We start from the raw sequence: 66,709 nt of genomic DNA on the forward strand, positions 1-66,709 counted from the left end.
CATTATCGCCTTCACTCTCATCACGCTACAACCTGATTTTCATTCTCGCGGTTCTACAACTGTCAGCCATGAAAGGTTAGGTTTCTTCTCATTTCTTTGCATTTTTGTACTTTGTTCTCCTTCCCGCACTGCCATTTGAAGTCCTTCTTGTGGAAGCAAAGCTTTCCAAGTTTATTTTGATGATGCCAAAGACTCAAGTAAAGAATCAAGAGTCAAACAAGTTTCAAGAATCAAAGAGTCGTTCAATCAAGAATCAAGATTCAAGTAAAGATTCAAGAGAAGACTCAAGATATGCAAGAACTTCAAGATAAGTATAAAAATATTTTTTCAAAAGAAAAGATTGAATAGCATAATTTTTCCAAAAGAATTTTTCAGAGAAAAATCTTTTACCAGAGTTTTTACTCTCTGGTAGTTGATTACCCGAAGGCAATAATCGATTACGAGAAGCCCAAACAGTTTTATAACTGTTTTACAAAGTAGTAATCGATTACCATGGGCATGTAATCGATTACCAATGTTTTTAAACATTGGATTTCAAATTTCAAGAGTCACAACTTGTGATAAAATATTTTCAAACTTGTGTAATCGATTACACAACATTTGTAATCGATTACCAGTGTTTCAAAATGTTGGTTTTCAAATCTAAACATGAAGAGTCACATTTGTTGATGTGTAATTGATTACACTATAATGGTAATCGATTACCAGTGACTGATTTTGAAAAATAAATTTCCAAAAGTCACAATTTTTAAAGTGACTAGTTTTCAAGAGAGTCACAACTTTTAAAGTGACTAGTTTTGAAGAAATTGTCAAGAGTCACAACTTTTAACTTGTTTTTTCAAGAGCCATCACATGGCTATAAATATGTGACCATGGCACGAAATTTAAGAGATGATTTCATTCAATTATTCTCAACATCTTTCTAAGAGTTTTTGTTGAATACTTGCTTTGTCAAGAAAAGTTCATTGAGCAAAAACATGTGCTTATTCTATTTTCTTCTTCTTCTTTCCTTCTCCTTCTTGTCAAAAGAATTAAAAAAACTAACTATCTGAGAATTATTTTGGTTCCTAAACAAAGAATTCAAAGAACTAATCGTCCAAGAATTCTTTGCCCAAACACTGAATTCAAAGAACTAAGTGTTTGAGAATTCTGTGTAAGAAGCGGGTAGCTTCTTGGTTGTAACAGTGAACACAAGGGAGGGTACATCCTTTGTGGTTTGCTTCAAGTAGAGGGTACATCTACTTGGTAGTTCAAAGAGAACAAGGGAGGGTACATCCTTTGTGGCTCTTTGCTTGTAAAGGATTTTACAAGGTTATTGGAAATCTCAAGAACCATGGGTTGCTTGGGGACTGGATGTAGGCACGGGTCGTTGCCGAACCAGAAAAACTTGTGTTTGCTTTCTTCTTCCCTACGCTCTTTACTTTTCCGCTTTACTTTTGTCTAAGTTATTGTTTTTGTTTTTTAATTTCTCATAACGTAGTAGTAAATCCTAATTGAATCTAGTAACATTAAGAAGGATAAATTTTTAATTAGTCAAGACATGTTCATAATTAATTCAACCCCCCCCCCCCCCTTCTTAGTTATTTCGAGGCCACTTGTTCCAACAAGTGGTATTAGAGCAGGTTTCTTGAGAAAAGTTTCACAACTTCAAGATGAATGACCTCCTTAAATTTTATGTTCCCTGAAGGAATCTCCATCCATAGGCCACCTATCTTTAATGGGGAGGGTTACCACTACTGGAAAACCCGAATGCAAATCTTCATTGAAGCAATAGATTTAAACATTTGGAAAGCCATAGAAATAGGACCTTATGTACCCACCATAGTAGATGGAAGCACATCAGCAGGCACAGCAATAGAAAAACCTAGAGATAAATGGTCTGAAGAAAATACAAAAAGAGTTCAATATAATCTTAAAGCCAAAAACATCATTACTTCTGCCCTAGGAATAGATGAATATTTTAGAGTCTCAAACTGTACAAGTGCCAAGGAGATGTAGGACACACTTCAACTCACACATGAGGGCACAATTGATGTTAAGAGATCTAGGATTAATACTCTAACCCATGAATATCAATTATTTAGGATGAACACAAATGAGAACATCCAAAGCATGCAGAAAATATTCACACACATAGTTAATCACCTTGCCTCCTTAGGAAAAACCTTTCCCAATGAAGATTTAATTAATAAAGTTTTGAGATGCTTAAGTAGGGAATGGCAACCCAAGGTAACTGCCATTTCTGAAAGTAAAGATCTTTCTTCTATGTCTCTTGCCACACTTTTTGGCAAATTACAGGAACATGAGATGGAACTCCAACGGCTAAATCAAAATGAAGAAACCGACAAGAGGAAACTAAGCATAGCACTAAAAGCCTCCTTAGCAATGCAAGAGGAAAATGAAGATGAAGAATCAGAAGATAAAGAAGACTTCTCACTTTTTGTGAAGAAGTTTCACAAATTTGTCAAGAATAGAAGAAGTGAAAGGCGTCAAAATTTCAACCATGGAAAAAGATCCCATGAAGGCTCTCCAACTCTTAGATGGTACAAGTGCAATCAACTTGGTCACATCAAAGCAAATTGCCCCCCAAATGAGCAATGGCCTGAGAAAAGTGATAAGAAAAGCCATGAAGAAAGAAGGACCAAGAAGGCTTACATCGCTTGGGATGACAGTGATTCATCCGAAGGATCTGAAAAGGAGGAAATCAACCTTCTAACAAAAGACTATGAGAGTGAAGAGGACATCACTCAAAGGGACTAAAATCAAGATGGCAATCTGATTTCCATTTCATTCCAATGATGAAGATCAAACATTTCAATCATGAAAAAGGTATTATCTTATCCAATTACTCAACTTAGGTGGTTCAGTTCATTAATTTTAAATTAAATTGTTAACATGATGACTAAAATTTTTTATTATTGTTTTGGGATTGCTTTTAAAATGATTGATTGTGTTCTTTGAACTTTCCAAGTTTTTAAATTACCTTTAACAAATCTGAATGTTTGATGATGCCTGTGATCTATATCCTTCAATCCTCGTGTGATTCTTGTTTGATATGTTTGACTTACTTGATTGACTGCTTCGACCTTCCACCATCATCTTCATAGATTTACATTATTATTATATTTTATTTTAAGTCGTGTATTTGGCTATATTTTATGACATTATTCTCTGAACATTGGTTATGTTTACATATTTGGTACTTAGTTAATTATGACTGAACTTGGTGATTTTATTTACTTATTTGCACTTAGTTGTTTATGTTATGTGTTTAAACTTGGTTATTTTCATGATATATGACTAATGTTATGTGTTTAAACTTGGTGTTATTCAAAATTATGCTTTATGTATGTTTTTAAAATTGTTTATATATGATTTTACGCACTTTGGCTTTTTGATGTTGCCAAAGGGGGAGAGAAAATGGGCATTTTAGAAATTAAGATATTACATATTCAAAGTTTTAAAATTAAGCATAAATTCAAAAAGAAAGGGGGAGAAAGGGATGAGTGAATGATAGAACAAATCTTGCATGTATTCTCTTGATTTTAGGTTTGTCATCATCAAAAAGGGGGAGATTATGGAAGCAAAGCTTTCCAAGTTTATTTTGATGATGCCAAAGACTCAAGTCAAAAATCAAGAGTCAAACAAGTTTCAAGAATCAAAGAGTCGTTCAATCAAGAATCAAGATTCAAGTGAAGATTCAAGAGAAGACTCAAGATATGCAAGAACTTCAAGAAAAGCATCAAGATAAGTATAAAAAGATTTTTTTCAAAAGAAAAGATTGAATAGCACAATTTGTCCAAAAGAATTTTTCGAAGAAAAATCTTTTACCAGAGTTTTTACTCTCTGGTAATCGATTACCAGAAGGCAGTAATCGATTACCAGAAGCCCAAATAGTTTCATAACTGTTTTACAAAGTAGTAATCGATTACCATAGGCATGTAATCGATTACCAATGTTTTTAAACATTGGATTTCAAATTTCAAGAGTCACAACTTGTGATATAACATTTTCAAACTTGTGTAATCGATTACACAACATTTGTAATCGATTACCAGTGTTTCAAAATGTTAGTTTTCAAATCTAAACATGAAGAGTCACATCTGTTGATGTGTAATTGATTACACTATAATGGTAATCGATTACCAGTGAATGATTTTGAAAAATAAATTTCCAAAAGTCACAATTTTTAAAGTGACTAGTTTTCAAGAGAGTCACAACTTTTAAAGTGACTAGTTTTGAAGAAATTGCCAAGAGTCACAACTTTTAACTTGATTTTTCAAGAGCCATCACATGGCTATAAATATGTGACCATGGCACGAATTTTGAGAGATGATTTCATTCAATTATTTTCAACATCATTCTAAGAGTTTTTGTTCAATACTTGCTTTGTCAAGAAAAGTTCATTGGGCAAAAACTTGTGCTTATTCTATTTTCTTCTTCTTTTTTCCTTCTCCTTCTTGTCAAAAGAATTCAAAGAACTAACCGTCTGAGAATTCTGTGTAAGAAGCGGGGAGCTTCTTGGTTGTAATAGTGAACACAAGGGAGGGTACATCCTTTGTGGTTCACTTCAAGTAAAGGGTACATCTGCTTGGTTGTTCAAAGAGAACAAGGGAGGGTACATCCTTTGTGACTCTTTGCTTGTAAAGGATTTTACAAGGTTATTGGAAATCTCAAGAACTGTGGGTTGCTTGGGGACTGGATGTAGGCTCGGGTCGTTGCTGAACCAGTATAAAACTTGTGTTTGCTTTCTTCTTCCCTACGCTCTTTACTTTTCCGCTATGCACTTTTTATTTCCGCTTTACTTTTGTCTAAGTTATTGTTTCTGTTCTTTACTTTCTCATAACTTAGTAGTAAAGCCTAATTGAATCTAGTAACATTAAGAAGGATAAAATTTTAATTAGTCAAGACATGTTCATAATTAATTCAATCCCCCCCCCCCTTCTTAATTGGATGCAGGTGCCATTCATTAGGGATTACTTGAAAATGGATGCATTTTCAAGTTATGGTGTATCTATACGTATATATGTTTATGGGAATGATGATTAATGCAGTGGTGATTGAGATATTTCTTGGATTGCTGCTCTGATTTTGGACTATGCTAACTGCGCCAAGGAAGTTTATATCCATACACCTTCACTATGATTAGAAGAGGTAACTAACTTTATGCTAGGATGTTGTAACTTGTAACTATAATCAGATGACTATGAACTGAGGAAAAATTGTCTGTGAATTATCATGTCTTCATTCTATGTGGTGTACTTGTTTGGTGTAGAGGTGGTCAATGGTATTCTATTTATTTTGATTGGTTGGACATTGTTTTAGGGAAATGAAACCATTGGATCTTAGACCCTGCGTCAAATAAATTATGCTCATTTTCTCACAGATTTAAATGGAATTAACACTTAAATTTATTATAATTTTCACTTATAATATTGTATTCCACGCCTAATTCTTGAATTTCCAATATTTTATATTTCAACCATGAGTTCATAGACTGACTCAATCTTCCCAAAATTGAATTTGACTCAAGGCATCTAGTAGTATAAAGTTCAACATTTTCAATAACATTATTAGAAACGAAAAATAGTTTTAGAATCACTATAAATTAGCTATAGTATATATAGACAGACAAGGGTCTAAAAAATGGGTGTATTTTTTTGTTAATCTTGTAGCTGACATTATTTAGTGGGATAGAATTTGATTGGTTGCTGGTCAATGGTCATGAAGTTGTTGCTTAAGAGTTGTTAATTAAAGATGTGTAATCTTCAATGTTCAATGTAATTTGTAGGCACTTTTGGTTTTCTTGCTTGCATTGTGATCACAACATTCGTTGTTGGAAATTATAGTGATCATCATCATATGTACAAATTTTTTTCATAAAGTTTTGATGCTCTTTTTTGTTACCAATAGTTTTATTACTTGTTGACTGTGGTTAATGAGTATTGATTTATATACAAGTTATGTTCATGATGAGTAAACCTTAGATTCTCGTTTGAGATTGAATACAATGACTCTTGTGGATAGTTTGCATTAATCGTTGTATTGAATCTTGAATTGCTCATTTGGACAGTTTGGGGAGAGTCATATTTTTATAGTAAATTCATATGCAAAGGTTAACTTTATTTTCTTAAATTTGATGAAATTTTGGTTAGTGCATTTTGTTTTGTTCTCCGGGTGTGAACTTGATTGTGGTGGATTTTTTTCACCACTTTCATGTCATGTACTTGGAAATCAATGCGAAATGTTGCAGAAATTTCATCAAATCTAAGAAAAGAAAGTTAACATTTACATATGAATGTACTATAAAAATATGGCATCCTGAATGGGATAGGGTCATACCTTTAAGGAAAAAAGTGAGGTTTTTACACATAGAATAACTTTGTAACTATCACAGAGTTATTAATCATGTGGATCGAAGTTGGATGAATGCAAGTTGCATGAGCCCCGCATATGAGGAAGGTGTTGAGTAGTTCTTGGAATTCACCTCCAAAAAAGTCGACCAAATGAGGATGAAAAATATTTTTGTCCTTGTATAAACTATTTGGACGGGAGACAAGTACTTGATGACACACGGGAACATCTACTATGTGATGGGATTAAGAAAAATTATACGACATGGATATGACATTGTGAATTGGCAGGCATGCAGAAGGAGTCCCAATCTGAAGTGGTTGATGTACAAATGGGAGATCGCTTAGAGGAAATGATTTGTGATCTTGGACAAAAGTCTTTTCAGCAAGTACATGCCCCTATGTATGATACATTGCAAAGTGATTCGAAGAAGCCTTTGTATCCGGGGTGCAAGAAGTCTTTGACACTATTGTCATTGGTGTTAAGTCTAGTTAATATGAAGGCCAGATATGGGTGGAGTGACAAAAGGGTCACTTCTCTACTTCAGGTAGTGCAGTATATGCTTCCAGATGAAAACATGTTTCCCCAAAAGCCCAGTTTATATGATGGCCAGCTATGGGTGGAGTGACAAAAAGGTCACTTCTCTACTTCAAGTAGTGCAGGATATGCTTCTAGACAAGAAGATGTTGTGTCTGATGAGTATGGAGTACCAGAATATTCATGCATGCCATAATGATTGCATAGTGTACATAAATGAATTTGAAGAAATACATAAGTGCCCCAAGTATGGGGTATCATGGTACAAAGTGAAGGATGATGATGAGTGTACCAATTATGAAAGCACCAAGAAAGGCCCCCCAGTGAAGGTGTTATGGTATCTTCCGATCATTCCAAGGTTCAAGCATCTATTTGCTAATACAGATGATGCAAAAGAGCTTACATGGCATGCAAATGGAAGAAATTGCAATGGAATGCTCTGACATTCGGCTAATTCCTCTCAGTGGAAGAAGATTAATAGTCTGTATCTAGATTTTGGCAAAGAGGCAAGAAATCTTAGGCTTGGACTTGCCAGTGATGGAATGAATCCCTATGGCAGTTTAAGTACTCAACACAGTTCGTGGCCTATTTTTCTAGTAATTTACAACTTGCCTCCTTGGTTGTGCGTGAACTGAAAATACATGATGTTGTCTATAATGATATCGAGCCTAAGACAGCTAGGAAATGACATAGGATATACAAAGAATCTACATCGTCTTGAAGCATCTATTGTTGAAAGGTATATTGCGGAAGAAGCTATTGAGTTTTGTTCAGAGTACATCGAAAAGGAAAAACTTGTTGGGATTCTGGAGTCTTGGCAAGACAAAAGAATGGAAAGAAAGAGTTCAAGAGGACTATATGTTATAACTCTAAGTCTAGAAGAATTGAAACAAGCTCATTTGTATATACTAAATAATAGTAATGAAATTCTACCATACATAGTTCATCATGAAGCTTTAGTCAAGGAAAGTAACCCAAAAATGACCAAGAATAGGGTGTTGAAAGAGCATAACAAGACTTTCCTAAATTGGTTTAAAGACATAATCTTCGGTGACCATAATGCATCTAAAACATTAAGGAAGTTAGTAGATGGGTCTTAAAGAAATGTTATAACTTGGTAAGGATACAATATCAACAAGTATTCATTCTACACGAAATCACAAGAGATAAGAGTACAATACAAAACAGTGGTATTAGCCTAAGGGCTAAATCTCAAAACTTTGCTAATGTACATGATAACAATCCCCGTGTAGCTTTTATGCCTTACTTTGGAGTCATTGAAGAAATCTGGGAGGTTAATTATGTAAAATTCAATGTCTGTGTTTTCAAGTGTAAGTGGATAGATAGCAATATCAGTGTGTGAATCAATGATTTCAGATTTACTTTGGTAGATCCGAAGAAGCTCGCTTATCAGAATGAGTCTTTCATCACGACAGAACAAACTAAACATGTACTTTATGTTCAAGATCCTTGTGATGAAAGATGGTCAATGGTTCTACACAGAAAAACAATTGGTGTTAATATTGAAGATAATGATTCAACCCTTGACACTTTTCTCACTCCTTTCTCCACACAAATGACGACTAACATCAATGGAGAAGAAGAAGTTGACGACATCCTCGCAAATTTTAATGATCATGATGAAGGAGAATTAATTAACATCGTATAATGTAATTTATTTTATATTTACTTGCTTTATTAATTTCAATTACATAACCTAATATAGTTTTCATAAATTATTTAATTAATGTTATTTTGTAACAGGACTATGGCTACACCACCCAATTAGCCTCCTCCTCCTCCAAAGTTGGCAACACCTTCATCGTCTACGTCGAAGAAGACAAGAAAAACAACATAACTCAGATCGTTGGCTACTAGACCAGTTGGGGCGGAGAGACCAATGGTTCATGTCGACCCTATCACTGGGAAAGAAATTAAGTGTATTTGGGGATTGTCACTCGTGATAAGGTGGATGTTACATATGATAATTGGAAACAAGTCCCTGTAGCTCATAAGGATTTGATCTGGGAGGATATTCAGGCATTTCAATTAAATATAGAATGTTGTTGTAATATGTTGTACTAAAAATCTTAATTTGTATTTGACTAACTACAAAATGTATTTATTGTATCGCACACTCAATTTGATATTCCTGAATCACCTTATTTGAGGGGAAAAAATACTAACATCGTAGGAGAGCGGTGGAGGCAGTTTAAGTCAGATTTGACCTCTAAATGGACTCTGGCACACGACAAGGAGGGCAAGGATAACAAAGTATGTGAGAAGTAAGACATAAGCAAAGATAAGTGGACCCAATTTTGTCAGAGCCAAAGAGACCCTTCATGGGAGGTTAGTTGATTTTCATTGTTTTATTAAACTTTATATTTATGTATTATTGTCAATTGTATTAAGTTACTGTTATGTGTTACTGTCATAAGATGTTCAAAAGAAAGCGTAGGCCATTCAGAAACAAAACACTGCCCCTCATGTGTAGTCTTGTGGGGGTTATGATTTTCTAGAACAAAAGTTGATGGAGGAGAAGCAAAATAAATTATTATAGGAAGCAACCAAATCCCGAAGGACTGACATAATCGTTGATCCTTCATCTCCCATTAGACGACACGTGTAGTGGAAGATGGCCCGCATGAAAAAAATCGGTCAAATGACGTCTGAGGTGACAAAGGAAGTTGCAGACATGATTGTAAGTGACTATCATTTGTTAGTGGTCAATTTTTATAATAATTATTGGATGTAAACCAAATTTGTTTAATTTGTTGACTATAGGATTCCATGGAAGAGCAGGCCACACTGGGAAGCTTTGTCACCCATGGACGTCAAGATGTACTGACTACAGCCATTGGGTGACCAGAGCACCCTAGTCGTGTTCGTACTACTGGAGCCGATGTCAAGATCAAAAACTACTTTGGACGAGCTTCAAGGGGCTCTCGCACCTCTTCGTCCATGGCTCCTGAAGGCCTAAAGCAGTTGACACAAAATATCAGAGATCGGCTAGAGGAGTCGATCACGCAAAAAGTGATGATGCAATCCTATCCCGCAAGGGCATTGGGTAAAAGACTCCAAGTAGATTGGGCTGGAGATCCAAGGGTAGGCCCTAGGGTTCTCATGAGCCTTAGGGTAGATTTCGAGCCCATGGGCTAAGTATGATCCCACTTATCTTTGTAAATATTAGACTAGGTTTTTCCTTCGTTTGGGCCTTGTATTTTGGCCATTCTAGTAGTATAGGGTTTTAGCCTTGTATTTCGGGGCATTTTGAGTAGTCTTTGTAGTAAGGACTTTTTTTTGTATTTTCATGTTTTTTGTCATGGGGGTGAGCTTAGCTATTATAGGGGGTGTGTAGCTAAGTTCTAGCTTCTCATCTCAAGGAGGTGAGCTTAGCTATTAGAGAGGTATATGTAGCTAAGCTCTAGCTTCTTTAGGAATCTTCTTAAGGAAGCTTCTCAAGGAGGTGAGCTTAGTTATGAGAGGGGTGTGTGTAGCTAAGCTCTAGCTTCTCAAGGAAGTTTTCTCAAAGAAGCTTCTCAAGGAAGTTTTCTCAAGAAAGCTTCTCAAGGAAGCTACCTAGTCTATAAATAGAAGCATGTGTAACACTTGTTGTAACTTTGATGAATGAGAGTCTTGTGAGACACAACTCAAAGTTCAACTTCTCTCCCTTTTTCTTCCTTCAATTTCGTGCTCCCCCCTCCCTCTTTCTCTCCCTCTTTCTTTTCCTCCATTGAAGCATCCTCTCCAAGCTTCTTATCCAAGGCTCATCTTGGTGGTGAAGCTCCTTCTTCCATGGCTTATTCCTTAATGGATGGCGCCTCCTCTCACCTCTTTTACTTTGTCTTCCGCTGCATCTCCATGGTGAAAAATCACCATTAAAGGACCCCATTGAAGTTCAAAGATCCAGCCTCCATAGAAGCCCCACAAGCAAGCTTCCATCAAGTGGTAATCAGAGCACAAGAGCTTCAAGTAGGTGCTCCTTAAACCTCCATTAATTTTTTTTCTTTACCTTCTCTTCCATTGTTGTTTCTTCATTTTTCTCCATTTATCTCCTCACATGTCTTGTTCTAAATGTTGTTAACATGATTCTTTAGAGTTTCCACCGATTAAACTTGCTATAGAAACTAGATTTGATTTTCTATGGTTCAAATTTCTTGTTCTTGTTCTTGAACCATGAATTGTGTTGAGTTTAAGTTCCTTTGAGTTTTGTCTTGTTATTTTTTGTGGCTGAAACCTAAACCATAAAATTCTTACAAAAATATTAAAGTAGAAGAAAACCTCAAAAATCTAGAGTGACTTGTTCACCTATTGTAGTTTTGTCATAGAAGTCATGTCTAGTCATGAAATTTGTCACATAAGATTTCTTATGTTGTGCTGAATTTTATTTTCTTGTTTCTTTGTCTAACTCATTTGTTCATGAGTGTATAAAATTCTTTTAGCCTATTATTTGATTTGAGTCAAATCTTTCATGTTAATTAGTCCTTAACATGTTCATGCAAAATTCTTAGAGAGTCTTTGATTGTGAACCTTTTCTTGAACTTTTAGGTTTCTTTATGATTGTGTCTATTGTGAATTTGAGTTTTGGTGATTGAATTGCTGGCTGAAATGTTGATCCTAAGTGAATATTGAACTCCTAAAACTGTGGTAAAAAATCCTAGTGAGTTCAACATACATAGGAAGGTTGAAAGTAAGCCCAAGGCAATCAATATACCATGCTTAAAGAAACAAATCGCTGGTGCTGGCAGCTTGGACATACAAACTTGTAAAAATTACTGAGAATTGGTTACTTCGAATTTTGAGCTGAAATTTTTACTGAATTTTCTAGACATCTGGAAAAAAGTTATAAAAAAAAGAAACAAGTGATTTGGATAAAAGGAAAAAATACGAAAAATCACACAAGTTGGCAGGAAAATCAGTATCCAGAAAAAAAAAGGTGAAAGGGAAGGGTGCTTGTTGTTTTGGCTCAAAATTTATTCTATAATTGGAAATTTAAATTCAAAATTAGTGTGAAGACAAGTGCCAAAGCTAGAGTTTTGTTGAGTCTTTTTTTCAGTTTTTTTTACTCTACTCTAGAGCCATTCTAAGTTTCTCTTTGAGTACTAACTTGCTTCTATGTCCTTTTCATTGCTTTAATTGTTGAATAATGCTTGAAAAACTGTCTTGTTAAAACTCCATTGGTTTAGCTTTCATTTCATTTTTTTTGGTCTTTGGTTATTGCTTGTCTCTTTGTTTCCTTGTTTGTGGGTTGCCATATAGGAAATTGGAAGGAGGATTGGTGCCATCCCTTGAAGAATTTGAGTCCAGAAGCAAGGGGCCAACCACCTTAAGAGCTATTGGACTAAGAAGCACTCCAAATTGAGTGAATCACCAAAGAGAGAACAACCACCAAAATTGAGGACCGTTTTGTAATTTTGTAATTCGTAATTTACTTACCTTCATTGCTTTCAAGTTTTGTAACAAAAAGGCCTTTCATTGGAAGTGTGTTGGGAGCCTCCAATAGGTTACCAAACTTCCATTTGTGTGTAATAATTTTAGGCAATTTTTCCTTAGGATAGTGAGTGTTTTGTTGGGAACCTCGAATGTGGTCATCCAAACACTCTTAGGATTCGCCTAGTTTACATTTCTTGCTTACTTTCATAGCTTATTTCCTTTACCTTCCATTGTCAAACCGCCTAGATAGCTTTCCTTTTACCTTATCTTTCACACCTCTTTTAGTGTTTATTTGGCTAGTTTCAACCATAGTTTCTTTTACCTTTTGTTTTCAAACCTCCAACAAGAAAGAACCACAACTTAGGAACCAACATGAGTCATCATTCATCTAGTGTTAATGGCAAGGGTACTAGTCATAAAGACCCTTTATCTAGAATCTTAGATGAGTTGAGTTCCCTCAAGTTATGGAAAGAAAAACAAGAGAGAAAAGAAAAAGGAAAAAAAAAAGAGTGGAAGAAATAAGTCAAGATGAAAGAAAGAAAATAAGAGAGGAAGAAAGAAGAAAAATAATGAAAGAAATGAAAAGAGAAAAACATGCCTCCTATAGTAGTCATAACTCTTGCAAAAGCCTAAGTGAAGAACTTCGTGACTATTACGAAGGAAGGCATAGGTCACATCTTAGACCTCACTCCCATAGAAGAGAAAAGGAAAGAAAGCCTCAAGAGGCTAACATTAAACTCTCATACTTCCATGGGAAGGACAATGTAGAGGCTAACTTAGATTGGGAAATAAGGGTAGAGCAACAACTTAAAAAGAAGTCTACTTCAAAATCTTATGGCTCTCACTCTTATCCAAAGAAAGACCAAGGTCAAGGCATCTTAGGGGTGACACCTTCTAAGCCCAAAGATTATAAGGGGAAGACAATAGAAAAGCAAGCCCCTAAGGCTAGTATGCAAGAGAAAACTAGCTCTATAAAGTGCTTTAAATGTCTTGGAAGATGACACATTACTTCTCAATGCCCCACCACAAAAACCATGATTATGAGGGGCCAAGACATTTATAGTAGCCAAGATGAGGCTACTACTTCACCTTCCTCTAGTGAAAGTGAAAAAGCAAAAGGGGAAGAATCTAGTGAAGAAATCTACCCCCAAGAAGAAGGACAACCATTAGTGGTTAAAGAGAAGTGTAAGGAGGTAAGTGTCTCCTCCAAGAGTTTAGCTAAGAAGGAAACTCATTTTACAATAAAGACAAACATTAAAGAAACTTTCCCTCTTAGACAACCTCCACATTTTCTCTTTTGTAAAAAGGCACTTGCTAGCATTGCCACACCTCTTGGGCTTGAGTTTATTCCTCAAGTAAAGAAGTTGTTGGATGAGGGTTTGGTTCGCAAGAGCTTAAATCCTTGTGCTTTGTTGGTGCCCAAAATAGGTATTATTAGGCACCGAGTCCCTAAAATAGGTGGTATGATGAATATTTTGAGTGGTGCAACCCTCTTTTGTAAAATCACTCGTACACCTAACATCTTCATGGTGTGTGTACATAGGGACCCATTAGGTAGGTTTGTTCTTATTTTTAGTTTCAATACAAACTTAGGTACTCATATGGGACACCTTAGGTTTGTCATACTTTTTGGTAGGAATAATCAATATGAAAATACAGAAAAAGGTATGTTTTATTGCGTTACTTTTCTTAATTTTTCAAATAGTGATCAAGGGGTTCCCATGAACCCTAAGAGAATAAAGGTCATTCCTGAGTGGCCCACTCCACCAAGTATGAGAAAATTTTGGGGCTTCCATGACTTAACAAACTTTTACAAAAGGTTTGTCCCATATTTTTCTATACTTGTAGCACCACTCATTGAGTTGGTGAGAAACCATGTTCCTTCATCGGAAGATGCCCAGGAAATGGGTTTTCAGACCTTACCTTACTTCAATATACCAAACACCACTAATACATATGTTTTTGTTCTTTTTACAGGTGTTGAGGGAAGGAGCCCAGAGTATGAAGAACCTCGGGATTTGAGGTCAAATCCTTTCCAAGGTGGAGGGAATGATGCAATCTTATCCCGCAAGGGCATTGGGTAGAAGACTCTAAGTAGATTGGGCTGGAGATCCAAGGGTAGGCCCTAGGGTTCTCATGAGCCTTAGGGTAGATTTCGAGCCCATGGGCTAAGTATGATCTCGCTTATCTTTGTAAATATTAGACTAGGTTTTTCCTTCGTTTGGGCATTGTATTTTGGCCATTCTAATAGTATAGGGTTTTAGCCTTGTATTTCGGGGCATTTTGAGTAGTCTTTGTAGTAAGGACTTTTTTTTGTATTTTCATGTTTTTTGTCATGGGGGTGAGCTTAGCTATTATAGGGGGTGTGTAGCTAAGTTCTAGCTTCTCATCTCAAGGAGGTGAGCTTAGCTATTAGAGAGGTATATGTAGCTAAGCTCTAGCTTCTTTAGGAATCTTCTTAAGGAAGCTTCTCAAGGAGGTGAGCTTAGTTATGAGAGGGGTGTGTGTAGCTAAGCTCTAGCTTCTCAAGGAAGTTTTCTCAAAGAAGCTTCTCAAGGAAGTTTTCTCAAGAAAGCTTCTCAAGGAAGCTACCTAGTCTATAAATAGAAGCATGTGTAACACTTGTTGTAACTTTGATGAATGAGAGTCTTGTGAGACACAACTCAAAGTTCAACTTCTCTCCCTTTTTCTTCCTTCAATTTCGTGCTCCCCCCTCCCTCTTTCTCTCCCTCTTTCTTTTCCTCCATTGAAGCATCCTCTCCAAGCTTCTTATCCAAGGCTCATCTTGGTGGTGAAGCTCCTTCTTCCATGGCTTATTCCTTAATGGATGGTGCCTCCTCTCACCTCTTTTCCTTTGTCTTTCGCTGCATCTCCATGGTGGAAAATCACCATTAAAGGACCCCATTGAAGCTCAAAGATCCAGCCTCCATAGAAGCCCCACAAGCAAGCTTCCATCAAGTGACTTAACAATTAATGATGTCTTTCAGCCAGATGCAGTCGCAGATGCAATCATAGGGACTCGCACTACCACCTGAGGCTGAGGTTGGTCTTTCTACTGCTCATGTCAGCACAAAGGAAAGTTGTGTCGATGCCTCGGGGTAGGACCCAGAAACGGGTGACTCTAACAAATATGGATTGTATGTCAATGGTAGTCCTCCCTGACTGGTTGCTGTTGGAAGAGTTTCTTATTATTCATTTGAAAAATTTTATATTTTTTAAAAATTATTTGGCTCTGTTTAAAATATACCAATCTGTTAATGAAAATTGCCCATTTTTTTAAAAATCATACCAATCTATTAATTAAATCTGCTCTTTTTATTTTAAAAGTCTACGAATATATTAATCAAAACGACTCATTTTTTTTTAAAATACCAAATTGTTAATCAAAACTGTTCTTTTTTTATTTTTAAAAATATGCCAATTTGGTCTTTAAGACAGCTCATTTTTAAAAGTTTAAAAACCTACCAATGTGTTTATTAAGTTTCCAAGGCATTTTTTTCCTTCCTTTTTACAATCTTTTTTTTTTTTTTTAAACTTTGATGACAATGTACTTAAACTAAATTATATACTATCTCTTAAACTATGGCGCCAACTTATACCAATGACTGTTGATATAAGTTCCTCTTTACATTTGTAACGAAAGTAGGTTACCTCTACTAATATTATCTCATCTTTATCAACCACATAAATTTATGTTTACCTTACCATTGTTATTTTTTTTAAGGAAAGAGGTATTGACAAATAGTTTGTTGACTTCAAGTTGCTTCAAGAATTGAGAAGATGAGATGAGAAAGTTGGCATAGACTTTGCCTAAGTGATCCACCTACAAAGTTACATTCCTATTTGGTAAAGACGGTTGTCATGTCGCATTTGTAAATACAAACAATTTGTATGTCCATTGCAATTAGGGGTGTGAATAGGTCAGATCAGACCAAACTTTGAAAGGTCTGAACCTAGCATACGATGAATCTTTGATACTTCTAAGTGTTGATTTTTTCAATATTAATTTTTTGATACTTCTATTTTCTTTTTTATTTTTAAGATCTCCTTTATTTTATAGCTAAATAAATAATTTTGAAATGAGAGACAATTTTAACAAAATGATCCTATTCTAGAGTTGGGAAGAGACTTCATCAAGATTTTTTTTCTTTCTAAATTTTACCATTTATTGTCTCTGAAGATATTTGTCGATTATCCGAAACTTTGATTGAATCATTCTATTAACTTAAGCAATTTTACAAACATAAAAAATATAAGCTAATATCAAATGCTGGAACCTTTTGTTACAAACAACACCGACCGATACTGCAGGGATAAAAAAAAAAAAAATACATCGATACTGAAATTCAGATGACAGAATAATAGGAGTCATTTGATATTTTTCTTAAAAATCATTCTCATTTCTTTTAAATATTAAAATATCAACTTTCTATTTTAATAATTTTATTATATATTTTTTTATGCTTAGTTTTGCTTATACCTCGGATCAATATCCACAGACAAAAAAAATATAAGGATGAACGTGGAACCAAGCGTTTTATTACTTAATATATTAATTTTAAAATAAAATAAATATCAGCAGAAAAAGAAATTAAAAAAAGGTTAAATTTTATAATTGTACTATTAACAATTATATCACTATTGACGTGTGTATCTACAATTATATAGTGATAATAAATAGGAATATAAAATAAAGGCCATGGGTGTTTTTTCTAATACTATTTTTAATCGGTAGGTTTTTTTTATTTTACTCTAAAATAACTAAATAGTACAATTAATATTAATGAATTTATCATTAAAAGAATATAGTCATATAATCAGAAAAATAACAAACTAAAACTAATATACATGTTAATACATAATAATAAAAAAATGTTATAATCTATCAAATTTAAGATAATAAATACAACTACAATAAAAAAAAATGTTTTCGTTAGTTTCTCAAATTAATAACAAAATATTACAACCTACACCAACGGTTCATTTTGCTTTATTCCGGTGACCTTGAAACGTTTTCTCTCTCTCGGAGAAATTCTCAGAAGCCACCGTTACCATCACCGTCGCCGCCATGGAAGGAGGTGGAGGAACGCTCTCGGAGATTCACCAATCCGCGAAGAAGCTCCTGCTTAGGTCTCGCGACGGCCTCGAGCGTCTCGAACGCCTCGAGTATTCTGCCCCCGCCGCTGCCGCCGTCTCCGGCGCCGACTCCGAGCTGTCGTTCGCCGTGAAAAAGGACATCACACAGATCCAATCCCTCTGCGTCGAGATGGACCGACTCTGGCGATCTATCGCCGCAAAACCTCAGCGCGATCTATGGAAAAGGTATTCGATTCGGATCTGGATCTCGTTGAATCGGTTGTTTCAATTAGGATAATCGTGTGTTTCTGATGAAATTGCTTCGGTGGTTTTGTGCGTGTTGATTTGCGTTGTGAGTGTTGGGAGTTCGGAATTGCGCTTATTGAATTTTGGAAGAATGTTAACGATTTCATTTGTGAAATGAATCATAAGAATAATTCAAATTCAATGCGGAATTACTATTGGAGTTCGGAGTTGCGCTTTTAAATTGTGTGTTGATTTGCGTTGTGTGACGGACTGTCAATTTTGATGATTCGAAATGTAGGAACAAAGTTGAAAGCGTTCAGTGTGTCTTGAGAGAAATTCGGTGCATGATGTGGTTGATTAATTTTTTTGGCTTAGGGTGAATGTGTGTTTTTTCAAGTGAGGGGGAGTATAGGGAATTTTATGCTGATCCATGTAACCGATTTCAACTAGTCAGACAAGGCTTTGTTGTTGCTGCTGCTGATTCATTTATGTTTCCGAAGTGCTTTTTTAGCATTTTTTTATGTTGATTTTTAATGGATTGTTGTAGTGGATTTAAGTAAAGTGTTTGGCATGTTTGATTTTATGTGATTGCTATTTGTGATATGTGTGTGTGTGTGTGTGTGTGTGTTATTGTAAATTCTTGAATTCTTAAATCTGCTCTCAAAGCTAGACCTTGCATATGTTGTTAATTGATGTATGCATGTTTCTAGAGCTTTATTGGGAGTATTAATATCAAGTAGAAAAATTTTCATCTATTTAGTGGTTTACAAGGGTGAGTACTTTTTAGGGAAGGGGAACCATTAGTTTATAAATTTTACTCAGATATATGCTATCAATTAGGATTTTTCAATTTATCATAGTTAGAAATAATGAGAACATGAGTGAAATGTGTGTGCAGCTTCATAGCTTTTGCCCCAACCTCTACATAATTTTGATTTTTTTTTTTTTTTTATCTTTGTTACATTTCTAAACAACTTCCTGCTAAATGAATCTTAGAGGAGAAGAGAGAGAGTCTGTCATCGAAAGAAAAACCCAAAGGTTCAATACAGTGTTCAGGTATATATAGTTAGACTAACTGCCTTACTAACTTAACCAACAACAGTTGTCATGACATGACAGCTGTTGTGTAGTTAAGTAACTGACTGATAACTAACCTAAAGGGTTAGTTAGCTAAGGAGAGCAGAAATGGAAAAAACAGTTAAATACAATACAATGGAGTAGAATACTCCTATACCTCCTTTCTTCTAAATAAATCTGACAGCTAAGGTACACATTATAATATTGACTATGTTTCATCCTCCCCTTCCAGTTGAACACTAAACCATATTCACTTGTTTCACCCCATCCCTTGAGTTGAAAACTAAACCATATTCTACTTTAAATCATCTCAATCTTTTGGACTATAAGTTATATCCTGATTCTTCTCCTTGAATTTTGCCAAAGTGATGTTCTTTGATCCTAGTTAGGATCCATTGTAGCTTCAGAATTTTGGAGTTCTCAACAAAACCTTGTGGGCAGGTTCTCTTAATTGTCTCCTTTATTTGGGTTAGTCATATTATGTAAAATGGTTTCACACATAACTATATGCTATGCTATTTTTCATTTCTATAAAACAAAAAATCACTTTTTTCATTTGTTTCTTCTGTTTATATTTATATATGTTATATGCTATATATATCATGGGTTCTGTTAATAGGTTTGCAGTATTCTAGTTAAACATTTTTATAAAGGGTGTTATGTTCTCTTGTACAGAAAAGTGGAACAAATAGCTGAAGAGGCTGAATCTCTGAGAGCAAGTTTGGATAAATATAACTTACGGAATCAGAAACGAATGAGAGAAGCTAATGAGAGAGCAGAACTCTTGGGACGAGCTGTATGCTGTTGCTACCATGCTCTAGTTTAATGGCTTTTTTATTTTTTATTTTTGCTAACAACAATTTTCATTTCAAATTGCTAGAATGGGGATTCTGCTCATGTTTTGAGAATTTATGACGAGGAGGCACAAGCATTACAGTCAGTTCGCTCTTCTTCCCAGGAACTGGAAAATGCAAATGCACTTGGGGAGGCCATCCTTTCTTCAATACATGGCCAAAGAGAACGCTTGAAGGTAATTGCTTAAATTGCTGCAGACCAGCAGGCAGCAGGTCATTAGTTATATTAGATTTAATTATGTAAAATTTCTGCTTTCTGTCTCTATTTCGAGTTCTTTTCACACCGTTTTCTGTTTCAGAAGTTGACCTCTTAAACATGTCCACTAGGTCATTAGTTACATTAGATATAATTATGAAAAATCTCTGCTTTCTGTCTCTATTTCTTGTTCATTATATGCTATTTTCTGTTTCAGAAGCTAACATTTTCCTGTCCCATTTTTCCATTAAATTTTGAAAAATTCTTGCTACTTCCATTTAGATCAGGTTCATTGCACTTGAAAAATTCATTTTGGGCAATACCATGAGAGCGTGTTCTTGAAATTAAACCTTTTGTCTTTTTCTTACTTTTATGTTTCATGCATTGAGCATTGGCATGAAGCTTAGTTTGTTATGATGCTTTTCATTATCCTTTTTATTCTTTCATAGAAGAAAAGGAAATGTAATTTTTTATCATTTTGGTGTTGTTTTCTATTTTAACGTATATTATACCCAGATTGGTTTTTTCTTCTAGTGGTTTTAATTCCTAAGAATCTTTACAGTAGTGATAATTAGTGCAGCATTATTAATCCCCGTCATATTGTTGTTGATATACATTTTCATTTGAACGTATATTTTGGTGCAGAGTGCACATCGAAAAGCATTGGACATCCTCAATACAGTGGGGATATCAAACTCTGTTTTGAGGCTAATTGAGAGACGAAACCGAGTCGACCAATGGATCAAATATGCAGGGATGCTATTGACTGTCATTTTCCTGTTAGCGTTTATTATGTGGAGACATTGATCATTCTCAGATGTGGAAATTTCTGTTTATGAGAGAGCATATGAAAGTGAAATACAAAGTATATTTTGGCTGAAATGCGAAACCTAAACAGCTTGTGCATCATGAGGTAAAACACAGCTGCGTATATAAATCTTGTTATTGTTACACGATAGTTACTTGACTGAAAACATATATTTTTGGCTACTTTTGATTTGCAGTATTCGCTTTTATTTTCCATATTAAAGTTCAAACCAAAGAGATGCTTGATAAATCAAGTTTTGATTTTATAATCAATTGCAATTTTTAGTTATATGATAGTGTACAAAAAGTTTGAATTATTAATACTTTAATTAAATTTATTTTTTTTTATAAAAATAGACATTTGTCTTAATAAAAAATTTGAAATCGTGCATGGTTATCCTATCCAAATTCTTGATCACATGACAAGTTATTAAATTGTTTAACGACACTAAAACTCTGATAATTGAGAAAAAGTTTAGGGACTTTGACATGTCAAAATTTATACTAGGGGTCTAAATTAAAAATCTAAAAGTTTAGGGTTCATAAATAAAGATGCGAAATCAAAATATCATTTATTTTGTCAACGATTATTAATTTTTATCTTATATTGGATTAAATAAGTTTTTGGTCAATGTCAAACATCATAGTTTAAATCCCTATAAAAAACTTCTCCATTTTTAGTTTTTTGTTTTGTTTTTCTATTGTTCATAATTAGTGATGAGGGACTAAAAATGGGCAACAAAAGGGAAAAAATTACCATATACATAGTCAGTGATTATCAGCATTAAAAGATTAGAAATGGGTAAAAAATTTATATGAACTAAAACTTAATCAGAAATTGGATAGTACTAAAATTTTATTTATCCTTGAAACATAAAATATAGTCATTTTATGTTAATTTACAAGTTTCTATGCTCTAATTTCTCATAATTTATACTAGGAAAAAATGTGTTAGGTTTCTAACAATTTACTGAAGTTTGTTTTGAGATTCTAATAATTTTTCTCTTCATTAGGATGTGTCAGTTAAGTACTAAGGTAACTTAAATTTTCTTTAAAAAATTGTGACGGTTTTAGATCAAGATCCATTTTTTTTGTTTACTTGAGGTCGATTTTTAACTGTAAAAAGTTGTAATTTAAATTTCAAAATGAATGTTGGTGATTTTAAAACCATCACAAGTTTTTTTTTTTTAATTTAATGATGAAATTTTTTGTTTTATCATGGCCTACCACAAAGAAAAAATTTATTAGAAACTCAAAACAAAATTCAATAGGGACTTAAAACAAAATTCAATAATTTATAGCTTAAAATATAATATTAAATTAATTTTAATTATTACCAATTTGATTACTATTTAACCATAGTTAGACCATTAAACCTTAAATCAATACCTAGTTCAATTATAAAAAAAATAGGTATAGGAAATATTATCAACAATACTTATAACTTAAAAGAAGTTTTTTAAAATTAGAATAAATCAAATTCTATGTAAGATCAATAATGTTTTAAAATAGATTCGAATTGATGATTAATCATCTTATCCAGCGAGTGAAATATTAGAATAATTTATTTTTTTCCTTTGTCACCTCCACCTTGTCTCTTCTCAGGCAATCTCTTTAGCTTTTTTTTTTTCCTTTCCCTTGCCATGACTTCTGCCATGAGCGGTCGATGCGTGGATAGATCCACATCGACACCAAGGCTCTGGAAATCTTGCATCTGTAACAGGTTTAGGCGTTTTTACCACAAGAGGACCATAGAAAGAAATTTGGAGCTGCCAATGTTGTTGTGAGATTCATACCTGAACGGCTAAACCCATTGGCGCCTTGCCCAGATCTGTTTCCCATTGCAATGGTTATTGCTCTTGTTCTTGCCCAGATTCATATCTAAATTCATTTGCAGGTGATAGAGAGACAGACACCAAAGAGAAGCGGACAAACAGATAATGGTGAACTCTTGTGGCAACGCCGTCGCAATGATCCACTAAGGTGCTGTCACCATCTTGTTCCTCTTGATGAACTTGACAACGTATAAAGGGCTATCAGAGAATGAGAGGGGAGGCGGTAGTTGTTGTCATTGGTGGAGGAGTCTTCATGGAGAATAGAGAGGTGGGAAGGGTCCGAGAATGGGGGTCATGGGTTTTGAAATGCCTCCGATGACAGAGAATGATGATTGTAGAAATTTGTTGGGAGGAGGTTAAAAGATCTAGTGTAAACCGATCCATTATAACACATCAATCTAACGACTGGCAATTGAATATTTATTTGTAATTGTAAAATGCAAAGGATGGATTTATTTAACACACATGCATTTCACAATGTATTGTTAACTCAGATAACGATTTATCATACATGCATACTTTATTTAGTTGCACCAATTAATTTTTTTCTTAATGCAAGAATTAAGTAATAATTTTTTTATTAAAGCAAAAAATATACAAAGATAGATAACTCTAATGTGAGATTCAAATCCATAACGATCAGTCATTAAAAGGTACATGTTCAGTCATCTTTGATGTCAACATAGTCTGTTTTGAACATTATGAAGCTTCTGTAATACTGCATTCTACTAATATATGAAGTTGGCCACTGCTTCGCCTGAGGATGACAATTGCTAGACCATAACAATGCTACAGGCGATAAAGGACAACGGTCTTTTAAATAAACTTGTTGTACATGCAAAAAAAATATTAACTCAATCGTACACAACTGATTGCATAAATATAAAAAAAAACACTTTATATCTATAATGTACCTGAACAAAATGATTTTCATACACGTGATCGATACAAATTATGCGATGCACTGAAGAATCTAGCGGTGGTTGACTTCTAAGAGGAAAGAACGTCATGCTTTGTTATTGAGACAAGGAAACAAGGATTACATTATATCTTGATGCAATGACATATCCCATATCAGTTATATCCATCCACTTATCCATAGTCACCTGAATGAAACAAATATAGACATCAAAGTTAATTTTAAAGTTAAGTCTTAAAAATCAAAACATAAATTACATACCTTGGTTAACCCATCAACAAGTAGTGACATCCTCAATTCCTCAAATCTGTCTGTGCCACCAAAGAGCTTGATATACTCATCAGAGAATTTCCCAAGTTCTTTAAACAGATGGTTGTGGACCAACGACCAAGAGTCTTCACCCATACCTAATAAACCCGCAACCGACCAATATCCACAGTTTCCATCAGCTATGACATCAACAATGTTATCAATGAAGTCATGGATAAATGGCTGAAATTGATCCAACATAGGCATGATCCTTCTTGGATTGGGTTGCTCAGAAGATGATGCACTACGCCTCATTGACGAATTGCTATTTTGCACAGAATGAAAAACATCGATTTCTTCAATGCACATTTTGTGTTAACCTTTGCTGGAGGAGGACACATCGAATTTTGATCAGGGTAAGCAATTTCCCGAAGTTTACTCTTCAGTAAACTTACCACAAACATCAAGTTTTTCAAATCTTTTGGATATGGTTTCCATCTCTTGATGCTCACTTCAGGCTCAGATAACCCTTTGTCTGAAAAACTGAGTCTCCTTCTAAACATATGGATTGAATCCAGTGGGATGAAACCAACAACATATTTCGATAGCTCACAAGCACAAGGAAGACCGTGCGTGCTTCTCATGACACAATCAAAAGTGAAAGGATTCTTGCCAGCATAGTGAACACACTCAAATTCAGCAGCAATCTGATTTAAATCATACCTTGAAACCATTCCAAGAAGCCTCTTATATAAGGGTTTTTTTAAACACATGTCCAACCACATGTGTACTTGTTTCAAATAATGCTTTAATTTCCATGTGTTGTAGCGTCATCATGTTATTCATGGCATCCCAGACACTGCATAAGTCTCCAAGAATATTTTGTAACACTCTTTTTAAAGCCTAGTGAGCAGATTCAACCCTACATTTCAAATACACAAATAACAATAAACATATACAACAATAAAATTCCATCAATTCATCAACGTTAATAGAAATAATTGAACAATTTCATACTTGTTTGTTGTTGTGTTTCTTAAGTTCATCACCTTATTCGTCCAGGTGGTAACAAATTTTTTCTTGTGTGGGATTATCCATGTTTCCTTGACATAGTCAACAAACATTGGCCAAGGTGAACAAACCATTTCAAACTTCTTTAGCCACTCATCAAACTGCTGCTCCGAAGGACAATCAACCAGAGTTCCCCAGGCATCCATGACATACTCTCAAGCATTTCTTTGACCAATTAATGATTTACATTTGGCCTTCACATTCTTGTTTATGTGAAAGCTGCACAACAAATTTGTACACTCAGGAAATACAAATTTCACTACATTCATCAATGTTAGGTCTCTGTCAGTCACAATAACTCCAGGGAGGGCATCACATCTTAAAAATATACCTTGGAATCGTTCTAAAGCCCAAACCACATTATTAAGACGTTCACCCTCCAGATTTACAAAACCAGCATAGAATGTCATCCCAGTTGGTGTCATCCCAACAAAATCGAGCAGTGGGAGTCTGTACGTGTTTGTTTTGTAGGTACTGTCTATCAAAAACATCAAATTACATGCATTGACTAACTTCACTGCATCAGGATGACACCAGAAGATATCACGAACCACATCTTCATCCTTTAATCTGTGCCAATGAATATACTGATCCCATTCAAGAAGCTTCATTAGATGTTGCATTTCAGTATCACTTCCTCTAATGGAAGAACGATATGCACTTCTAGCATTGTATATTTGTTTGATGGTTGTACAACTATTGGCATTATGCTCCTTTAGAGTTAGCAGGATATTTCTTGGTTTCACCATTGACTTGGTCATATCAGCAATAAGTGTCTTTTTAGCTTTAGTCAATCTGCTAGCATATGGATGTCCAACTAATGACTTAGCCAATTCATGATTATGAATGCCACACATTAACTTCACCATCCAACCTTGTCCTCCAACTAATGGTTTGCCACGAAGCTTAAAGGGACACCCACATTTCCTAGTCCCAATATCTCTTCTAACAAATTCTTTCTTCCTACACCTATACTCGCCACTTCTTTTACAGCCAATTAACACAAACGAAGTCCTTCCTCTACTACTAGTGTTTGTGCCAGACCTTATAATGACCGCCACAAATCCGTTTTCATGAGCAACGGATCGAGCCCACTGCAAAACATCGTCTCGGTTGTCAAACACCTACAATGCAATCCAGACAATTTTAGTTTTCTACATCACATTCAATTTATTAAATCACTCACAATAATGAACATTATTACCTAAGAAGTATTGAACGCATCTGAACAATCAACTTGTGGTTCATTCACACCACATTATTGTTCATTTTGATCATGCACATCAACTTCTTCAGACATTATAGTGTCATACATCCATTGATCTTTGTCCATCTTAACAATAAATCATAAATTCTAACACAGAGTGTAAACAATTAAAATGCAAAATGACAATACAAACAAAGTAATAATTAAAAAAAAATTTAAACTTAAATAAAGGGTACAAGTTCAAAATCCTTATAAGCTTACGGATCAACTTGATCCGTAAGACTTTTACAGATCAAGTTGATCCTTAAAAGGCTTACGGATCAAGTTGATCCGTATGCTTAATATCAACATACGGATCAACTTAATCCGTATCAACCTTGCGGATCAACTTGATCCGTACGATTTACGGACCACCCTCTCACGCACACCCAACACAAATGCGTACCTCCTATGCCGACGATGACGAACCAACCACCGCAGCAATGAACACCGGCACCTTCACCTTCACCGAAGCTAACCGATCGCAAGAAAACGAAGAAAAAACAGCGAAGCACTGCGCACCAAAGAGAGAAAACGAAGAAGGAGCACTGCGCTAACATTTTTGCACAAAAAAAAACAGCTTTTAAAAGAAAGACAGTGGAGGGCAGTTTTGGCATTTTAAAAAAATGCTGGGTGCACCAGCAATAATACTGGGTGCACCTAGCAACACCCCAAAATATAAAGGGCATACACCATCCATTGACCATAAGGCCGATTGTAATTAATTAATCAATTAAAGAAGCAAATGATGGAAAATTAAATTTTGCAGACATAAACAAAGGGTATTTGCATGGCAATGAATACAATGAGTTTTCACATAACAATATTTAGAAGAGAGAGAAAGACCACACCTAGGACCCTGAACCAGTAGGGTCCTGGTTTGTGTTTCCCTCTCTTCATGACCTTATCATGTGAAAAAGCCATAGACCTCATTTCCTTGTTTGCCACAAGAAAGGCTAATATTCTGGCTGAAACATGTTCGTAGATTTCCTAGCAAAAATTTCCAGTCAATATATTATTCAAGGGATAAGTCAGGGGTTGAGAAGAATTAATCAACCATATATCATGAATAATCAAGATTGATTTACTTGAAAACCATCTATAGATGGCCATATTAGCTTTTCACACTCTCAAGGAGGAGCATGTCCCTCATGAGTCAATAACACGTACAGTACGGAGTCTATAAACTCCAGCAGAGTCATCAGTTAAGTATTTTATACAACCATGAGGAGGAACATCGAGCACATGAAGACCAAAAGCAGTAGTATGCGCATATTTAGACAACCAGTCAGCAACTGTGTTTGCTTCACGATAACAATGGGAAACTCGAAACGTCCAATTTCCTATCATCAACTCAAGTATGGACTCAACAAGAGGAGCAAAAGGATCACCTTTCTGCACTCGTTTATTTAAAATATAATCCACTGCTGAAGTAGAATCAGTCTCAATCCATAGCTGTGAAATGCCCTTCTCTTTCACAAGCTTGAGGGCAGTGAGGACACTCCACATCTCAGATACCACAATAAACTGATGAATACTAGGTTTTGTTGAATCCGATGATCTAACACAAAATGAAGGAATAAAATAAGATATTGCAGTTTGTCACACCTAATAAACACATGTTCTTCTATAATGAAAGACACACTAAGGACCCTAACATAATCCTCAAATTCACTTAATTTAAACAAGGGTTACCCGCAAGACAAGTTTCCAAGATTTAGAGCAAAGCCAAAACACCAAGAACCTGTGGAATCACGAAAAACTCCTGAACAACTAGTAAGATGTTGCAGAGCCTTATATGACCCATCTACATTAGCTTTGATCCATCCTACCTCAGTAAAAATCCACTCAACTGAAACCTTTTGATAGCGCCCCCCTGTGAATTGCCCATAAATGAACAATTTGAATCACACCCACCAATGTGAGAAATATTGCGAGAAATTGACAAATGATTGTGGAGACGTCCAAAACCACAATATTGTATTTGCAATTGTGCTTGTAGACCACAACTTAAAACATGCCTTCAACTAACAATGGAAAAAAGAAGGAAAATTTGCAACTTCAGCCCATACCTTTTGAAGCATCCCACCACATTGTTGGATCTGGATCTTTAGAAGGTGTCACATCAGTCATGGTTGCATCATCATTTATATGTGCTAACTGGATGGAGCAACCTGAACCTGTTTTAGTGTTCTAACTTGTAGGATGATCACCTGGATTTTCTGTGCCATTGGATGTGGATATGCTAGTTCCAGAAGAAGGCACGTCATTGTGATTTATAAGCCCTGTACAAAATCCTTCATGAGTCTTATCTGTATGCTTTGTTGGGGTTGAGCACACCAAACCTATTGGAGCATTTTGACTAGATTGGTTACTTGGATTTTCATGGGCCTCAGGTTCAGATACCTTCACTTCAGAAGGATTGATCTGGTGTGTGTTAGCACAATCTGAGGTTTGTGGTATGCCAGAAAGCCCATGACAGGATATAATGCAAGCTAAGACATCCACAGTAGACCGTAGAACATGAGGAAGAACATCTGTTGAATGTGTCACTTGAAAACAAACAACTATATCAAGCAGATTGAAAGAAAAGGAATAAGATGGTTACAAGATCTAATCTGAAAGTAAAAATAAATAAATATCAGGATACTTTGTCTAAAATTGTTGCTGATAATTGTTCTCTTAAGTAGTTCATCTGACAAGCATCAAGTGTTGTTGACTCAAAATAAAGCCACTGATCTATGATTACTCTAACTACATCATCAGAAGACAAAGACTCGTGTTCCTCTGTACAATCCTTTGTTGGAGCAACAATGATCTCTTTGGAAAGCAAGAATAATGGAAGTAGTCTAACAACAGTACAGTTCCTTATGCACATGCCGCAGTCATGGCTAGTTATCTCATTCTCATCATATACAACTAGAGAGAAATAAAAACTTTCTGTAGAAGCAAGCTTCATTGCTTCATGATGATGAATCAAGATTGATTCAAGGTGTTTTGATGATAACAAAGATGATGACAAAAAGCCCATGAGAATGATTTCAAGATTGAGTCAAGAACAATTCAAGAATCAAGAGAAGTTTCAAGTTTCAAGTTTTCAAGAATCAAGAATAATCAAGAACAAGATTCAAGAATCAAGAAAAGACTCAATCAAGATAAGTACTAAAAAGTTTTTCAAAACATTGAGTAGCACCTGAATTTTTCACAAAACCTTTTACCAAAGAATTTTTACTTTCTGGTAATCGATTACCAGTTTATTGTAATCGATTACCAGTAGCAAAGATTGTTTTCAAAAAGCTTTCAACTGAATTTACAACATTCCAATTGATTTCAAAATGGTGTAATCGATTACAATGATTTGGTAATCGATTACTAGTGTGTTTGAACGTTGAAATTCAAATTCAAATGTGATGAGTCACATCCTTTCACAAAAATGCTTTGTGTAATCGATTACAATGATTTGATAATCGATTACCAGTGATAAGTTTTGAATAAAAATCAAAAGATGTAACTCTTCCAATGGTTTTCAAGTTTTTCTAAAAGTTATAACTCTTCTATTGGTTTTCTTGACCAGACATGAAGAGTCTATAAAAGCAAGACCTTAACTTGCATTTTAAATACAATTGAATACATTGATTTCAATCCTTTACAACCCTTGAGTCTCTTTGAACATTTCTTCTTCTTCTTCCTTTGTTAAAAGCTTTCTTAAGTTTTCTGGTTTTCAAAACCTTGAAAACAAAACTTGTGCTATTCATCTTTTTCATTCCCTTCTCCCTTTGCCAAAAAAAATTCACCAAGGACTAACCGCCTGAATTCTTTTATGTCTCCCTTCTCCCTTGTCAAAGAATTCAAAACGACATAGTCTGAGAATTCTTTTGATTCTTCCCTTTCCCATAAACAAAAGATTTCAAAGGACTAACCGCCTGAGAATTCTTTTGTTTCCCCATTCACAAAGTTTCAAAGGACTAACTGCCTGAGAACTTTGTCTTAACACATTGGAGGGTACATCCTTTGTGGTACAAGTAGAGGGTACATCTACTTGGGTTGTTGTGACTGAGAACAAGAGAGGGTACATCTCTTGTGGATCAGTTCTAGTGGAGGGTACATCCACTAAGTTGTTCAAAGAGAACAAGGGAGGGTACATCCCTTGTGGATCTTTTCCTGTAAAGGAATTTACAAGGTTGAAAAGAAATCTCAAGGACCGTAGGTTGCTTGGGGACTGGATGTAGGCACGGGTTGTTGTCGAACCAGTATAAAACTCTTGTGTGTTTATCTTCTTCTTCCCTACTCTTTTAATTTCCACTGTGCACTTTAATTATCACTTTTACTTTTGGTTAAGTTTCTATCTTTGTTCTTTATTTTCTTAACATTATAGTAAAAGCCAAAGAAGGATAATTTTTAATTAGTAAAGGTCTAGTAATAATTAATTCAACCCCCCTTCTTAATTATTCCGAGGCCACTTGATCCAACACTTTCCTGTGGTGACAACTCAGAATTTATAGAATGACTATTTAAGGAAACATTATTGCCACTTTTAGTTTTAACAAAAATCTTTTTTCCACTTTTGGAAGGAAAAAACAGTTTCCCAACCATTGGATACATCCCTGCTACCAAAACAACTTTAAGTATACCAGGATCGTGGGCATTTGAGCAATAGCTTGTAAACTGCCCATGAATAAGCCCATTCTGATATAGTTCTGCTGCTAAATTCTTACGCATACCAGATAACTTGTTCATAATGCTTTGAGAAACAAAGTACTGAGAACAAAACCGTGATTCTAGACCCATTTCCTTTGAATTATGCCAGCATTCAAATGCTGCTACTATAGCAAACTGGTCACCACAACCCCCATACAAAGAACCAAGCTCAGATCTAGCAGCTGAAGCTCTCTTCTTTTCATCAGGTAAAATGGGATGCACAAATGGATCATTAAACTCGAATGCACAAGCAAGAGTTAAAGCTGGATCAAGACATATCATCAATATGGAAAAAATAAGCATCCTGCCTGTTGATGGATGAATAGGAAGACAGCCAAGCTTCTGCCCTAGCTGAGTGAGTTGTTCATCAACTGACAATGCCCCAATCTCTTGAAGAACTCCAACAGCATTTCGTACAGACTCAGAACCTGGAGGATCTAATGTCCAATCTCTTAGAAGGATTCATCAATGGCAGAAAACAATTTTGCTGTGTCCACTTCCTCTCATCATTCACATCAATCTTTTCCTTCGATTTCAGAAAAGCTTGATGATTCCAACTATCTATTCTGGTGTCATCAAGTAGAACCAATGATAAAATCTCACAAGCTTCATCGATTTGTAGTGAATCCTTCAATCTGGATGCAGGAATTGAAAATCCTGCACATGAAATTTGCGAACAGCAAGATCAGGTTCTGTTAACCAGGCTTCATTCGACATTATTGAAGATGATCCTTTCTCAAGTGCTTGAATTTCACTCATTCCTATCAATTCTGGGAGAAGATTCACGACTACTTCCATTTGCATACACAAGCTCGAGCTCATCAATTGCGCATGTAGAAGCTCCAGCAATTAGATGCCAACAATGCCTTTTTAAATGGTGTCCTTCAAGAGGAAGTCTACATGACTCAACCTCCTGGTTTTGAGCACGAGAATAAGGGTCTTGTTTGCAAGCTAAACAAGGCTATCTATGGCCTAAAACAAGCCCCAAGGGCATGGTTTGAAAAGCTCAAGAGCACTCTCCTCTCCTACAGTTTCCAACCCAGCAAATGTGATGCCTAACTCGTTGTCTACAAGGATTTGTTTACTGTGGTTTATATGTTGGTGTATGTACATGACATTATTGCCACTGGCAGCAATCCCATCTTCATCAAATCCTTAGTTTCCAAGCTGAATTTGGAGTTATCTCAAAGATTTGGGTGACCTTGATTATTTTTTGTGCATAGAGGTCAAGGGTCAGTCCAATGGCTCTCTTTTACTTACCCAATCTAAGTACATTAGGGATTTGTTGACTAAGACTGAAATGGATGAGGTCAATCCCATCTCTTCTCCCATGCTTGGTGGCTGTAAGCTCTCCAAAGCAGCTTCTGAAGACTTTGTTGATCCTACACTCTACAAGTCAGTAGTTGGTGCATTGCAGTATGCAACAATTACTAGGCCAGAAATCAGTTTTTCGATCAACAAAGTCTGCCAATTCATGGGTGCTCCCACTGAACAACATTGGCAAGCAGTAAAGAGAATATTGAGGTATCTTAAAGGCACCGTTCACTATGGTTTGTCTTTACAACCTAATTAGTGGAAAATAGCTCCACATATAGGAATCACCAATATATACTTAGAGTTTTGGTTCTTTAATCCATCATGATTAGTATTGTATTAGGGAACCAAACCTCCACATGGGAGACTTCATTGGTGATTGTAAAAATCACAGTACAACTTGTATTGAAACTTATCTAATATATAATATTATTTTTGCAGATCCAAAAAAAAAAACTCTAATAATACAACAGTGAGGGAAAGACAAAAAAAAAGTATGAAAAGCAAAAAATAAAGAGGGAGGCAAAGCAAGGAAGTAAAATTCAACAATCTTGGTTATTTATCAGAGTCTCTTAAAAAATCCTTCTCTAAGCACAACACTTAAAAAACTACCCATAACCCAAGAGTACTGATAAGGATGAAATTGTACTTGAAAAGTTTTGGTGACAGAAAAAGAGGGGAAGACATAGTTTGGCATCAATAAAAGATTGGAATTGAAATATACTTGAGGAGAAATATTCCCCCTTTGTTCTCAAATACCAAAATTCTGTTACCCTAAAATTTGGGTAGAATGAAAGAAATTAACTTACAGGTCATTTTTTTTATCGGCAAAAATAATATATATATATATATATATATATATATATATATATATATATTTTGAAGTACCAGAGGTACAAAGATACATAGTTGAGATAGACCATACAATTGGTTCCGTATATCAGACTTAGCACAGTCTCGATAGGAACCAAACGATGGCTATGAACATAAGGCTGTATATACTGTTATCCTATGCTGCTATCCTCAGCTAATAGACAAAACCATTCCTAAGATTACTCGACCATTGGTTAAAATGCATTGTAAAATCTTTCTCCAAACTTCTAAGCCAAGTCCAAAGTAAGAATATTGCATCTTCAAACACTTTGTTGCCATTGAATGTTACGTTGGCAAACAATATGTTGTTCCTATGCTGCCATGTGGACCATGTCAAAGCTAGCCACCAGCACTGCCACCTATTGACCCTTATGCCCACAGCCAAAACAGATGCATGTTGGAGAAAATGTTGCTTTGGGGTTTGTGGGAAAAGACCTTGTATATTCAACCAAGACAGGGATTCCCACCAAATAGGTTGGATTTTGTTGCAGTGGATAAACAAGTGGGCTGAATCCTCCTCCATGTTTCTGCAGAATGGACAAGACAAGTCATTGGTCTGCACCTGCCGCCTTTGTAAGTTTGTTCCTGTTGGCAACCTGTCTCTGAGTAACCTCCAGGCAAAGACTGAAATTTTGCTTGGGATCTTTATTTTCCATAGTTCCTCAAAACATTATTTTGACTCTCCTCGACTGTTTCCCCCTTAACATATTGTAAGCACTTTGTGCCAAATAATTGCCGCTTGGATTTGCCTTCCACACCCACTCATCACTTCTATGTTGCTGTATTATCTTGCCTTCAACATCTCTTAGGAAACTAAAAACTGTGGCAATCTCATTGTCGAATAGTGGCCTCCTCCATATGAAATCCCACTCTCATCCTATGTCCTTTTGATCTCCCATCTTCCTAATGATTTGATTTTGCTGGCAAGAAATGAGATATAATCTAGGGTATTTTGCTGATAATGTTTCCTCCCAACTAACCCATATATCCTCCCAGAACTTGATCCTATCACCACATCCAACCCTCCACATCGTTCCATTTTGGAGAGCCCGTCCCTGTTGCATGTGAAGAAAAGCCATTTTTAAGTCCCTCCACCATATTAATTCATTGGTAACTCTAGATGTTGTATCCAGGCTCCTCCAACCACCATATTTTGACTCCAATACCCTAGCCCATAGTTGTCCTCCAACCCTCCACATCGTTCCATTTTGAAAGTCTTAATGTCCTTGAGGCCTAGTCCTTCTTTTTCTTTTGGTAGGCACACGGTCTCCCACTTAATCTAAGCAATCTTGTTATGCTCAGGTCTGCCACCCCAAAGGAATCTTCGTTGTAAGCTCACCAGCTTATCCACCACTCTATTAGGGACCCTAAAAAATGAAAAGAAGTAAATGGGAATCGATGTTAGTCTCGACTGTATAAGGGTCACTCTCCCCCCAAAGGAAACGTGTCTTTGCTTCCACTTAGCTAATTTTCTCTCACACTTATTAATGATGGGATCCTACAACTGACATCGCCTCGGGTTTGCCCCAATGGGTATGCCCAAGTACACAAAAGGAATGGCCAACAAATTACAATTCAAGTAATTGGCTGCAAGTTGCTTCCACTGATCAAGCACTCTTATTGCTCCAAAACTGCTTTTTGCAAAGTTAATTTTGAGACCTGGTGCGAGTTCGAAAGTCCTCAGGATAGATTTAATAACCTGATGGAAGCTTGCTTGTGGGGCTTCTATGGAGGCTGGATCTTTGAGCTTCAATGGTGATTTTCCACCATGGAGATGCAGCGGAAGACAAAGGAGAATAGGTGAGAGGAGGCGCCATCCACTAGGGAATAAGCCATGGAAGAAGGAGCTTCACCACCAAAATGAGCCTTGGATAAAAAGCTTGGAGAGGATGCTTCAATGGAGGAAAAGAAAGAGGGAGAGAAAGAGAGAGGGGGGAGCACGAAATTGAAGGAAGAAAAAGGGAGAGAAGTTGAACTTTGAGTTGTGTCTCACAAGACTCTCATTCATCAAAGTTACAACAAGTGTTACACATGCTTCTATTTATAGACTAGGTAGCTTCCTTGAGAAGCTTTCTTGAGAAAAATTCCTTGAGAAGCTTCTTTGAGAAAACTTCCTTGAGAAGCTAAAGCTTAGCTACACACACCCCTCTCATAACTAAGCTCACCTCCTTGAGAAGCTTCCTTAAGAAGATTCCTAAAGAAGCTAGAGCTTAGCTACACATACCTCTCTAATAGCTAAGCTCACCTCCTTGAGATGAGAAGCTAGACCATAGCTACACACACCCAATAATAGCTAATCTCACCCCCATGACAAAATACATGAAAATACAAAAAAAGTCCCTACTACAAAGACTACTCAAAATGCCCCGAAATACAAGGCTAAAACCCTATACTACTAGAATGGCCAAAATACAAGGCCCAAACGAAGGAAAAACCTATTCTAATATTTACATAGATAAGCGCGCTCTTACTTAGCCCATGGGTTCGAAATCTACCCTAAGGCTCATGAGAACCCTAAGGCCTTCCCTTGGATCTCTAGCCCAATCTACTTGGAGTCTTCTATCCAATGCCTTTGCGGGGTAGGATTGCATCATAACCTTGACATTCTCCATTGTTGCCTCACCAAAGAAAATTGTGTCATCCGCGTATTGGAGTATGCTTATTCTTACATTGTTTGAACCCACTGGAAAACCTCTGAACAAGTTTTTCTCCATAGCTTTCTTCAACAACCTATTTAGAGCTTCAACAACCACATTAAAGAGAAGGGGTGCTAATGGATCCCCTTGCCTGAGTTCTCTTTGTGGAATGAACTCAGCTGAGGGGCTTCCATTCACTAGAATCGAAATAGATGCAGATCTTAAACACCCCTCAATCCATTTGATCCATTTGGAGCTAAAGCATGTTCTTCTCAGCATGTATAACAAGAAATCCCATGATACTGAATCATATGCCTTCTCATAGTCTACTTTAAACACAAGGCATGATTTTTTGCTCCTTTTAGCTTCTTCGATCACCTCATTTGCTATCATCAAATTGTGTAACAGATTTCAACCCCCTACGAAAGCAGATTGGGTTTCATCAATTATGAGCGGCATCACCATCTTCATTCTTTTAGCCAACAGCTTGGCCACTATCTTGCACATACAGCCTATTAAAGAAATAGGTCTATAATCATTTAGGAGTTGTGGGTCAGCCATCTTTGGAATTAGGGCTATAAAAGATGCATTACAACCCCTTGGGAAAGTTCCATTTGCATGGAATTCAGCTAGAAACTGAAGGACATCAGGTTTGAGTATATGCCAGAATTTCTTGATGAACTTGAAGTTTAGTCCATCTGGGCCTGGACTTTTGTCACTCCCACAGTCCCTTATAGCCTATTTTACTTCTTCCTCTTGAAAATATCCCTGCAGCATATCATTTTGTGGTTGATCAATAGTCTGAAAAGAGATTCCATCCAGCCGGGGTCTATGATGATCAGGTTCTTGAAATCTTTGCAAGAAAAACAATCTGACTTCCTCTTTCACTCGTGCTGGCTTGTAAATCCAGGTTCCATCAGACATGATTCATTTTAGAGAATTGTTCCTGCGATTAGCATTCATCAACAAGTGAAAGCAACGTGAGTTGCAATCGCCTTCTTTGATCCATCTAGGCCTCGCCTTCTACCTTGGAAGAGACTCATGCGATTGAGCAGCTACCCATAATGCTTCCTGTAGCTGTTTCTTTGTCAACACTTCTTGGGGAGATAGTTGTCTATGGATTGTATCCTCTTCCATCTTGTTTAAGTCAGCCTCAATCTTCTTGACCTTCTTAAGAGTATCTCCGAATTTTCCCTATTCCAAATCTTCAGCCTTTCTTTGAGTCTTTTTATTTTTTCTTTAAGCACAAAACCTCCCCATCCCCACTGCTGATTGGAATTCCAGCGTTACAGGTCATAAAAAGACATATTTGACATTTCATTTATTTCTTATATGATTTAACTCCCAAGCAAGATAACAGAGTTCTATATATTCCTTTATTAATCTTCCAAATCCATCTCACCCTCTCTAGTGTAAAATTCATGCATTTATATTTATTTATAGCATACTCTGCTCATTCTACTAAAAATATAATTAATAATTACTAACTATAATTCCTTCAGCTAAAGGAAACCAACCCATTGGGATCACCTAATATAGAATCATTGTGAATTCTCTGATGTAGCATAAAAACCATTTCTTTTTCTCATTTTTTGATATTTATCTCATTACATTTTTGGGAGATTATACAGAACTTTATCCTTCTATAATGGAATATAAGAATCACTAAATTTTCAGATATCAATTAGGGAAGCTGAATACCTGTAGACAAAGCTCCTCAATAAGCATTCTCTTAATTTCAGGAACCTGAAAATCTGGCAAGGAAGCTACTTGAACTTTTGAATATAGACGATAACAAATTCCAGGATGACAACGACTAGCACATCCCTCTCTTTGCTTAGCACTTGCTTTAGAAATCCAAGATGATTGGAGAGTAAACACATTATGATAAGGATCATAACTTTTTTCTTTCACAAGCCCAATGTCTATAACATACACTATATCATCAAGAGTCACAGCAGTTTCAGCAATATTGGTATAGAGAAAATTTTGCGGCAACCAAGGCTTGGGGGCATAAAATCCTGCTCTTGCTCAATGGCTGCATACATATTTTTTTTATCAATTGCTCTATCAGAACAACATCAACAACTTTAGGGTTGACTGTCGCAAGATATTTATCTAGTAAATTCTTCCCTTCTTGGTTGGAAAAATCATTATCCATGTGCTTCTTCAGCAATTCAACAGCTACTTGTTGATTTTCCTTCTCAGAAATCTCCAACGCAGTTGTTCCATCTTTGGCTCTTAAATGACAGTTTGCCCCTAAAGATAAGAGCATGCACATATCACCTACTTTACCTTTTCTAGCAAAAACCATTAATGGATTGAGGCCAATTAATGAATGCTGATAATCAAAGACCTTTGGGCTAGCTTTTGAATAAACAAGCTCTAACAGTGAGCACCACTCATCATTAGACCAAGCCAAATTAATCGCATCATCTAGAGACAACTTTTCTACCTGACTTAGCTCATGGTTATCTGCTCCTGATTTTATAATAGAAAGTACATCCTCCAAGTAGTAAGTTTTGACCTGACGACAGAGCAAGTAGACATTGCAGTCAAATGAAACTAGTTGGTAGTTTATTCACAAACGAATACTGTATAGTGTATATATAGGTACCGGATATGTGAGCCCTGGAACATAGATAATTGGGCAGACACCAAAATATTGAGAAAATCTTGCAGCATCAACACTGGCACTCATTAGTATCTGTAATATCACAACAACAGGAGGGAAGATAAAGGTTACAAAGATTGGTAAAAAAAGTTGAAAAATGATATGCATATTCAGTTATGAATTAAATAATCAATTGACTGGATGAAAAAGAAACAAATAAATCAATATAAGAACATTGAACAGACCAGACATAGGTGGGGATTTGAAGGGAGCATCTCTCTGCATACAAGTTAAAAAAAAAAATCAGAGATACTACTCCAAAAACCAGGGTGATATTTATATACAACCTATCAAGGACCAATTCACTTTAAAGCTTTAGAATTTAGGAAGAAGCCCAAAAAGATTTCATATCTCTAACAAACCCCATTATTTATTTGGTCCTAAGGCGAGAACAAAGCAAGGGACCGTTTTACATTGAGCAAAAAATTAACTTAATTACAAGTAATGGGGATGGTAGAGATCAAACTTCTAACTATGTTCACAGAAGCTCTGATACTATATCGAAGACCAAGATTTTTTTAAATGAAGAATATCAAGAATGATTTTAAATATATAATATAATGCTTCAAGGGGAGAAGGAAAATTAAATTAAATAAAAAGAAAAGAAACTAAATAAATGATTCCCAACACAAAAAAATGTCATATATTATAACACTAGTCATTTGACAAATTGTCTAATAGATCAGCATGAAGAAGCAAGAAGCGTGTTCATATGCACGTGTGAAGTTGTGGCACTATGTTGAATAAACTGAGAGAGAGAGAAGGAAGAGAAAACTTGTTGAACAGAAAGGATGATTTTACTGATTATCAAAGTTAATTACAGAAGGTTACAAAAGAGGTATATATATAGACCTCTATTTTGTTATTGTAACAGATTGTAACTAACTAACAAAATTGTAACTAACTAACGAAACCTAACCAACTCTAACTGATTCTAACCAACTCTAACAGAAGAGATATATATAGACCTCTGTTTTACTAGTAGCCCTTACAATTAGTTTACAAAACTATTTTCACAATTGACTAACAGTATGCTTTAATACCCCCCTCAAACTCAAGGGGAAGAGTTTTCAAGAGAAACACTCTTCACATTGAGTTTGCCTTGAAGAACTTCAAATCATGATGCAGAAAGAGGCTTGGTGAGAATATCAGCCCACTGATATAGAGCTGGAACATGGACAATAGTAAACTGATTGACTAGAATATTCTCTCTTACAAAAAAGACATCAATTTCCATGTGTTTGGTACGGCTATGAAAAATTGGATTGTGTGCAATAGAAACTGCACTTTGATTATCACAAAAAAATAACAGTAGTGAATGAAACTTGCAATTCTGTTAGCAGAGTATGAATCCAAGTTAATTCAGTGGAAGTTTGAGCTATACTGCAATACTCAGCTTTTGTACTAGACCTGGCAATAACTTTCTGCTTTCGAGAGCCCCAAGAGATTAAGTTTGGACCAAGAAAAATAGCAGTCCCTGAGGTAGAGTGCTTGTCATCCACATCTGATGCCCAGTCAGCATCACAAAAAGCTCGAATAACTAAGGGTTTTGTAACAGATGTAGGTTGAAGAAGCAAACCATGAAACAAAGTGCCCTTCAGATACCTTAATATCCTTTTTACCACTATCCAGTGAGAATCCGAAGGAGCACCCATAAATTGGCAAACTTAGTTGACATCAAAACTAATCTCAAGTCTAGTAAGGGTAGCATACTGTAACGCACCAACTACAGACTTGTATAAGGTTGGATCATGAAAGACATCAGCACCATGTCGAGACAACTTGTAGTTGGATACCATTGGAGAAGAGATAGAGTGAGCTTCAACCATGTTAGTCTTGTGAAGTAAATCTCTAATGTATTTGGTCTGAGTCATAAGGATAGAATTGTTGGGTAGATACTTGATTTCCAGACCCAGGAAATAATCTAGATGACCAAGTTGCTTGAGTGAAAAAGCAGTGTTTAACTTGTATGTAATATGTTGTATTAGTGATATTGAACTACCTATTAGAATGATATCATCCACATAGACAAAGAGATAAACAACATGCATCTGTTGGCGAAAAATGAATAAAGATGAATCACTTTTGCTTCCAATAAAACCAAACTATAGTAAAGTAGATTTTAGCCTGTCAAACCATTGCCTTGGAGCATGTTTTAAGCCATAAATGGCTTTATTGAGTTTGCATACCAATGACTTATCTGCAACTTCAAAACTAGGAGGCTGAGTCATGAAAATAGTTTCTTCAAGTGACCCATTCAGAAAAGCATTATTTACATCAAGTTGAAATAATTTCCACCCATGAGACAAAGCCAAAGTAAGGATGATCCGAATAGTAACAGGTTTGATCACATGAGAAAAGGTTTCATGAAAACCAAAACCATGCACTTGATGAAATCCTTTGGCTACCAATCGAGCTTTGAACCTGTTAATGGAACCATCAGCATTTTCCTTTACCCTAAAAACCCATTTAAAAACAATAGCTTGCCCATTAGGAAGTAATGATACCAAGTCCCAACTTTTGTTCTTTAGCAGGGCATCATACTCTTGTCGCATAGCAGTGAGCCAATTTGCATTTGCCAAAGCCTGTTTTATAGTTTAAGGCTCAGAATGAGTTAGAAACAGAGAAGGATGTAACCTAGGGTTGTGAATACCAGATTTGGACCTTGTTTGCATACATAGGATGAGTATTGACATGTATATAATTTGGTACAGAAATAGATTCTGAAGAGGATGAAGCAAGGGTAGTAGACTCTGAATGACAGGCTGAACAGAGGAAGATACAATGGAAGTAGAATTTTGAGGTATAGGCTCAATGGTTCCAGAAGACTGAGTTGATAAAGGAGAAAAACAAGGAGGAACAAGGGGAATAGAAGCTATATTAGACACTTGAGATGTCTGAGAAATGGAAAAGACAGAGGGTGGAGAAACATTTGGATTGAGACTAAAGTAGGAATTAAGGTTAGTGACTCAACTAGTAGAGGTGGGAAACAGATCAAAATAGGTGAACCCTAATTCATTGAACAAAAAATCTTTAGAAATGTACACTTTACCAGAAGAAGATAAGCATTTGTAACCCTTATGGGAAGAGGAATACCCTAGGAATAAACATTCTTCAGAATAGAAATTCAGTTTATGTGTATGATTTGGTCTCAATAAAGGAAAACAGGCACACCCAAAAGTTTTAAGAAAATGATAATCAGGTTCCTTTTAAAACAAGGTAACAAAGGGAGTGGAAAATTTTAGAGAAGCAGTGGGAAGCCTGTTAATGAGATAAACAAATGTAGTAAAAGCATAATCCCATAATTGCAAAGGTAAAGATGCATGATGCAGCAATGTGAGACCCAGATCAATTATATGTCTATGGTTTCTCTCAACCACACCATTCGGATGATGTGTGTAAGGACAGGTAAGTCTGTGAGAAATGCCAAAAGAGACTAAAAGTGTGGAAAAGGGTTTGTATTCCCACCCCAATTAGACTGGACACTTTTGATTTTGAGGTTAAGCTGTAGTTCAACCATGGACTTGAAAGTTTGAAAAACAAACATGGTTTCAGCTTTGGAATTTATAGGATATATCCAAGTATACCTGGAGAAAACATCAATGAAAGAAACATAATATTTATAACCAAAATATGAGGTAATATGAGAAGGTCCCCACAAATATGTAAAAATGAGCTCTAAAGGAGACTAGATAGAAGTAGAAGTATGAGAAGGTAATCTATGAGATTTACCCATACAACAAGAAGCACAAAACCCTGTGGAATTTTTATTTGATGAAGAAATATTACAATGAGTGAGAACAAGTTTCATTACATGATCATTAGGATGCCCTAACCTAGCATGCCAAAGATTAGCAATACTGAGAGAAGAAGAAACAGAATCAGACATTACAGTAGAACTATTATTATTAATAGTGAGAGCTGGACTAGGAGAGGCAACACTTGAAACAGCAGACATCAGTAGTGAAGGACTCTCCTGAAGTTTGAGATTATGAAAGGAGTAAAGTCCATCAGTACCAACAACTCCTTTAAGAAGGACATTACTGGTCTCCTGAGATTTTACAAGACACACGTGAAGGTGAAATTCAAAGAAAACAGAGTTATCTTTGGCAAATTGACTAACACTTAACAAATTTTTCAAAATTGAAGGAACATGTAGTAACTTGTGAAGTTCTAAGGTTATGCCAACATCATTAGGAGATATAAATGATGAAGAACCAATGTTAGAAATACTTAAACCTTCACCATTGCTTATGAATATCTGATCTGGTCCATCAAAGTGGGTGAATTGTTTAATATTTTGTGAGTCTCCAGTCACATGAAAACTAACTCCAAAATCTGGAATCCAGGTGGTACTAGCTTGCCCATTCCCTTGAGAGGTTGAACTAGTGAGCATGGCACTGGGTTAACTATGATTTGGACCATGATTCTTGGAATTCACATTAACTCAAGTGTTTGAGGTTTTGACTGAACTAGTAGAGTATGAGATTTGTTATAAAGTAGTGTGATCAATGAAAGCTAAAGATTCATGAGGATGGAAGGTCACATCAGACTGAAAATGGCAAACATTAACTGTGTGCCCAAATTTAAGACAGATTTGACATTGAAAATTTGCAAATCGTCCACCACCATGGCTCGCACCACAGTCCGAAAAGGCACCACAACTACCACCACAACCATACGCACCGCGAGAACCACCAGAATCTCCAGTTTTATAGGCATTTGGATACAAACAGCCTTGCACACAATTTATCGAAGCAGAGTTCATCACCTGTGCTTCTTTGTTGTAGCGCATGAGTCGAATTTCATGTCCATAGAGCAACGCTTCAATCTCTGTGATGGACGGAGTTCGCTTTTTGCTTTCAATAACAAAAATCACCGACGCATAATCCGACGGCAGTCCTTCAAGCAGCACGTCAACGTATTCCTCATGACGAGCAGGGGCACCAACACTAGCAAGTTCATCCATAAATCCTTTGATCATTCGCAAGTACTCCTCAATTGTTTTGCCGTCAAAAGTAACTGCTCTCATGGCAGTGTGGAGCTGTCGTGCTTGAGTTTTAGTGTGAAGGCTACAATGCTCATGAATTTTATCACAAACCTGATAGAAATGATGTGAACCAAGAACACACGACAACACTGATTTAGAAAGGGTTGACTACAGCCATACCAGGAGTGTTTGATCTTGGACCTCCCAGGCTTCATAATCAGGGATGATACGATCAGCAACATGATCATCCTCTGTGAGATAACGAGGAGGAATAATCGGATTAACCATGAAGCGTTGCAATCTATGTGACTTAATAACTGGTTCAACGTGTTGACACCAGTGAAGATAGTTGGAATATCAAGCTTTTCAGCCACAGAGTTGGGAAATGATTGAGGAACTGAACTGGAAGGAGCAAAAGCCATGAACACAAAACACTGGACCTTGCAAAGGAACTAGGAATTCAAAAAAATGGCTAGAGATACCATGTTGAATAAACTGACAGAGAGAGAAGGAAGAGAAAACTTGTTGAACAGAAAGGCTGATTTTACTGATTATCAAAGTTAATTACAGAAGATTACAAAAGAGGTAGATATAGACCTTTGTTCTATTGTTGTAGCAGATTATAACTAACTAATAGAATTGTAACTAACTAACAAAACCTAACCAACTCAAACTGATTCTAACCAACTCTAAGATAGGTGTTGTTAGCCCTTACAATTAGTTTACAAAACTGTTTTCACAGTTGACTAACAGCATACTCTAATACACTAGCATAATCATCTGAAACTATTATTCTTGGATGAAGGAACTGACATAGGCAACTGTAATTTGAGGATTAATATGAAATTGAATTGTTATTTGTATTGATGGTTTTAACAAAATAATTTGTTCAAAAAAGATTAAATATAACGACCATAAACAAGCAAGTACTACAAACATCGAGTTTTTTTAACAAAAGCTTGCTTTTTTAATATCACACATACCATATCATTCAGTAACACGTTTTATATAAAAAGTGGATTTTATTAGAGGAGAGAATACAAAGTGAAATGCTAAGAATAACTTGTGATGTGTACAAGAAAGGATCAACAAAATTATGGAAAGCAACAAGAGCAAAGAAATAGAAATTAATAATTTTTTCAGATGAAACAGAAAATAAGCATTGTTAAAATAGGACAAAGCAGAGGAATAATTGACTGATAATTTTGTGTTTGAATATACAGAAGATGCGTGTTTATATAGGTTAATTACATTAATTTTACATAAATAGAGGATATTTTGTTTTCTCTAAATCAAAGATTATGCACCTATAAATAGAATCAAAATATTATATTCTGATTTTCAACAAAACTAGTGTGGAAAGGAAAGTAAAGAGAGATTTTTCAATAAAATTTGGTAGAAGAAAGCATTAGCATCACTAAACAGCATAAAATTTAAACCATTGCTAACTAGAAATCTCCAAATACTATAGCCTACAACTACAATCCAATTTTATAATCAATTATGTTGCAGGAATTAGTTTTCGACATTTAATTCAAATACAATACAAAGTGAAAAGCTAATAAGTCCCTTTAGATGGTCTACCTGAGTATTGATAACATGAGGTTCGAGTAACTGTCCCTTTCATGAATTTCATCCTGAACAACAAATGAAGGACATCTTGTGAAGAAATTTAATGCTAAGGAAAGGCAGCACATCATATGCACAAGTTATGCAGTGATTCATGAAGACATGATAAATGAAAACAACTGAATTTCACTTCACACAAGTTTTTAAGAGAATCATCAACCATTTTTTTTTTATAAAGAATAATATCAACATTTACATTTCTATTCCTTTAATTATGACTATCATCATAGTTGTGAGTGGGCATCTAAAGACATAAAATCTAGGACTATACCATACTTTATGCACATGCAAGGGGAAGGTTGTGTACAATTACCCCTCCCATACTTTCTCAAAGAGAAGAGCCTCTGCACCAGGGTACGTTAGTTTCTTTTTTATTAGCACTATCTTTTTATAGTAGGTTATCAAATTGAGATTCAAACCATGAATAGTCGAGCTAATTTTTGAATCATGAATCATCATTGGCATTAAATTGTAAGATTAAGAGACAATGAAAGTCACTTCAAAATTCAAATATATCATTTAGATAATATATAATGCTCAACATAAAAAATTTAAACTAGAAATCGATAAAACAACTTAATAAAAAGTCTTATATAACAAAATCATTAGTCATATTTAACTTTGCAAAGCCTTTATTTTAGAAGAATAGAAACGAAGCAATTAAATAGCCAATTAGAGTGCATGCATTAAATGAGTGTAAAAACTAACAAATAAAGTAATGGAATAATCAAATAGGATTAGGTCAGAACTGTTTCCTCAATTCCTTTTCATTTAACAAGTTAAGTTTATATGACCTTTCTATTTTTTTCATGAGAACTGGTGAAAGAAAAGTAAAACAAAGAAGTAATAACAAATTGTTGAATTGAGTGATTTATATCAAGGATACAAAATTACATAGAATAATTCATGTATCATAAGAAACAATGTCATTTGAGATCCATCTTATGATATGAATTGGTAGGTAGCCAAATTGTATCAAATCATGGGGATTCGGATCGTGAATCATAAGATTCTAATAACTATAGACAAATCTAATCATATACCTAGAATTTCCAAAAGTAATGTCCAAGACACTAGCAGGTCTACCTAGCCAAATTTGAAGTTTCAATTAATTAACACATCTGAGGGATTATTCATACTAAAACAATTATTTGTGGCCACCCAACAATGAATAGAATCACAAACAAAGTATTTACCAAAGATTTAGCATCATGTTGGACTATTATAAAAAAGGTAAAGTTAATGAAGTACCATAATTATGTGACTTATGCTAGAAATGTCATCCTTCACAAGCCGTGTCTTCAGACAATGAGAACCTGTAGAAACCAGCACCTTCAAGAGAACTCCAGTTGTACACAGCACAATTGATGATTGCCTTCCACCTCGGCTTTCAAATCTTATTTGGATTGTTGTTTAAAATATGAGCCAATATATTAAATGTGAAGTGTAAACCATGGGTTCTGCATGTGAAGCTATACTAAGAAAGAAGGTAATCCAGTGCTAACACTAGGCATTGAATTTTTCAAGAACAAAAAAGGTAAGAGATCTGTAAAAGAAATAACAATTGGCACTCCAAAATAAACTAGAAGAAAAAGGGTAACAGATTATTGTTTAGTTTTGATTTTAAAGGAGTTTATGTGGAAAAAGATTATTTTAAAATAAGGTTAAATCAAACATTTGTACTCCATTTGTCACTACATAAAAAAAATTAATAAAAAAATTTATATATTTTGGTTCCAACATGAAAATATGATTATTAATTGGTCCTTGTCAATTGCCAATGTTACATACTAGAGTATGTGTTTGTATATTTTACGGTCATGAAACTCGCCGTGCTCGCTACAACTCAAACGCTGAGTTCTCCGTCCTTGAATTGCACTCAAGGCTATGCACACTCTAATTCCTACAAATCCAGTGCTTTTGGGGGTTCTAGGGGATCATATGGCCGCAGCAGTGGTGGTCGTGGCAGTTTTCTTGATCGTAGTGCTGAACGTAGTGGTGGTGGCTTCGGTAGAGGTCGTGGTTGTGGCTGATTTGCCAACTTTAAGTGTCAAATTTGCCTTAAGTACTGCCACATTGCCAATATTCGTAATTTTCAGTCTAACATGAGTTTTCAGCCTCATGAATCACTCACTTTCTTTGATCCTATCACACTTCAACCAATTCCCTACTTCTCTGGTTCTACCAGGACTTCCAATACTTGGATTAATCCCAATTCCAAGCATGTTGTTCCAGCATCCAATCAACCTAGTGTTATGCTTACCAACTCCTCCTCTCATGGAAATGATCACGCCAGCTCCACCTGGATTCCAGACTCTAGTGCTAGCTTCCAACTGACTGGTGAATCACAGAACATTAAGCAGTTCACTCACTTTGATGGACCTGATCAAATCTTCATAGGAAATGGTGAAGGTTTAAGTATCTCTAGTGCTGGTTCCTCATGTTTTGTGTCACCTAATGATTCTCACATAACATTTATACTTCATAAGTTACTACATGTTCCTCCAATATCTAAAAATTTGTTAAGTGTGAGTCGGTTTGCTAAAGATAACTCTGTTTTCTTTTAATTCCACCCTCACTTGTGTCTTGTGAAATCTCAAGAGACCAATAAAGTCCTTCTTCAAGGAGTTGTTGGTGTTACTCTTTTCATAATCTCAAGCTTCAGGACAACTTTACCCTGCTATTGTCTACCTCAACTTCAATTTCAGATAATGTCTTGTCTAGTACAGCTACTGCTATTAATAAAAACTCTAGTGTGGTTTCCAGTTCTGTTGTTTCTTCTCCTAGTACTGCTAGCCTTTGGCATGCTAGATTAGGTCATCCTAATAGTCATGTAAGGAAGCTAGTCTTCAATCATTGTAATATTTCCCCGTCTAATAAAAAACTTTCAGTCTTTTGTTCCTCCTGTATGGGAAAGTCTCACAGATTACCATCTCACACTTCTATTTCTGTTTACTCTCCTTTGGAACTTATCATCTTCACAAATTTGTGGGAACCCTCTCATTTGACTTCCTATGCTGGTTTTAAATATTATGTATCCTTTATTGATGCCTTTTGCAGCTACACTTGGATATTTCCTATTAAATCTAAAGCTGAAACACTCTATTTTTCAAGCTTTTAAATCTAAAGAAAACATAGACATATAGTTGATTGGGCCTTACATTGTTACATCATGCATCTTTACCCTTATAATTTTGGGACTATGCCTTTACTACTGATGTCTATCTGATCAATAAACTTACCATTGCTTCCCTAAATTTTGCCATTCCCTTTGTTACCCTTTTCAACAAGGATCATGATTTTCAATTTCTTAAAACCATCGATTGTGTCTATTTTCCTCTGTTGAGGCCATACCATGCACACAAACTTAACTTTTGATCTCAAGAGTATCTGTTTTTGGGGTATTCCTCTTCTCACAAAGGCTACAAATGTCTGTCTTCAACTGGCAGAATTTATATTTCCAAAGATGTTTTGCTTAATGAATTGAGGTTCCCTTACTCTGACTTATTTCCCTCCTCTTCTAATCCAATCTAGAGTCTTGATTCCTATTTTAGTCTTAATCCTAACCTGTCTCCACCATCTATGGCTCCCACACCTTAATCTTCTCAGTTGTCTCATTCTCATTCCCCTTCTGCACCTCTTGTTCCCCCTGGTTTTTCCCCTACTTCAATCCATTCTCCTACAGCATCTCTCCATGTATCTCATACATCCACTTCTTCTGAGTCTACCTCTGTTCATCCTCAATCTTCAGAGTCCACAACCCTTAGTGAACCTTCTTCTGAGTCTGTTCCAGCACCTAATTTTATCCCTGTTAACACTCATCCTATGAAAAATAGGTCTAAGTCTAGAATTCACAATCCTAAAGTACATCCTTCATTATTCCTTGCTCATTATGAACCCAAAACTATGAAAAAGGCCATGGAAAATGCAAATTGGCTTGCTACCATGCAACAAGAGTATGATGCTTTGCTGAAAAATAAAACTTGGGACTTAGTTCTCTTACCTTCTAATAGACAGGCTATTGTGTGTAAGTGGCTTTCATAATGAAGGAAAATGTTGATGGTTCCATCAACAAGTACAAAGCAAGGTTGGTAGCCAAGGGTTTTCATCAAGTTCATGGCTTTGACTTTCATGAGAATAATGCTTTTCTAAATGGGCTTCTTGAAGAATCTGTATTTATGACACAACCTCTTGGTTTTGAAGTTACAGATAGGTCCCTAATCTGCAAGCTCAACAAAGCCCTCTATGGCTTGAAACAAGCCCCAAGACAATGGTTTGATAGGCTGAAATCTACTCTACTTCAGTTTGGTTTTGTGGGGAGCAAATGTGATTCTTCTCTGTTCATCTACAGGCACCAGGTGCATATTGTCTATCTTTTAGTCTCTGTGTATGATATCATCATCACAGGTAGCTCTACTTCTCTTATACAGCAGCTCACAACCAAAATCCACACTGCCTTCTCTCTCAAGCAACTTGGTCATTTTTTGGGCCTAGAGATAAAGTACCTACCTAATAACTCTACACTGATGACTCAGAACAAATATATTCGTGATTTACTCCACAAAACTCACATGGTTGAAGCTCATTCTATTTCTTCCCCCATGGTCTCTAATTGCAAGCTATCTAGGCATGGTGCTGATATCTTTCATGATCCAACTCTATACTATTAGAGTATGCTGCTAGTCAACTGTGAAAACAATTCTGTGAACTGATTGCAAGGATTGTTAGCTTTTGCTGACAACACCTATCTTAGAGTTGGTTAGGTTTTGTTAGTTAGTTACAATCTATTACAATAACAGAACAGAGGTCTATATATACCTCTTTTATAACCTTCCGTAATCAAGTTTTGATAATCAATAAAATTAGCCTTTATGTTCAACAAGTTTTCTCTTCCTTCTCTCTCTCTCTCTCTCTCTCTCTCTCTCTCTCTCAGTTTATTCAACATGATATCTAGAGCCATTTTTTCGAATTCTCAGTTCCTTTACAAGATCTAGTGTTCTGTGTTCATGGCTTTTGCTCCTTCCAATTCAGTTCCTCGATCATTTCCCAACTCTGTGACTGAAAAACTTGATGATTCCAACTGTCTTCATTGGCGTCAATACATTGAACCAGTTATTAAGTCACATAGATTGCAACGTTTCGTGGTTAATCCAATTATTCCTCCTCATTATCTCACAGAACATGATCGTGTTGCTGATCATATCAACCCTGATTATGAATCTTGGGAAGTCCAGGATCAAACACTCCTGGTATGGTTGTAGTCAACTCTTTCTAAATCAGTGTTGTCACGTGTTCTTGGTTCAAATCATTACTATCAGGTTTGGGATAAAATTCATGAGCATTGTAGCCTTCACATGAAAACTCAAACACGACAGCTCCGCACTACCATGAGAGCAATTACTCTTGATGGCAAAACAATTGAGGAGTGCTTGCATAAAATGAAAGGGTTTGTGGATAAACTTGCTGGTGTTGGTGTCCCTGTTCGTCATGAGGAATATGTTGACACGCTGCTTGAAGGATTGTCGTAGGATTACGCATATATGGTTTCTCTTATCGAAAGCAAAAAGCAAACTCTATCCATCGCAGAGATTGAAGCATTTCTCTACGGACATGAAACTCGACTCATGCACTACAACAAAGAAGCACAGGTGATGAACTCTACTTCGATAAATTACACGCAAGGCTGTTTGTATCCAAACGCCTATAAAACTGGTGATTCTAGTGGTTCTTACGGTGCGTATGGTCGTGGTGGTAATCGTGGTGCATTTTTTGACGGTGGTGGTGGTGGCTCTGACTAAGGTCATGGTGGTGGACGATTTGCAAATTTTCAATGTTAAATATGCCTCAAATTTAGGCACACAACTAATGTTTGTCATTTTCGGTCTGATGTGACCTTCCATCCTCGTGACTCTTTAACTTTCATTAATCCCACTACATTGCAGCCTATCAGTATATGTCAATGTATAACTATGAAAAGAATTTTGTATTTTGTCTGTAAGGGTTGTTAGCTTTTGCTAACAGCACCCATTTCATGGTAGTTAGTAGTTCAGGGAGTACAAGGGCTTTTCTAAATGCACCTCGATAGGATCAGTTAGTTAGCTTTCTATTAAAGTTAGTTAACTCTCTGTTAGAGTTAGTTGGCTTTCTATTAGAGTTTGTTATAATTAGTCTGTTGTATTTTCTGTTAGAGTTAGTTGGCTTTCTGTTATAGTTATTTATAGTTAGTTCTGTTGTATAGAGATTTATAAATACTTGAATTGTAACTATCTCTAATTAGTTTTTCAGATCAATAAAATCAGCTTTGTTCTTCTCCTTTTTCTCTGTTATCTCTCTACTTTCCTCTCAGTTTATCAAAAAATGGTATCTAGAGCCTTTTTTTTTCTTCTTAATTTTTTGTTTCTTCAAGGTCTTGCTATGTGCTTTCATGGCTTTCGCTCCATTAAATCTCATTTCTCATTCGTTCCCCAACTCTATTGCAGAGAAGCTTGATGATTCGAATTATCTCCACTGGTGACAACACGTCGAACCAATGATCAAATCGCACAAGCTATAGCGATTTTTCATTAATCTAGTCATTCCGCCTCGTTATCTTACCGAGGATAATCGTATTGCTGATCGCATCAATCTAGAGTATGAAATCTGGGAAGTTCAAGACCAAACGCTTCTTGTTTGGCTACAATATACGCTTTTGAAGTTTGTGTTGTCAAGAGTTCTAGGTTCCAACCATTCCTATCAGGTTTAGGACAAAATCCATGAATATTTCTGTCTCCACACTAAATCCTGTGCACATCAACTCTGCACTACGATGCATGCAATCACTCTTGATGGAAAATCAATTGATGAATATTTGCACAAGATCAAAGGATATGTAGATGAACTGGCTAGTGTAGATGTTCTTGTTGGGCATGAGGAGTATGTTGATGCACTCCTTGAAGGATTACCGTCTGATTATGCGTTGATTTTAGCTTTGAACGGATTCCACAACAACTCGCCTAGGTGAGCTCTTGCTTCCTCCAAAAGTAATCCAGCTCGCCCAGGCGAGCTGGTTACTTCATCCCTAAGCTTTCTAGTGGGCCCAGGGGCTGAAAAATGTCCCAAAAGTGACCATTTTGACCTTCTTTTGAATATTTTGCATATTTCCTTCCGAAACGTCACAAAACCCTACGGAATGTGCAACAATTAGTGTTAAGCAGCTCAATTCAGCTAGTGAGAATTCAAATGTTGGCAAATGATCGTCCCTGGATGAAATTAGGGTATGACAGTTGCCCCTCTTATCTTTTATTGGAGATAAAAGATAAGTAAAGATAAAGACACTAATTTTGTTCGAGCGATCTCACCATCCGACCAGTCACAAGCGAAAGCCCAATCAATGATACCTGTAAAAAACAAAAAGCATAAGAGACATCAGGTATATCAACAAAAAACCTTGAAGTCTTGCAAAGTAAGGGAGACATCGAAGTCTCGACAAAAGACTCAGATAGTCTTAGAAAAGATAAAGAGTGGAAGATATGGTTGTCTATGCATGCCAACGGACTTAATTGTCTTTGGAAGGTAAAAAAGACTGTAATAGTCTTGAAAACAATGAAAGCGATAACCATGATTGTCTCCACATGCCAACATATTTGATTGTCTCTGGAAGGCAAATGAGTCTGTTATAGTCTCGAAAACAACAAAAGAGGATGACCATGATTGTCTTCGCATGCCAACGGACTTGATTGTCTCTGAAAGACAAAGGAGACTATAATAGTCTTGAAAACAACAAAAGTGAATGACCATGATTGTCTCCGCAAGCCAACGGACTTGATTGTCTCTGGAAGGCAAAGGAGACTGTAATAGTCTTTGTCAAAAGACATTGAAGTCTTCGAAAAGAGGCATATGACCATGATTGTCTCTGCATGCCAATGGACTTGATTGTCTCTGGAAGGTAAAGAAGACTTTAATTGTCTTGATCGAAAGACATTGAAGTCTTGGATAAGGGACAGATGACCATAATTTATCTCTGCGTGCCAACAGACTTGATTCTCTCTGGAAGGCAAATAATACTTTCATAGTCTTGATTGAAAGACATTGAAGTCTTCAAAAAGAGGCAGATGATCATAATTTGTCTTTACGTGCCAACGGACTTAATTGTCTCTGAAAGGCAAAGAAGACTTTAATAGTCTTGATCGAAAGACATTGAAGTCTTCAAAAAGAGGCAAATGACCATAAATTGTCTGTGCGTGCCAACGGACTAGATTGTCTTTGGAAGACAAAGAAGACTTTAATAGTCTTGATCGAAAGACATTGAAGTCTTCGAAAAGGAGTAGATGATCATAATTTGTCTCTGTGTGCCGACGGACTTGATTGTCTCTGGAAGACAACAAAGACTTTAATAATCTTTGTCAAAAGACATTGAAGTCTTCGGAAAGGGACAAATGACCATAATTTGTCTCTGCGTGCCGACGGACTTGATTGTCCCACCAAAATCCAGCTTTCTAAAAGTCCTATTAATCCATGATTACGCATATTATCTTTGATTTGATAGGAAATGACTTACAAAGTCAAATCATGACATGTATGTGGTTCAAAATTAAGATGAAACACTTTCCTATGTGAGATTTTATACACTGTGAGTGATTTTCCTCTATTTTCAATTGGACCCAGTGCCTTCTTCTAATGTTCTTTTAGAGATGAAATGCAAATGTCCCAAATCTCATTTGTGGTTATGAGAAATTCTATCAGCATGTTTTCCTTCCCCACTAGTCACATTGTTTTTCTTCAAAAATATATGTTGCTCTGATCAGTTTGGAGGTTTGTTTCTTAGCTAAGCATGCTCACGTTTTAGTGAAATACTTTCAAAGACTACTAAAGTCTTCTTTGCCTTCCAGAGACAATAAAGTCTGTTGGCACGCAAAGACAAATTATGGTCCTATGTCCTTTTTCGAAGACTTCAATGTCTTTCAACCGAAACTATTAAAGTCTTATTTGCCTTCTAGAGACAATCAAATCCGTTGGCACGCAGAGACAACCATGGTCATCTGCCCCTTTTTGAAGACTTCAATGTCTTTCAACCGAGACTATTAAAGTCTTCTTTGCCTTCCAGAGACAATCAAGTCTGTTGGCATGCAGAGAAAATCATGGTCATCTGCCCCTTTCCGAAGACTTCAATGTCTTTCGACCGAGACTATTAAAGTCTCATTTGCCTTCCAGAGACAATCAAATCCGTTGGAATGTAGAGACAATCATGGTCATCTGCCCCTTTTTGAAGACTTCAATGTCTTTCGACCGAGACTATTAAAGTCTTCTTTGCCTTCCAGAGACAATCAAGTCCATTGGCATGCAGAGACAACTATGGTCATCTGCCCCTTTTCGAAAAAGTTTTGAAAAAGCATAGGGCAGCGATTGAATGGCACATATCAGACCTTAAGGGAATTAACCCTTCCTACTGCATGCACAAAATCAACATGGAAGCCGAGTACAAACCTGTGAGATAGCCGCAGAGAAGACTGAATCCTTCTATGAAGGAAGAAGTGCGCAAGGAAGTGCTCAAGTTGTTGGAAGCAGGCCTCATCTATCCCATCTCAGATAGTGCTTGGGTGAGCCCCGTACAAGTAGTCCTAAAGAAAGGTGGCATGGAAATGATCAAAAATGAAAAGAATGATTTGATCCCCACAAGAATAGTCACGGGGTGGAGGATGTGCATCAACTACAGGAATTTGAACGATGCCACAAGGAAGGATCATTTTCCTCTTCCTTTCATGGACCAGATGCTTGAGAGACTAGCTGGTCAATCATTCTATTGTTTTCTGGACGGCTACTATGGATATAATTAAATTTTTGTGGACCCAAATGATCAAGAAAAGGCAGCATTCACTTGCCCCTTCGACGTGTTTGCTTACAGAAGAATGCTCTTCGGGCTTTTGCAATGCTCCCGCTACTTTTCAAAGATGCATGATGGCAATATTTTTCGACATAGTAGAGAAGTGTATTGAAGTGTTTATGGATGACTTCTCCATGTTCAGCTCATCATTCGATTGTTGTCTAGCCAATTTGGAGCTGGTGTTGCAACGTTGTGAGGAGACCAATCTGGTGCTTAATTGGGAAAAATGCCATTTTATGGTCTAACAAGGGATTGTTTTGGGCCACAAAATTTCTATAAGGGAAATTGAGGTAGATAAGGCTAAAAATGATGTTATTGAGAAGTTGCCTCCACCAATTAATGTTAAGGGAGTAAGGAGCTTTTTGGGGCATGCTGGGTTCTATGGGCGGTTTATTAAAGACTTTTCAAAGATTGCCAAATCGTTGAGTAATTTGCTCAATAAAGACGTTGTGTTCTTATTTGATGAAGAGTGTTTGAAGGCATTCAACACCTTAAAGACCAGCTTAGTATCCGCTCCCGTCATTACAGCACCAGATTGGAGCCAAGAGTTTGAGCTCATGTGTGACGCAAGTGACTATGCCGCTGGTGCTGTGTTGGGCCAGAGGAAGGGCAGAGTTTTTCATGCCATCTACTATGCGAGCAAGGTCTTAAATGATGCTCAATTAAATTATGCCACCATAGAAAAGGAGATGCTTGCAATTGTCTATGCCCTGGAAAAATTTAGATCATACCTAGTGGGATCCAAGGTTATTGTGTACACCGACCATGCAACTATCAAATATTTGTTGACCAAGGCTGATTCTAAGCCCAGGCTAATCAGGTGGATTATATTGCAGCAAGAATTTGATCTAGTCATTCAAGACAAGAAGGGATCTCAGAATCTGGTGGCTGACCACTTGTCAAGACTAGTAAATGAGGAAGTGACCTTGAAGGAACTGGAAATAAGAGATGAGTTTCCAGATGAATCATTGTTAGTGGTGAATGAGAGACCATGGTTTGCTGATCTAGCCAACTTTAAGGCAGCATGAATCCTTCCAAGGGATCTAAACTGGTAGCAAAAGAAGAAATTCTTGCATGATGCTCACTTTTATGTCGGATGATCCATACTTGTTTAAGATTGGAGCTGATAATCTTTAGAGGAGATGTGTGACAAAAGAGGAGTCTAAAAGCATATTGTGGCACTGCCATAATTCACCTTGTGGAGGTCATTATAGTGGAGACAAAACAGCAGCCAAGGTCCTACAATCGGGATTCTTTTGGCCCTCACTTTTCAAGGATGCCCATGAACATGCAACTCAGTGCGATCAATGTCAAAGAATGGGAGGTATCTCAAGGGGAAATGAAATGCCCCTACAAAATATCATGGAGGTAGAAGTCTATGACTATTGGGGTATTGACTTTGAAGGTCCACTTCCTCCATCTTATGGGAACGAATACATCCTTGTAACTATTGACTATGTGTCCAAGTGGGTTGAAGCAGTGGCTGCCCCAAAGAATAATGCCAAAACTATTATAAAATTCTTGAAGAAGAATATCTTTTCTCGCTTTAGGGTGTCGAGAGTCCTAATCAGTGATAGGGGCTCTCATTTTTGCAATAGCCAACTTCAAAAGGTGTTGGGTCATTACAGCGTCACACACAAAGTGACCTCACCATACCATGCACAAACGAACGGTCAAGCTGAGGTTTCCAATAGGGAACTGAAAAAGATTCTAGGAAAATTGTGGCTTCTACTAGAAGAGATTGGGCAAGTAAGCTGGATGATGCATTGTAGGCTTATAGGACTGCCTTTAAAACCCCCATATGACTATCTCCATTTCAAATGGTTTATGGCAAAGCCTATCACTTGCCAGTAGAGATGGAGCATAAAGCATATTGGGCTTTAAAGTTCCTGAATTTTGATGAAGTTCTATCGAGAGAGAAAAGGAAGTTGTAACTGTTGGAGTTGGAGGAAATGAGGTTGAATGCTTATGAATCATCTTAGCTATACAAGCAAAAGGTGAAGGCATATCATGACAAAAAGTTGTTGAAGAAGGACTTCCAGCTAGGCCAACAAGTTTTGCTTTTCAACTCAAGGCTTAAGTTGTTCCAAGGAAAACTAAAGTCTAAATGGTCTGGACCATTTACTATCAAAGAAGTGAAGCCATACGGAGTAGTGGAGTTAATGGATTCTCAGTCAAAAACTCCTGAGAAAAGATGGATTGTGAATGGGCAAAGATTGCAGACCAATCAGAGTTGCAGAACTCACTAAGCCCAAAAACCACTCGGGTTAACATTTTAGATTATTGGATTGAGCGAGTCTGTCTCGCTAAGCATGTGAATTCAAATTCTAAAAATTCAAACGTCACAGAGTGCTTGCTTAGCGCAACACTCGTGCTTAGCAAGCAAATTGTAACTGCAAAAAGAAAACATAACTGCCCTAAGGTAGTTACATTCTCAATTACTATATCTGCACTTCACTTCTTCTTCTGCTCATCATTTGTTCTGCTCATTATTCACATTCTACTCATCATTTGCATCACTCAACTCTGTAATTCCAAGTAAGTTTTTCTCGCTTTTCTTTTGTTAATTTCCGTATTGAAACCCTAGGGTAGAGGACATTAGAAGTTTGCTTTTTGATTATTTGAGTGTGTTGCTACTGATGATTGTTAGTCTCTGTGTAGTTAATGTGATGTTAGGACTGTAACATAGGTTGCAATGTGGTTTTGGTTAGAAGGGCTAAGCCTCAAGCTTCCAAGCCTGAATAGTGGCTTCGGGAGTTGAGGCTAATAAGCCCTAATTTCTGAGTTTTGCGATGAACTTGCTAAGCGAACTTGCCCCGCTAAGCGAGTTCATACATTTTGATGAATTTATGGGTTTTAGGATGAACTCACTAAGCGCGCCCTGTTCTGCTAAGCGAGTTCATCAACTTTGTTTCAATTTCTGCAGTTAGGATGAACTCGTTAAGCCATTACACTACGGCTTAGCGAGTCTTGGATGTTTACTTATATTATCTGGGTTTTGAATGAACTCACTAAGGTGGCCATCCACGCTTAGCGAGCACACATAGATAGGTCTAAATCCTAGAGGCTTTTTGTATTCCCTCCGTGGCTTAGCGCGTCACACGCGCAAAGCCCAATTTCGCCTCTGGAATAAAATTGGGCTAAGTGAGCCTGCCTCACTAAGCCCAAAGCAACTTAGTTTTTTGCATACTTGTTCACGTGCTAAGCGCACCATGCACACTCAATGCCAATAACTCTCTCTCATGAAATAAGGCTTAGCGAGCCTGTCTCGCTAAGTGTCATCTGTAGTGAGTCTTGCTAAGCGCGCACTGGCGCTAAGCCTAGTTAGTTTGTCGCACTAAGCGCAATTCCCTCTTTATTTATGAATAAGGCTTAGCAAGTCACCCTCGCTTAGCCACTATTGTCTTTCAGCTAACCATGAGGCTCTCGCTTAGCCATTGTTGCTATTTTTCTGTTGTCGCGCTAAGCGCAATGTTGTTGTTCAATCCATTTTAGTGTTCTAGTGCAGATGGATTTGAAAAAAAGACGCGCCTCATCCTCTAGACACCAAGAACCATATGATACATCTCGTTTTGTCTCTGAGATCACATGGGAGAGATATGAGACGAACGTCCATCACAAGAACATTCTCTTAGAGAGGAACATAGAGCTAGCTTACTCCTATTATGATGAGTTCCTCCGGAGCTGGAGCGTCGTCAGTGGCATAGGAATCTCACCCACCAGATGGAGAATCACATTGACTTGGTGCTGGTTAAGGAGTTCTACTCCAACCTCTATGACCCAGAGGATCGCTCCCCTAGGCAATGCATGGTGCGGGGGAATATGATCAAATATTATGCCGCCACACTGAACACTTTCCTGGAGACACCGGTGGTACTCGAACCTAGGGAGAGGTACTCAGCATACTCTCACTTCTGTTACATTCACCCTGACCCTTAGGCTATTGCAGCCAAACTTTGTGTACCAGGGTGGGGATTTGTTTTAAATGTTGAAGGGGCGCCTTGGAAGCTGCTGAGAAAGAACCTGACTACTTTTGCTCAGACATGGAGTGTCCTTTCATACTTCAACCTCGCTCCTACTTCTCACACCTCTGACCTTAACATTGACAGAGCGAGCTTTGTGTACGGACTAGTCATGAAGATGCACATGGACCTGAGCTCAATCATTTTAGGATAGATCTCCCAGATGGCCCAGTCTAACTCTTCTAGGTTGGGCTTTCCTTCCCTTATCACAACCTTATGCATAGCCAGAGGGGTGGTGTCTGATTCGTTGATGTTCGAGTCCCTCAGCCCGGCCATTAATTTGGCTTATATCAGAAAGAACTGTTGGAACCCAGAGGATCCTTCCATCACATTCCCTGGGTCCCGCAAGGCCACGACGCAGGCCCCTTCAGATGCTCTAACTCCAACACTAGCACTAGTCCCTCCACCTCCAGCACCTATTTCAACTCCAGCCGGCCCCTCCGCACCAAGCAGTGACACCATTGTGCCCATGCTGCAGAGCATTCATCATGGCCTTTGCCTGGTGATGCAGAGTATGCAGAATTTATCTCAGCAGCAGCCGATCATGAGCATGGAGGACTTCTTGGAACAAGTAGCTTGGCCCGAAGTCCAACCTTCCTTTTTGGGGGGAGGTGAGGCTCTTGTGGCCCAGGAACCACAGATATAGGCAATGGTGGTTGACTCTTGCATTTCATGATTGTTTGTGAAATAATGCAGAATTTACTTAGTATTTTACTGCTTTTGAATTTGAACAGTGGTTGACTCTTGCATTTCATGATCTTATTCAGCAATGGTGTTTGTTTTGATATTTGGTTTGGACTAAATTGATTGCATGATATGAGTGACTTGCACTGCGATATCATATACCTCGAATAAGTCTGCTTTATGTAGAAGAAAAAAGGCATGAAAATTAAGGGCGTGAGTGAAAATGTTAGCTTGCATGACTGGGAAATAGTGAAGGTATAACCAATTGTTGTAACCCGATGAGTTGTGTGAATCTTAAACTGTGAGAGGACAACTAGCATCAAGTACTGATTTTTGCATGAATCTTTGAATATTGAATGAATGCATGATTTGGAAATGATGAAGGCCATGTTGAATTGATTTTAGCCACTTAGCTAAACAGCCTTACCATGTTCATGAATGATTAAACCCTTGCACCCTTTTGAGCTTGAATATGAATGAATGAGTCATTGAACCCTAAACCTAAATGTAAAGGCTATCTCTGTATACCCTACCTTAGGTTATAGGAGAGCATTGTATGGTTTAAGACAAATTTGTCCCAAATTTGGGGGAGTGTGTTTGGGTGAATTATATTTCAGGAATGTAAGTAACAGCTACACAGAGAGTCAAAATCACAACCATTAGCAGTAATTATAAACTGCTAAAATAAATAAAAAAAGAGAGAGAAAAAGAACATCAAAAATAAAGGAAGCTCTGTGTGTTGTTAATTGCACTGCTAATTGTGGCATGTCAATAAAAGCTAGAAAGTTAAAGAAAAGGGTGATCTATGGATGAATGCTCTCCTAAAACCTAAGTTTTGCATCCTAGAAAAACCATGAATTGTTCTTAGCCCAGCCTCATTACAAGCCAAAGAAAGTCCTTCATATTCATTTTGTGTGTTTATGACTGTATGGAATGAGATGAAATGAAAAAGTTGGAAATTGTGTTAGTTTTCTATATGAAGAATTACCTGAAACACCTGTGCATATGAGAGAAATAGTGGCCGTGAGGATTAAGCTTGCTTGACCTTCCTTGATACTTGTCATGCCTGCTAGCCTATTTCATTTTTGCTACTTAATGCACATGCTCATGTCTTTGAATATAATGCACTTCATTTCGGAAGGTTATTGGTTGATGCATGTTTAGTCATCTCTATTTGTGTGATTTATGCATACGAGACAAGCACCATTTTGGTTAACCACTGTTGATTCCTTTTGCTTGAGGACAAGAAAACTATTATTTTCTTTGCTTAAGGACAAGCAAAACTGTAAATTTGGGGGAGTTTGTTAATTGCTATACATGATATTTTATTGCATTGAAAATAAGTAAAAAAATAGCAATGTGCCTCTAATTTACGGTTTCTTTTGTGAAGATTGTAAATATTTTCATTCTCGTATGAATTTATAAAGCAGAAACTCCATTTTTGTTTGAACTAATGTTGAATTTAGCTCACTTTGTAGGCTAAAGAAGAGAAGGTGTGAAATGTTGTTAAAGACTCGCTTAGTGAGATAGATTGGCTAAGCGAGCCTCATTTGCTAAGCGAGGCAGCCAGCTCATTGAGAGAATGCAAAACCCTAGAAGATGATCAGCTAGAGAGCAGCGCACTTAGCACGCAGCCAGCCCGCCCAACAAGGACGTTGTCTCCACTCGTGCTTAGCGCGCCCAAGCTCTCTTAGTGGATATTCACTTACTCTCGCTCAGCGAGACATGCTCGCTCAGCGAGTCTTCGTATGCTGAGAAGTCTAAGAGCCTTTAAAACACTGAGTTGGTGGAAAATGAAAAGACATCAAGCTGCTACTACATGAAACAGAAGGAAGAAGGCACTTAGGCTGGAGAGAAGACATTTTCTTCATCCTTTACCATTTTCTTTCACAAAAACATTATTTTCCTCTTTGTATTAAGTCCTCCTTGTTAATGGATGGCTAGGAACTTCATTGTTGGGGAGTTATTCTACTGAGCACTCTTAATGTAAACTTCTAACTATCTATTTAATGTTATTTTCTGGTGTTCTTTGCTTCTATCTGCATTTATTTTACATGCTTATGGCTTGATCATCCATTTGTATGTTTAGTTAGGTTTTTAAGTGTTGGAAAATGCTTGGAATCCTTAGAACTAGATAGAGCATCTAAAGGTCTATTTATCTAGGAATAGAATGCAGTAATCTACTATATTTTGTATTAGGTGCGTACTGCAACTCCCTTAGAATGAGTGGGTTGAGGAATCAAGAACAAAAACTAAGAGAGTTAGGCTCATTCTTGTGAGGAATCATAGTCTGAGTAAATAGGTGGTGCAAGAGCGCTAAAATAACGTTAAATAGAGGGAAACCTTTTATAACGGCAAGAGAAAGTTTAGTAGAAGACTCCCTGACGCTTTTACCTTGATATTTATCGCATTTTACAACTTTGTGTTTACTTCATAAGTTGATAAGTAGAGTAATTAATTACAGAAAATAAAATCATTGATAAACCTTTCATTTCATTTCCAAAGCTAAAAGTGTTTACATACTGAATATACAACATCTAAGTGAAACAAATTCCCTATGGGTACGATACTCGGTCTTACCGTTTAAATACTACTTGTGCAAATTGGTACACTTGCCAATAAGTTAACAACCTCCCCCTTAGATTGGGTTGTGCTTGTGGTTCATTCTTCCTATTACCCCCACAGCTTCCAAAAGTACCTTGTCCTCAAGGTGGTAAGATGATTAAAGTTGCTCCTAGTCCTCCCAGAATGTGTCATTAGGGGACAATCCCTCCCATTGAACCAACACTTGCAACTTGGAACCAGTAAAAACAGGATCACGATGAGTTCCCAAAATAACTAAAGGGGTAATGATGGGTTGATTATCAATCAAAGTAGCCGATAGTGACAGGGAAGAGGTGGTGTTTGAGGTAGAAAAATGAAATGGCTTAAGCATGGAAAATAGAATACAGGGTGAACACGAGCACCCTCAGGTAGCTTAATTTTATATGTAGCTTTACCAATGCGTTCCAGGATCTGATATGGCTCATAATATCTCTTAGCTAACTTAGAATAAGTAGCATGATTTCCATAAATAGTGGATTGATGGTGAGGGCACAATTTAACCATTACCTAGTCACCTTCATTGAAGTTGACATCTCGGTGCTTAGTATCCGTGATTTGCTTCATAATTGCTTGAGTTTTCAATAGCTTCTTTCTATATTCAGCGAAAACAGCCTCCTTGTTGGTCAGGAGGTCATCCACTGCCTCCAAGTTAGAGGTGCCAGCAAGGTATTATGGAAAATTGAAAGGTTTTTTGCCAATAGTAATTTCATACAAAAACCTCAGTACTCGAATGGTAAGAAGTATTGTATGGCCATTCGATCCAGCTTAAGAACTTACCCCGGGAAGATGGCTTCTTATGTGTGTATGTGTTTCTTGATTTCAGAGTTGTCATCATCAAAAAGGGGGAGATTGTAGAATCAAACCTCATTGCTTCATGATGATGAATCAAGATTGATTCATGGTGATGAATCAAGATTGATTCAAGCTGTTTTGATGATAACAAAGATGATGACAAAAAGCCCATGAGAATGATTTCAAGATTGAGTCAAGAACAATTCAAGAATCAAGAGAAAGATTCAAGAGAAAGTTTCATCAAGAAGATTCAAGATTCAAGATTCAAGAATAATCAAGATCAAGATTCAAGACTCAAAGATTCAAGAATCAAGAGAAGACTTAATCAAGATAAGTATTAAAAAGTTATTCAAAACATTGAGTAGAACAAGAAGTTTTCACAAAATCATTACCAAAGAGTTTTACTCTCTGGTATTATAGTAATCGATTACCAGTGGTTTTAAAACGTTAAGATTTTCAAAATTCAAAATGAAGAGTCACATATGTTGATGTGTAATCGATTACACCTTTATGGTAATCGATTACCAGTGACTGTTTTCAAAAAATTCATTTCCAAAAGTCACATTTCTTCAAGTGACTTGTTTCTGAAGATTCTTTCAAAAGTCATATCTTTTTAAGTGATTAGTTTTAAAGGAATTGCCAAGAGTTACAAGTTTTGACTTGAGTCATCAAGAAACTATAAATATGTGACCTTGGCATGAAACATTAATTAATTCACATCAATCATTTCATTCATATCCATCATCTCTTTCAATCATTCTATCTTTCAATCTATCTTTCAACATCTTCTTTCATTTCTTTCAGAACTTTCTTATTTTATCTTCTCTTCATCTTTCTAAAAGTTTTTGTTCAAAACTTTCTCTTCCAAGAAAAGTTCTTTGTTCAAAAACTTGTGTTATTCATCTTTTTCATTCCCTTCTCCCTTTGCCAAAAAGAATTCGCCAAGGACTAACCGCCTGAATTCTTTTTGTGTCTCTCTTCTCCCTTTTCCAAAAGAACGAAGAACTAACCGCCTGAACTCTTTTGTGTCTCCCTTCTCCCTTGTCAAAGAATTCAAAACGACACAGTCTGAGAATTCTTTTGATTCTTCCCTTTCCCATAAACAAAAGATTTCAAAGGACTAACCGCCTGAGAATTCTTTTGTTTCCCCCTTCACAAAGTTTCGAAGGACTAACTGCCTGAGAACTTTGTCTTAACACATTGGAGGGTACATCCTTTGTGGTACAAGTAGAGGGTATATCCTTTGTGGTACAAGTAGAGGGTACATCTACTTGGGTTGTTGTGACTGAGAACAAGAGAGGGTACATCTCTTGTGGATCAGTTCTAGTGGAGGGTACATCTCTTGTGGATCTTTGCTTGTAAAGGAATTTACACGGTTGAAAAGAAATCTCAAGGACCGCAGGTCGCTTGGGGACTGGATGTAGGCACAGGTTGTTGCCGAACCAGTATAAAACTCTTGTGTGTTTGTCTTCTTCTTCCCTACTCTTTTAATTTCTGTTGTGCACTTTAATTATTGCTTTTACTTTTGGTAACATTAAGAAGGATAGATTTTTAATTAGTAAAGTTTCATTAATAATTAATTCAACCCCCCCCCCTTCTTAATTATTTCGAGGCCACTTGATCCAACAGACGAGTTCCCAAAATAACTAAAGGGGTAATGATGGGTTGATTATCAATCAAAGTAGCCGATAGTGGCAAGGAAGAGGTGGTGTTTGAGGTAGAAAGATGAAATGGCTTAAGCATGGAAAATAGAATACAGGGTGAACACGAGCACCCTCAGGTAGCTTAATTTTATATGTAGCTTTACCAATGCGTTCCAGGATCTGATATGGCTCATAATATCTCTTAGCTAACTTAGAATAAGTAGCATGATTTCCATAAATAGTGGATTGATGGTGAGGGCACAATTTAACCATTACCTAGTCACCTTCATTGAAGTTGACATCTCGGTGCTTAGTATCTGTGATTTGCTTCATAATTGATTGAGTTTTCAATAGCTTCTTTCTATATTCAGCGAAAACAGCCTCCTTGTTGGTCAGGAGGTCATCCACTGCCTCCAAGTTAGAGGTGCCAGCAAGGTATTATGGAAAATTGAAAGGCTTTTTGCCAATAGTGATTTCATACAAAAACCCCAGTACTCAAATGGTAAGAAGTATTGTATGACCATTCGATCCAGCTTAAGAACTTACCCTGGGAAGATGGCTTCTTATGGACGAAAGCACAAAGACATTATTCAATGCCACAATTGAGCACTTTGATTTGTCTGTCAGTATGCGGGTGGTAGTGGAACTCATCCGCAAGGAAGTGCCACTCAACTTGAAACCAGTCTCCTGGGCATCCCATGGATCTTTGCGACAATATCCATAAAGAAAACAACAATAGTGCGGGATGTATGGTGAGTGGGCAACATTCCCAAATGGATGCCTTTCAAAAAATGATTCACAACCACTAAAATAGCAGTATGGTCGCGAAAGGCCAGCAAGCCAACGATGAAATCAAGGGAGAGATCTTCCCATGTATAAAACGAAATCGACAAGGGACATAGCAACCCATCCCCCTTCCTAGTCTCATACTTTGTATATTGGCAATCCACACAAGCTACAAGGAATCGTTCCACATCTTTTATGATCCCAGACCACGTGACATTCTCACTCAGCCGTGCCAAGGTCTTTGCTACGCCCATATGGCTGCCAATTGGTGACGAGTGGTACTCCATGATCTAGGTCGGGATGAAAGGTGAAGCTTGTAGTAACCAAATTTGACCCTCCTTCAGAATCAAATCTTGCGCAATTGAATAGTCCGGATACGTCATTGGCTCATCAGAGATAGCTTGCCGTAATTGAAGAAAAGCTTGGTCGTGAGAAATCTGTTGTTTGAGTTCTTCGAGAAATGTTAGGTAGGGGACCAAAAGCAAAAGCAAGGTGCTTGAGAGTGGTTCTGGGATTTTACAATAAAGCATTTGCGACTACATTGGTTTTACCAGAATGGAACTAAATTGAATAGTTGTACCCCGTGAGTATGGTAAGGTACATCTATTGCTTCGACGTTTGCTTCACCATTTCTCCACTGCCATGGTGATAGTGAAAAGCTCCCTGACATAGGTGGAAGCTTGAAGTACTTTAGGGCTAAAGGGTTTGCTGAAAAAGGCAATAGGGTGCCCTCTCTATGTTAAAACTCAACCCATGTAGATGCCAGACGCATATGTTTCCACTGTGAAAGGAAGGGAGAAATCCGACAAGAGCAAGACTGGAGCAGTGGTGAAAGCTTCTTTTAAAGCATTGAAGGCTTGTTGAGCAGTTGGAGACTAGTCAAATGAATCTTTCGTCATTAGCCTGTGCAAAGGTGTCATGATAGACGCATACCCGCAGATAAACTATCGATAAAACTTGGTAAGACCCAAGAAGCTTCGCAAGGCCCTGGAAGATTGTGGTATGGGCCATTGCTGGATAGCTTGGACTTTCGCCAAAACAGGCTCAACTCCTTTAGCAGAGACCAAGTGGCCAAGATACTCGACCTGTGAATGGGCGAATGAACATTTTAACAATTTTAAAAAGAATTGTCCCTCCAAAAGAATCTAGAATGTCTTCTCCAAATGAGTTATATGATCGCGCAACATTCTGCTATAGATTAAAATGTTGTCGAAAATAATGATGATGAATAGGAAAAGGTAAGGCTGGAAAATAGTGTTCATTGTCATCTAAAATGAGGATGGAGCATTACACAAGCCAAAGGACATTACCCTGAATTCGTAGTGACCATGATGTGTGCAAAAAGCAGTCTTACAAACGTCATCTTCATGCATCAGAATTTGGTGATAACCTTGAAGAAGATCCAGCTTCAAAAACCAAGTGGCACCGCCAAGTTCATCAAGGAGCTCATCAATGGTTGTTATCGGAAAACAATCTTTGATTTTTATCACATTTAGGGCGTGATAATCAACACAAAATCATCAAGTGTCATCATGCTTTTGGACTAAGAGGACAGGGGAGGAGAAAAGGCTAGTGCTAGGTCGGATGAGCCCCTTCTACAACATG

At 36.8% G+C, this 66,709-nt stretch overlaps 1 protein-coding gene and 1 pseudogene across 1 annotated transcript; one reads left to right on the forward strand and one right to left on the reverse strand.

Annotated features, from left to right (window-relative positions):
- Window positions 1–17,273: 17,273 nt before the first annotated feature.
- LOC114395141 (membrin-11-like) lies at window positions 17,274–20,763 on the forward strand. Its single transcript, XM_028356849.1, has 4 exons — window positions 17,274–17,646; window positions 19,399–19,519; window positions 19,604–19,753; window positions 20,419–20,763. The coding sequence occupies exons 1-4, from the start codon at window positions 17,393–17,395 to the stop codon at window positions 20,578–20,580; spliced, it is 687 nt and encodes a 228-aa protein (XP_028212650.1). The 5' UTR covers window positions 17,274–17,392; the 3' UTR covers window positions 20,581–20,763.
- Window positions 20,764–28,093: 7,330 nt separating this feature from the next.
- Window positions 28,094–46,402, reverse strand: LOC114396969 (annotated as a pseudogene).
- Window positions 46,403–66,709: the final 20,307 nt, after the last annotated feature.

Source organism: Glycine soja, chromosome 18, assembly GCF_004193775.1.
Source record: "Glycine soja cultivar W05 chromosome 18, ASM419377v2, whole genome shotgun sequence".
Classification (NCBI taxonomy): domain Eukaryota; kingdom Viridiplantae; phylum Streptophyta; class Magnoliopsida; order Fabales; family Fabaceae; genus Glycine; species Glycine soja.

Bases quoted from the DNA above. Each gene is read 5' to 3' on its own strand.
- LOC114395141 (XM_028356849.1), top strand. From the start codon at position 17,393: ATGGAAGGAGGTGGAGGAACGCTCTCGGAGATTCACCAATCCGCGAAG. The intron at 19,520-19,603 runs GTATGCTGTTGC...TCAAATTGCTAG, and splicing joins CAGAACTCTTGGGACGAGCT to AATGGGGATTCTGCTCATGT. The intron at 19,754-20,418 runs GTAATTGCTTAA...ATTTTGGTGCAG, and splicing joins GCCAAAGAGAACGCTTGAAG to AGTGCACATCGAAAAGCATT.